The 52,455-nt window shown below is 35.5% G+C and overlaps 2 protein-coding genes across 2 annotated transcripts; both read right to left on the reverse strand.

Moving 5' to 3' along the window:
- Nucleotides 1-1,807: 1,807 nt before the first annotated feature.
- On the reverse strand, nt 1,808-4,813 carry LOC132615021 (uncharacterized). Its single transcript, XM_060329575.1, has 2 exons — nt 2,905-4,813; nt 1,808-2,822 (listed from the first exon to the last, which is right to left on the reverse strand). The coding sequence occupies exons 1-2, from the start codon at nt 3,610-3,612 to the stop codon at nt 2,586-2,588; spliced, it is 945 nt and encodes a 314-aa protein (XP_060185558.1). The 5' UTR covers nt 3,613-4,813; the 3' UTR covers nt 1,808-2,585.
- A 17,346-nt stretch (nt 4,814-22,159) lies between these two features.
- On the reverse strand, nt 22,160-28,822 carry LOC132613228 (protein trichome birefringence-like 42). Its single transcript, XM_060327266.1, has 8 exons — nt 28,819-28,822; nt 28,515-28,610; nt 26,564-26,623; nt 26,308-26,476; nt 25,610-25,781; nt 23,256-23,431; nt 22,621-22,779; nt 22,160-22,465 (listed from the first exon to the last, which is right to left on the reverse strand). Exons 1-8 carry the CDS (start codon nt 28,820-28,822, stop codon nt 22,174-22,176), a joined length of 1,128 nt encoding a protein of 375 aa, XP_060183249.1. The 3' UTR covers nt 22,160-22,173.
- Nucleotides 28,823-52,455: the final 23,633 nt, after the last annotated feature.

A 52,455-nucleotide genomic window follows, 5' to 3' on the forward strand; every position in this document is an offset into this window, starting at 1 on the left:
AAGAGCACTTCATATGAAGGCGGCCAAATATTACATAGTTGATGGTCAACTATACAGGAGAAGTTGATGATCAACTATACAGGAGATCGTTTTATGGTCCTTTGGCAAGATGTTTGGGTCCTAGAGAAATGGATTATGTGATGCGCGAAGTACACGAATGGCATTATGAAAATCACTCCGGAACAGAGTTATTGGTTCGAAAAAATAATTAGAGCTGGATATTTCTGGTCCGCTATGGAGGAAGATGCGAAATATTTTGTACAAAAATGTGATGAATGTCAAAGGCATGCTCACATGATTCATTAGTCGGTGAAATTGTTGCATCTGGTTGTTTCACCTTGGACTTTCATGAAATAGGGGATGGACATTGTGGGGCCGTTACCAGCAGCGCTCGGATAGGTAAAATTCATTTTAATTATGACTGACTATTTCTCTAAGTGGGTTAAAGCAAGGACTTTCAAGAAAATTAGAGAGAGAGAAGTCATTGATTTTATTTGGGATCATATCATTTGTCGTTTTGGAATACCGAAGGAAATCAGTTGCGATAATGGGCCACAGTTTGTTGGTAGAAAAATCACGGAGTTCTTCGATGGTCTCAAAATCAAAAGGATTGTTTCTACCCTGTATCACCCAAGTGAAAATGGTCAAGCCGAGTCAACGAATAAGACGATCATTTAGAATTTGAAGAAGAGGTTAACTTCTATAAAAGGCAAGTGGAGAGAGACCTTACCAGAGGTATTATGGGCGTACAAGACCACATCAAAGACCAACACTAGAGAAACTCCATTTTTTCCGATTTATGGCACAGACGCGTTAATTGTTGTTGAAGTGGGAGAACCAACTTTGAGGTTCTCTCATGCCAATGAAGAATCAAATAACAAAGCTATGGCAGTGAAATTGGATTTAATGGAGGAACATTGTGATAAGACATTCTTCCGAGTGGTGGCTCAAAAATAAAGAATGGAAAAATATTACAATCGATGGACAAATCTCAGGCATTTTCAAGTGGGAGACTTGGTCCTCCGAAAAGTGAGTTCTAATACCAAAAATCCTAATGAAGGGAAATTAGGCCCAAATAGGGAAGGACCTTATAAAATATCAGGAATCACAGGGAAGGGGTCATACCAATTGGAAGCTGAAGACGAACTAAAACTGTAAAATAATTGGAATATAAGTCATTTGAAACGATACTATTGTTGAAGGAAAGGTATGTGTTGTTTTAATTTAAACTGGGATACATTAAGGTTTTTGTGTTTTTGTAGGAAATGACCGAAGGTTCAAAGTAAATCCAACAAAGTGAAGGGAAATCAAGACTGAAAACACATGTTGCGCTCTTTTTCCCTTAGACCTTTTTTGCCCCAAAAAGGGTTTTTCCTGTGAGGTTCTTAACGAGGCAACAATGTAAAGTGTGTTACCATAAAGGAATACTAGAGACTGCATGAAATTCAACAGTTTGTCATAGTATTCAAATTTTCATACTTCAAACACAAATACTAGGGGGAATACCCTCGGTCCGGAGTTGTTTCTCAATTCGTAGTTGTTTCCAAATTGTGTTGTTAGAAGTTTAGTTTGATTTTATTACAAATGTAAGGGGAAAGAGAGATTGAATGAATCTATCCCCCAATGTTAACTTTTGTTGTAAAGACATAAAGGTCGAATGAACCTTGTCTGAAAACTCATGAAGTATGAATGAATTATGATCTGAGTTGTTTCCTCTGAAGGACTTTGTCAATTTTTATTTACTTGAAATTTTTATCAAATTCGTCAAGTCCCCGACTAGGGACTATCTATAAAAAGAGGTCAGATTCAGACCAGTCGGAATCTTTCTTTTAAAAGGCGTTATACCGTCTAAATAGAATCATGCTCGAAGTGAACAGGAGACGTCTTGTTCATAAGCATAAACAAAGGCCCAATACATTTGTTAAATTGAAAAAAAAAACTTACAGGAATTAATTCCAGATTAAGTTAAAATGAGAAAATTGTCTCGTACATATATCTGAGTAAGACAACTAAAAAAGTAAAGATCAAAAGATCATAATTGGAAATTTAGATCAATTCATTTACCCAAAAAACAGGTCTAGAAAAGTACAAAAAAATTTAAAAAATAATGAGAACACAAAAAAAGAAACAAACATATGAATCACACATATTCGTCATCTAAGTCTTCGGGGTCATTTTTGGAGCTTTCAATAGCGGACATCCGTTGATAGGCTTGAACCTCGAGCTTTTTGGCTTCGAAAATCTTTGCATTCCAATCCTGAAAACCACTTCGAGACTGTTCCAGGATAAACCTGCGAACATTCCACTTAGTGTATTCAGCCCTTAAAACGGATAAAGCCTTCTCAGCCTTCAAATCAGCACGAGCCTGATCCAGGTGAGTTGAAATCTCTTCGTTCTTTCGAATGGAGGCATGGAGATCAGATTTCAATTTATCAATAATGTTGGTTTGTAGGCGATTCTCGACTTAGTACTACTGCAAGTTTTGCTCGAAATCCTGAGTAGCAGCGGTTAGCTCAAACGACCATTCTTCATCAATTACGGAGAGCTCATTGTTGAGTTGGTCAACTTCAGCAGAGAGAAGAGATTCATTCTTTTCCTTGAAAGATAAAACTTCTTTCGGAGGCCCTAGAGGTCATTAAAAAGTTGATCAGCCTCTTTCTCCAAGCTTTTATTGAGGGAAGCTCCTCTGCGGATTGATTATTTCTCCGCTCAAGCTCTTGCCTCAGATGAAGAATTTCCCTCTCTTGGGCATCCAGCTGAGCCTTTAAATCATCATTCTCTACAAGGCAAAGGCAAAGACCTTCCCCAGTCAAAATAGACGACTGTCCAAAAAGGGATTAAATTAATTAAAATAAATAATTGAAGAAATACGCAGGAATAAATCGAGGAAATCTAAAAATTTACCTTGTTTGATGCATGCATTTTGTCATTGATTAAGCACTTCCAAGTGACTACACGCATCTTCTCTTTGTCAGATTCTGATATTAAAGGTTTCAAATAACTAGTGACTCCAACCGGTCGACCCAGGAAATTGGTGTCTTCAGGAATAGAAATAATTGTTGTTCTACGCCGGGTCGGATCTGCAATTGGAGCCGTAAAGATATTCACCAGGTTGGAACGAGAAAAAGAGTGGCTTCTTCTCGATCTTGAAGACGAAGGAAGTCCCTGAGGAATCAAAAGATGTTCGAAACCCAAGGCACTTACAAAAGACTCCAGGTTCCCAGTAGTTTCAGTTTCCTCGAAATATTGGTCAAGGCCGTCAAGACCAGTTGATGGGAGTGGAGCAGTTGCCGGAACGACAGTTGAAACAACTGCCGGAACAGTTGCTGGAGTACGAATTGGAGAAGTAGAGGCCTTTACGCTCTTGAGTGGGATGTCATCATTGGTCTCCTCTTCATCGATTTCCACAATAGGAGGAGCCTCAACTGCTTCGGCAGATTCATTTGTTGCTACGGTAGTATCGGGGAAAGAAGTTGTTCTCGTCTTTCTTTTCCTCTTTGGTGCCGAAGGAGAGGATGGCGCAATAAGTGGTCTAGCAGTCTTTTTCTTCGAAACTGCAGATTGAGAAATTAAAAGAGAAGAAGATTCCGGATCTAATTTAAGGTCATTCATGACCCTTGGGATAGAAGATCCCTTCGGAAGACCTGATAAGTAAAAAAAAAAAAAAAAGTAAAAAAAAAAGGAAAGGTAAAGGAGAAATAAAGGAAATAATCTCTTCCGAATATTCTTCCGGTGCAAACTAACCGTGATTGGCGGCCTTCCATCGATCTTTGGAAATAATTTTCCAAGAGTGATCGACTTTTTGAAACAGCCAAAATAGCCTAAACCCACTAGTGCAGATTCGAGATGGTAGCGGGAGTCCAAGTGGTAGCTGCAGAGAAGGCAAAGGTTAAAAAAAAGGCAGTTACTTATGAGATAAGTTCCACACCTTCGGAAAGGGCATATGATCTGTCTAAATAATCTTGGCGGTTGGGACTGCTACGAAGCATTCCATCCAGCTCTGGTTGTAATCTTTAGAAAGGCTGGAGATAATGGGGTTTTTCCCCATTTCAGAAGTCTGATTATTCCCCCACGGAAAAATGTGGGAGTATGCAAACGGATCAAATGATCCAAAGTAAAAGGAAGCTCATACTCCGTGGTCAAAAAACAAAGGCATGCAATTAGCCTCCATACTGATAGACCAACTTGTACGAGACACACATTGTAGGTATGACATAAGTCTAAAATTATGAGGTCAATTGGAGGATTGAATTTGAGAGTGAAAGGGTAAGTTTATACATTGGATAAACCCGGTCGAAAAGTGAGGATAGATTCATTGGCCGATGGGAAAATAATTTGAGAAATTATCTTCCCAAAAATCGGTGGAGGAGCAGCAGTAGAGTCATCTTCCTATGGCATTTCCCAGCCACAGTCCTCCCGAACGTGTTTCTCAAAGTCAAGAGTAATAGAATATGGATAGGCTTCTACCATTGCCTTCGATCACCTTTTGTGTTTGCTGTGCAAACTGCAAACTCTTTAAAAAAGTTGAAAGATGAAGGGGGAATATTAAAGGCTCTAGGTTTTGAAGCTCAGCCGACACCGTCGACCATTGATGGAGAAGAAGGAGGGGAGGAGTTTCTTGCCGAAGTAGAAGCGGCATTAGTGATTTTCTTAGTACATTTTGCCATAGTGTCAACTCAGAGAAGGAGTTCTAGTAAAAGAGGCGGTCGGAAGGATGGTTGTAATGGGAGCTGATCGGGAAACTTTGAAGAAGTTTTGGTGTTAAAAATTTGAAGATTGAACGTAAAATAATGAAAGTAAAACTGGTGGAGAAGTTTTTATAGTGGAAGTTGTCATCATTATGGTGACGCTTCGGGAAGACTCACCGCTTCAATTTGTCAATCAAAAATTGACACGTGTTCGGAGTCACTGTGTGATAAAACGTGCATCAGAACATGGATAAGGGGAGACGTCTCATTTTCCCGCTTAATTCGGAAGTTATTGTTTTTGAAAAAAGTGTAACTTCCAAGAGAAGTTACCGACGTGGTTGTCTCGGTTTGTTACCTATTCAATGCAGTTAGTTCCGAAGAATTTTTACATAGCAAATCATAATCGAATAAAAATTAAATAGCAAAATGAATGCATACATTCATAAGGAAATTTGACAACAAGACATACGTTAAGTCATAAATCGACCCAAATTTATTGCCAAGGTTAAGTAGAGATTCCGGTTAAAATAACCGGACAAAACATGGTGGGAGTCAAAATAACTATCCATAAAGTAATAAAGGGAAAAAGTATAAAGCCTATGAGGTATTGTCAACTGTCTCAGATGTCCGGGGGTTTTTCTCCTTTTACCTGACAACTCCGAGATCATCAGTATCTTCAAGGGTCATTTTAGCAGCTTCCACATCAGTCATCACTTCAAAGAGTGAGGAGGGAAAATTGAATCCAGGGGCACTAACTTCTTCAAAAACTTTCCTTCGCATCTTGAGTGTGGCTAAATCACGATGGAAGAGTAATTTTTTACATCGAAACTTGAAACAATCATGGGAAATTTCTACACTGATAAGCTATTCCCGAATGCTGGTCATATCTTCTTCCAGTTTAGTATTCTTGTTTTGTAGGCCCATGTAGGAAGTGGCCAGTGCTTGTAAGGAATTCTCTCGCTCTTTTAAAGAATCAATTGTGTCGTTCAAACGCATTGTCAAGGAAGCTTAAAGGGAATCAAAATCCCGGAGATCGGACCTCAATCTTCCATTCTCTGCTTTGAGACGTTTGTTTTCCGCGTAAAGATTTACTTCCTGTTGAGAGGAAGCAAAGGAACAGGCAGTTTCTATGGCTGAAATTGTGGCAATTAAACCACTAACAAATACAACTGTACCCTTTTTGGGGTTAAACAGTAATGAATAAAATTAAAGAATCTATTAAATATCTACTTATATACGTATCTAAATTAAATTCTATAAAACTATCTGATATCAATTTTTTTTCCAGTTAGCTACACAAAATTTCAAATATATACATACAAAAATTAGTTCTATAGAATGTAATTACTTATTTTAATGAAAGGAGTAGTGTCAGTGGCAAAGAAGAGTAGCTGTCCGTTTGGATTGGCTTATAAGTTGCTTATAAGTTACTTATAAGCTGTTTTCAGCTTTTTTGAGTGTTTGGCTGGCCAGCTTAAAGTCATTTTGTGCTTAAAATAAACTCAAAAAAATAATTAGGCCCATTTGACTTAGCTTATCTAAAGCAGCTTATAAGCTGAAAACAGCTTATAAGCTAAAAAAAATAAGTTAGACTACCCCAACTTATTTTTTTTTAGCTTATAAGCTGCAAACAGCTTATAGACATAAGCCGATCCAAACAGACTCTAGATCTTTACTCTTTTTCTCCCGTCATCTTCCCGTATAAAAAATAAAAATTCTTTATTCTTTTTAAGTACATGCCTTTCATACATACAAAGTAGAAGTAAAATTTTGAGGAAGTTACCTATGTAAGCAATCTTAAAATTGACATTGCTAATTTTTAGCATAAGATTGATTTATCAATTATAGCCAAATAATATTTACCATATTAACATAACTACTATTAAAGACCTTAAAAAAAATCCTGCATAATATTAGCATAACCCCTATTAAAAGAGAGAAAAAAAGATATTTACCATAAATATAACCCCTTTTTTTCTCAACTAAAAAATGCTAGTAATGGTTGACTAAAAAAAAAAAATCTTTTTTTCCTAATCTCTTCCGTTCTTATTTTCTTTTTATAGTAGCAATTTCTTTTTACCCTTCCTTTTTCTAGCGTCTTTATTTCTTTTTTTAATACTTGCAATTTTTCTTAAAATTCGAATTTAGATATTATATACTCCCTCCGTTTCAATTTATATGAGCCCATTTGACTGGGCACGACATTTAAGAAAGAGGGAAGACTTTTGAAACTTGTGGTTCAAAATAAGCCTTGAAAATTTGTGTGGCTGTAAATCATTCATAAAGTGAATTTGTTTCCAAATTAGGAAAGAGGTCATTTATTTTGGCACGGACTAAAAAGAAAATAGGTTCAAACAAATTGAAACAGAGAGAGTATATTATTCCAAAGATACATACGAAAAACCATATATTAGCTGTATATATCAAATATGTTGTACATATTTGAATAGTATGTCTGACAGATTTTGTTTAGTTACTTGTATAATAGTGAATATATGCTATCCATATATTTGATATAATAAAGTATAAACTGTATATATGATATATTATTAGTGGAATATTTACATTATATAAACACAATCGTTATCTATTATAGCTGACATATATTAAATGTATATTTTACAGAAAGGTTATTCAATACAACAACAAACAACAACAACAACCCAGTGAAATCCCACATCGTAGGGTCTGGGGAGGGTAGAGTGTACGCAGACCTGACTCCTACCAAGGTAGGACGGCTGTTTCCGAAAGACCCCCGGCTCAATAAAAGCATAAAAAGAAGTCAGATAAGGTTAGATAAGGTTAAGAGATTCGGATAAGAGATTTAAAGCGATATGGAAATGAAATAATGCAAGCGACACAGATAATACAGGATAATCAGAGCACAGAAAATAACCGATAATAGCAGAAATCGGAGCAGATGACACAGGATAACCAAAGCACGGAAAATAACAGATAATAACAGATAATAGCAGAAATCGGAGCACAAGAAATTATATTGCAATAATGCGACTACTAATAAGAACGGATAACGAGACTATCTACTAGCCTTCTACCCTAATTTGGGTCCTCCAAACCCTCCTATCTAAGGTCATGTCCTCGGTAAGCTGTAATTGCGCCATGTCGTGTCTAATTACCTCTCCCCAATACTTCTTCGGCCTACCCCTACCTCGTCTGAAACCATCCATGGCCAACCTCTCACACCTCCGCACTGGGGCATCTGTATCTCTCCTCTTCACATGCCCAAACCATCTCAATCTCGCTTCTCGCATCTTGTCTTCCACCGAGGCCACCCCCACCTTATCCCGAATATCCTCATTCCTAATCCTGTCACTCCTGGTGTGGCCACACATCCATCTCAACATTATCATCTCGGAAACTTTCATCTTTTGAACGTGAGAGATCTTAACTGGCCAACACTCCGCCCCATACAGCATAGTCGGTCTAACCACCACTTTGTAGAACTTGCCCTTAAGTTTTGGTGGATCCTTTTTGTCACATAGCACTCTGGAAGCAAGCCTCCATTTCATCCACCCTGCCCCAATACGATGTGTGACATCATCGTCAATCTCCCCGCTGCCTTGCACAATAGACCCAAGGTACTTGAAACTACTTTTCTTCTGGATGACCTGGGTGCCAAGCCTTACTTCCAAGTCAGCCTCCTGAGTTGCTTCACTGAACTTACACTCCAAGTACTCTGTCTTGGTCCTACTCAGCGTAAACCCTTTAGACTCCAGAGTATGTCTCCAACACTCCAGCTTAGCGTTAACTCCGCTACGAGTCTCGTCAATCAGGACTATGTCGTCCGCGAAAAGCATACACCATGGCACCTCACCTTGAATTTGCCGTGTCAATCCATCCATCACCAAGGCAAATAAAAACGGACTAAGAGTTGATCCTTGATGCAACCCCATCACAATTGGAAAGTGCTCTGAGTCTCCTCCTACTGTCCTCACCTTGGTTTTGGCTCCCTCATACATGTCCTTGATCACCCTAATGTACGCCACAGGTACACTTTTAGCCTCCAAGCATTTCCATAGGATCTGTCTTGGAACTTTGTCATAAGCCTTTTCTAGGTCGATGAATACCATGTGTAAGTCCCTCTTCCTCTCCCTATACTGCTCCACCAACCTTCTCATAAGATGGATGGCTTCTGTAGTTGAACGTCCCGGCATGAATCCGAACTGGTTTTCTGAAATAGACACACCTCTCCTCACCCTCATCTCCACCACCCTTTCCCACACTTTCATAGTATGGCTTAGCAGCTTGATACCTCTATAGTTGTTGCAACTCTGGATATCTCCCTTATTCTTGTATAGAAGGATCATTACACTTTCCCTCCATTCTTCGGGCATCAATGTCGTCTTAAAGATGACATTAAATAACCTAGTCAGCCACTCCAAACCTTCCGGGGCCGCGCTCTTCCAGAATTCCCCCGGAATCTCATCAGGTCCGGTTTCTCTTCCCCTGCGCATCCTACGAACAGCACCCTTAACCTCGTCAACCTTAATACTCCTGCAATAACCAAAGTCGCGACGCCTTCCTGTATGTTCTAAATCACCCAACACAATGTCTCTGTCCCCTTCTTCATTCAAGAGTTTGGAGAAGTATGACTGCCATCTCCGTCTAATGACAGTTTCCTCTAGAAATACTTTGCCATGCTCGTCCTTGATGCATTTTACTTGATCCACATCACGTGCCTTTCTCTCCCTTGCCTTGGCTAGCCTGAACAATTTCTGTTCCCCTCCTTTCTCTTCTAGGTCAGCATACATGCGTTCAAAAGCTGCCGTTTTTGCCGTCGAAACCGCCAACTTCGCCTCCTTCCTCGCCATCTTATAAAGTTCTGTATTCGTCTACTTCTCCACCTCATCCTTGCTTTCTATCAACTTCGCATACACCACCTTCTTTGCTTCCACCTTCCCTTGAACTTCTCCATTCCACCACCAGTCCCCTCGATGCTGACCACGACTACCTGTCGAGACCCCCAACACTTCCCTTGCTACCACCCTAATGCAACTAGCCGTCTTATCGCACATACTGGTCGCATCCCCACTACTATCCCAGGCCCCCATATCCTTCAATTTCTCTCCCATCTCCAGGGCACTAATAATGGTCAAACTCCACCATCTGATCCTAGGTCGGTCCTCCACGACCCTCTTCTTCCTCGTCATCTTGATCGCTAAATCCATCACCAAGAGCTTATGTCGGGTTGTAAGATATTCGCTCGGGATGACCTTACAATCCTTGCACAGACCTTTATCATCCTTCCTAAGGAGTAAAAAGTCAATTTGAGTCTTAGCCACCGAACTACGGAAGGTTACCAAGTGTTCCTCCTTCTTTGGGAAACTCGAATTGGCTATCACCAATCCAAAAGCTCTTGCAAAATCCAAAAGTGAGACTCCTCCTCCATTCCTGTCCCCGAAGCCAAAGCCTCCATGCACATCATCATAACCTCCCGAAATAGGTCCGATGTGTCCATTGAAATCACCTCCCACGAATAGCTTCTCAGTAGGCGGTATGCCTCCCACTAATTCGTCCAAATCCTCCCAAAAGCGCCTCTTCTCCTCGTCGCCTAAGCCCGCCTGCGGCGCATATATTTTCACTGTTCACTGCCGGAATTATTTTCACAGAGTCCTGAAACAGGAGCAGAGAAGAGGGGGAACAAGAAAATAAAAAGAAAAAAGAAAAAATGAGAGAAAGAGAGGGCTGGCCGGAAAATGGTGCCGGAAAAAGTCTCCGGCGATGACACAGCTGTGTTCTGGCAGCGCCAGGAGCAGATAAAAAAGGGGAAAAGGAGAAGAGAAGGAGAAGAAGAAGAAGAGAAGAAGAAGAAAAGGAAGGAGAGAAAAAAAAAGTAGATCTGGCCGGAAAAGAGGCCGGCGTTACCTGATCGCCGGAGTTACCTGATCGCCGGACGCGGTCTGATCGTCGGATGTGGTGGCAGGTGGGGTGGGGGGAGGGAGATGTTAACGTTGATGGTGGAGGAGAGAGGAGAGAGAGAAGAGAAGAGAGGGGCCTATGACCATAGAAACTTCAGCAAAATGAAACAAGATCAGAAAGGTTATTCAATATTAAAATAAAATTTGATGAAAAATAATTTATCACAATTCCCTTGAGCAACAGAGGGAAGATAAAGTTTTACTTATGAACGAGAGAGAGATAAATTATGGAAGAGAGAGGAAAGAGGAAAAGTGGTAGTAAAAAATACATTGATGGAGAATTGATGGAAATTGACCCCATGATAAATGTGAATCCCTAATTATGTGGGATCCCTATTAATATTTTATTTGATTAGTAGACTTACAGATTTCTATGTAGATGTTAGAAATGATATAAAATTTGTTATTTATGTTAAGATGCAAAAGTTAAGTTATTTATGTTGGCAACTTTTAATTATTGCTCTTAAACGTTATTTTCTCAACTAAATTCCCGCTGGACTATACTTTGGTGTGCTAATGAAGGGTACTAAAGCCTCTAGACACCATCATCATTGTCTTAGTTGGAAAAAATGGTTCTATGATGTTAAAATCCTCATTTTTTTTTTTTTGACCTTTCTAGAGTGGTGGCTCTTGAAGCTTGTTAGGTGCTATCGTGGGCCAGATTTTTCTGTGATAAGAAGTACACTTGGGTCCAGTATTTTCTTGATAGGTTACACTTTGGCCTAGTATTTTCTTAATAGGTTACACTTTGGTCTAATATTTTCTTGATAAATTACACAATATTGGTCCAGTTTTTTCTAGATAGAAACTAAGAAGTGCACCTTTTGGTTTCTCTGCCAACCAAAGGGTATAAAGAGCCAAAGGTCGTTGAAAGGTGTTATTTCTAATGGAGAGAACTTTGGCTTTCAAAAGTTAGAGAGAGCTAGTTCGCTTATACTCGCAGAAAATGATAACATTATATATATGTGGATGTTGTACGTACCTTTATCAATATCTGAATAAATTGAATCATTTTATAGTGTCACACTAGCAATATGAAGAAAAAGTTTATATTTTTCAAAAGAAAAAGTATGTACGGGTAAGTTATTATTATGAAAAATGTAGGATAAAGGGTAAAAAAGATTATTAAAATATAAGGGCAAGATAACCAAAAAAAAAAAAAAAAGAAGGAATGATGTGATTACAAATCAGTTGTTACATAACATGATAATTTTCATGGTTAATTACATAATAGGTTTGATAATACGATACAATGTATAAATTAATTTTAAGTAACAATAAAAACAAACATTATATTTAAAGAAATAATACAACACAACCATCCAAACAAGCTGTAAATATGATTAATATTTCCTCAATTAACTATTTCACTATGGTAAAGTAATCTGACTGAGTTAAAGCTTGATGTGGATAGAAATTTTTCGATCCTATCTGTGGAACCTTAGGCCACTTGGTCCTGGTATCTGTTAGTTCCTTGAATTTGATTGGGAATATTAGAGAAGAGGTAGATGGAAATTCTAGCATGAGGTTATGTATTTGGTTGTTGATATCACATCGCCATAAATAAAAAAGGGTTTTTCTTTAGTTGTTTCTAAATCAAGAAATAATGGGAACTGAGAAGTGAATTGTTTTGGCCAGTTGAAGTGGGGATGTTTCTTCAGTCTTCACTATAGCAAGGACAACATATGAAATTCATTGTTAGGTTGAAAGTTGAGTACATTCTTTCTATTTTGTTGAGCTCAATTGGGTAGTCTCATTAATTAATAAGTGTTATATTATATATGTTATGTCTAGATGCTTACACAAACATTATAGACTAGACTTTATTTAAAGGACGACTTAAAATAAATAAGTAAATGGTTTTTATACCTATGTATATTGGTTTACCCTGGGGTTGTAGTTTAATAGGTCAGTGCACCGCTCGGTCAAAGTGAAAGCTGTGGGTTCAAGCAATGTCAATCCCGACTTGTCCGTGAATTAATATATAAAAAGAATCCCTGCCTTTTAATGGAGAATTGGAGGCAAAATTTCATTATCAAAGCAAAGATAAAAGATTTTATTTTTCTTTCCTTTTGACAGGAGAAAGACATATGCGAATGAATTAGTATTATTATTAGTAGCATTATAATTAGTATACCATGCAATGCTGGCTTTTTCAATCGCCTCTATGCATATGAAATCGAGTACGTACTATACTCTTTTGTGGTGTGCAACTGTGCATACACGAAGGAAATTCCTTTCTTGTTCAATACGAAATGTGTCTTATGATTATCTTAAGTTGTTCTTGTTTTACACTGAACCTAGTCTTATTCTTATCAAAATCGTCATTAACATGACATAATATCACTTTTACTATGATTACTTAATGTGTATTCCCAATTTTACTTTTTCCTTTTTAATGTTTTGAAGGATGATTTGCTGGGACTGAAAGTGTGGTCCACACAGTGACATGAAGTAGTAATTTTCACAAAATCAAATTGGGGTCATGTGTCACATTCATACGATTGTCCCTTTTATTTTTCCTCGTCATCAAGACAGAAGTAGAAAAAGATAGCTGGAAAGTGAAATGATGCATGTGGATTAATGAGTATCCAGTAATACTAGTAATGTGGATAAGGCAGCCCATGGCCCCAGAAAAACAGTTAAAGTATCTTATATATCCACTTAAAAAAAAGGGATAAGGATTCAATGATCGTAGGATATAATAGTAGTTAATTGTATGTCTAGGAAAAAGCAAATAATGTCCATGGTCGCAGTGTAGCACATCGACAATGGGTAAGACTTGAATTACATATGTATAATTTTTGGATCGAAGCAAAACTTGAATAGCATGTGTTCAATTTGTTGGATCGAAATAAGACTTGAATTGCATATGTATAATTTGCTGCATTGAAATAACAAGAAAGTATAAAAACTATTGAGAACAATCTCACCCTAAATAAGATTTTGTAATGACTACATTGTGAACACTGTTTTTGTTATTGTGTGAGAAGGAAGGATCTCCTATTTATATAAATTTAAAGTTTTTCTTCCAAAAAAAAACAGTCAAATATGAAAGAGACATTTTTATCCGAGAAAATCTCTTTCACCAAAATAAAAGTAATTCTAATTATGACAAAAATCAGGAGTATTATTGGTGTCCTATTTCATTAATACTCCTCAAGAAGAGATGACGCAAAAAGGGGGAAAAGAAAAAAGAAGAGGCAATGAACAATACCAAAATTAGCCGGTTCATAATTTGTGTATCGTTTTGCTTTAACTGCACTTTTGCAAAGGAAAAAGCAGGACAATAGCCTTACTAGTTTGAAAACATGTAAGGAGGGAAACATTCAGTAGATAGATAGAGCAAGGGAGATGCAACAGTGATGTAGATTGTGAATAAGTTACAAAAAGTAATAACTATATAGGAGTATAAAAGACTGATTGTACTATTATCGAGAAGTGGCATCAGATTCGTAATTCTACCATGTCCATCAAATTTTCCGAGTTTAGAATTTGTTATTTGTACATTTTCTGAGAACAAGTCTAGACGTTTGTGTAAAGACTATGATCCAGGAAACAAAATGTTTGTGTTACAGGGCTAGTAGAGAGTATGTTTACTTGTCGGCGCCGTCGGCCCATTTTATTGATCTTCACTTTCACTTAGAAGTACATACAAACCTATCGGGAAAATTATTGCGAATGACTTTGAAAAGGAGTGATTTCGATTTGTAGATCAATTTTGACCTCTCCCTTGCCCCATGGGCAACCTTCAACATCAAAAGTCAAAATTTGTTAAACTTTAATTTTGGCCGATGGGGCAAGAAGATCATTATTTCAAGACCACCCGCCTTCTATGAAGTACAGTAAACCTACCTTTATAGTTGTAAAATGAAAACCTAACCAGCATAGGGCCTGAGTCTTGGACTGGGCCAGTTATCCTTGATTTAGTTTTTCTAGTTTTGTTTTAAAAATCATGAAGTCCTTCTTTGTTTTCGACATAGTTTATAATGAAGAAATGGAGATCCGATCCAACTGTGTATAGACACCAAGAGGTTATCAGGATTTTACTATGTGACTATGGTTCGAATTGTATCCTATTCACTTAGCTTACAATAGAGTAAGGAGCCCCCAAATGGGCCCCGCACGGCACAAATTTAGATTAATCGGGCTCCAAATGAGGGCCCCAAACACCGGATGAGAAACAAGAAAAATACAAGTAAATACAGGCCAGGCGTGACTATGGTTATCAAGATTTTATGATGTGACTATGGTTCGAATTGTATCTTTTTCACTTAGCTTACAATAGAGTAAGGAGCCCCCAAATGGGCTCTGCACAGTGCGAATTTAGATTAGTCGGGCTTCAAATGCGAGCACCAAACACTGGATGAGAAACCAAAAAAAATACAAATAAATACAGGGCGTCATTCAGTTTAATTTATTTACTACAATTCAAATCCAAAATTGTAATATTCTTTTCAAAGGTCTACGATGGAGTTTCAAAGGTACAATAAGTTGTCTCGTAATCAGGACGTTATTTTGATTTTAATTCGTCTACATGTTAGAAATATTCTGAAAATGAAATCAAGAAAGGCTAAAGGCGTGAAATGGACCTTTTTTCAAAGATGATATTACATGTATACTAAATGGGAAAAATAGAGACAATCTCCTTCAGGATGCAACGAGCCAAGTTTACACATACAATTTTATGGAACCCCTAATTTGAAGTTTAAAATTCAAATAAAATAGAAGTTTGGTTTATAAAATTAATAGTTAAAAAATAACAATATTTATCTTAAGGTTTGATTTGATCCGCATTCGCGCCAAAGATCCAAGCTTCAGGTCTTAGATATTTAATCATAATATACACACTCACATTTGTATCTGTACTTAAACAAAGGTACTTGGAAGGAATGAACTTATAAAGCCTTTAAAATTGGCTTCTATGAACCATATTGGGACAAATCCGCATTCCCTACTGTATAACAAACTATTCTTACACTACGATTCGACTTGTAAATTCTTAACCACTTCATTGATCATTAGGGACAATCTTCAAAGGAGTGTGCATATATCTAGATAGAGTCCGGAGCCTAAAGGGTATAAAAATACACGGTATAAACTAAAAGGGGGTAGCCTTTCATATATATACCAAAACAGGTATAGCGTGGACTCCTCCACGTTAAACCCCAAATTTGTTTTGCAATGTTAGAATCACAACGAAAATATATATATATATATATATAATGGTATAACGTGGACTGATCCACGTTATACATATAATTTTGTATAACGTGGATCAGTCCACGTTTTACCTTTCATTAATTTTTTCTCCCCAACGTTTTACAAATAGTTTGTAAGACGTTGCCTCTATTTAAATCATATTCGGCTGTGTTTTTAATAAAAAAAATTTATTGATTTTTTTAATTTTTAAAGCATATAGTTAATTTTAGTGATTAACTCAAATAAATATTTTAACACATGCAATAATTAAATATGTGTTATATATGCGAACAGAAATAAAAAAATAAAATATAAATTAAATAAACGTCACACATTAACTGAGTAGTAAATGTTAAATTAAATAGGAACTATTAAACGGCACAAGACATGTTATATATTCTTGGAAGATTACATAAGGAAACAACAATCGTACAACTTAAGAAAAAACATAAAAACCAACAAGCAACAACTACTGATTTCTGTCGGGGCAGCGATTCTTGTTATGACCTGTTTGTTTGCACGTACTACACTTTCTAGTCATGCGAGCAGGAGCTATATCCATTTCATTCCTCCTTCTAGTTGTAGTCCACGTTCCTGTTCGCTCGTATTCAGTGTTTGCAATTAAACTGAAGGGAGAAGGTGGCCAATATGCCTCATCACCCAACGGTGAAAAATTTCCACTGTTCGTTTGCTTGTAAAACCTGCAACTGTAGTACTTGCTAACATAGGTCTTTGGTTGAATTCCGCGGATATCACAAAATTTAATTGCATGTGAACATGGCATATGGTAGTTTCTCCACTTCCCACACAAACACTTTTTCCCTTCGGCAAAGACTTTATGGATATTTCCACCCTTACCTTCGTGTGCAAATGTCAGAATCTCAAAGACCCCTTCAGTTGCATTGTATTGCTGCATGTCAGTATGCTTTAAGGACCTCTCCCAGTATTAATCAAACTTCTTTTCAACAGCGCGCGACCAAAACGAATTTGTGGACTCCTCCACGTATATTTACTGTTTGATTTTACGAATGCATGCTTGATTTGACGATTGCATGGCAGATTTGACGAATGCATGCATTCCGCGCTTTAACAACAAAAATTTGACAAATTATTTTACTATTTTTCTTTTACAGTTGCATGTGTGATTTGACGACTGCAAGGATTCTCTGGCGTAAAAAATTTTTCAAGAATCAATTATTGGTATGTTGGCCGGCCAACTTTACCAATCAACAAAATGAATTGTTGCAAAACGTAGGCAAGCCAACGTTTTGCAACAATTCATTTTGTTGCAAAACGTTGGCAGTTTTGCAGTAATTGATGCATGAAACTTTTGTTATGCACGTTTTAGCTGAGAATCCATGCAGTCATTAAACCTGTCATGTAGTTGTAACATCAAGAATGCAATTGTTTTTGTTGTAAAACATTGTCAAGCATTCAAATCTAACCTTTATTAATTATAAAACGTTGGCCAGCATTCAAATCTAACATTTATTCAAAACACAATATGTATTCTTGAAAGATTACATAACTATTGAGATTTGAGATAAATTCAATTTTTACAGTGTCCCTTCCCCCCTCCCCCCCCCTCCCCCCGGCACACCGAGTTTGCCGGCGCTCTTTTTTTTTATCTACGTTGGTGAACCTCCTCTTGTATCACACCCGTATCCTGTAAATACCATAAAAAATAGAAGCTATTTTTGTATGATTGGACTCGTTAGATAAATTTTCTTAACAACTACTTTGATTGTCTACGTAAAATCGGATAACATCTCCCTTGTAACAAAGACTTCCTCCAATACCATATACCAACACAAACAACCAAAGAAACCAAGACAAAACACCGCATAACAACCACAAGTCACCAAATACTTTGAATTAAAAGCTAACCTGTGGCTCTAAAGTCTGTACATCCGGCACAGGAATGTGTGAGGATCCAACATCAAATGCCATGGGAGACTATGAAAAATAAATAATATAGACACATAAGGTAGCCATTACATTAATGAAATTAAACAAGATACAAGCTATTTGAGTGGTTAGAATACTCACATCAGTAAAACTCAGTCTCCTCCCAATTGAAGAGCTCTGTGCAGTGAATGCAGGTAAAGGTCCCTCAGTCATCCCATAAGAGCTGCCAGTCTGAACACCAAACTGTTGGGCCATAACTGTGAGGCTAATAGGCTCAAACTATGCGAATGCCTGAAAAAGCCCCTCACTTCTGATTACCGCTGGTGATTGGACCTCGGGAGCAGACGTCGATGAGCTGGACATACCAAAATCTATTATTGTGTAATATGCATCATCAGCTGCAGGAATCGTTGAGCTGGGCATATCTTGATCAAAACGAACCTCTTCCTCATCAACCAACTGGTGATCCACGGGACCTCGACCCCTTCTGTTACCTGATTGACGTCCTCTACCACACGCCGCAGGTCTTGGTACATTAGGACGTTGATCCTCCACTGTTATAGCATACCGCTTGTCACGTTTGTAATAAGAAGGATTAATCTTAGCACATGGTCCCGGAATATGTTGCTTCCTACCGAACTGTCTAAGAACGCGATCTACCATGTGTCACTCTCAATAGATCCCACAAATAAGGGGAACCTGCGCCATCAAAATAACTCGGCCACACCGACACCACTCAGGGAGTCCATTAATGATGGCCTCTTAATAAGGCTGCCACACAAACTATGATAGAACGAACATAAAATTACATGATAATAAAATAAATAAATTACACATAAGCGTAACTATTATATCAAAACGCCATTAACAACCATAATTATGATAAAATACCTGACCATCTGTTAGGTTGTCCAATACATCCCTACATATGGGTATCACAACACGTGCCTCATTTTTGCGAGCTTTACGATGAGTCCGCTTTTGTGCAAGAGCCGTGTGTGGCTTAAGGGCCCTGGATGGTGGCTGCATCGGTATAATTCGCTCCCAAGCCCAAACCTATATTAAAAATTTAAAATAAATACATAAAAACCTTATAACTATCAAATAGGACAACCAAATAAAATTATATAATTTTAAAGGTCACGTACCTGCAATAAGGAAATGAATCCACACACATCCTTGGCTTTCTTCAACGAAGCACAGCATAAACAAGTACACAAATATGACAATGCAGCCGCTCCCCAAGCTTGTCTACTCATTGCTCTAAGGTCACACATGTCAAGCAAATAGTCCAAATTAAGTAAGTCACCAGACTTATCCGGAAATATCGTGCCGCCACAAAGCCATAGCAAGTACAACCTAACCCGCTATTGCACAACAATTTCTGGGGTCTGATTTGTAATGTCATCTAAGCCTCTAATATATTCAATTAATTTAATTAGTTCTAATCTACTAACACCATTAAAACAATTCAGACCGGGTGCCCAACCAATAAGCTCATGGATTAATTGTTGCCACCCAACAATACTTATATTTCTAGCATTAACATCATTCAAGGGATTACCATCAACAACCATGCCAAACATGAGCTCAATATCTTGTAATGTGATGGTCGCCTCACCCGTACGCAGATGAAAGGTGTGCGTCTCAGGACGCCATCTCTCTATAAGTGCAGTGATGACTGCCCAATCATATGATACACATCCTACCTCTACTACTCCCCTAAATCCACACAGGCCAAAGTAGTCAAGGATGCGAGGATGAAAAAGGATGATGCTTCACGTGCTTCCAAAATTCGGTATCCGCGCGGCGTGGAAACAGGCATCCGGTTGGTCCTCTCAAGGCACCATCCCACACAGCCTGTGATCGATGCTTCTCCTGGAGTGTTAACACATCGTACACTTCTGGCCCCGGATGTACGCATACCCGTGGAAGCTCCATAACTTAGATAAAAAAAAAATATTGAAGTCCAGATCAACCTATTTGGAATAACTTACTATTAAAAAAAATATTATTCCAATTTTAGCAGAACAAATATGCACTGGCTAGATAAAGCCAACTTCCATTCGCCTTATTTAGAAACCACTGATAGTGGACCACATTAATACCCATAAGGTATAGACAAAATAATTGTCCACCCACTTAGACTTAGGTCCCATATAATAAAGCATTATCATGACATTTTAAGTATCATTTTTTTGGGCTACTGAGGCATCAATTAATTTTCATTTTTCGGCTATATAAATATCACATTAAAGGTACAATGAAAAATAATTAGTTATTCAGATCTTTTATATAACAATCCACAAAAATAACAATAACATAACAACAAATTTCTTCAAAAGTGCTACTAAACAATTCAGACCTTTCATATGATAATGCTTCTAACAATCATATCTTAAGTTCAAATTAAAATAACACAAATAAGACAAACATATATCTTATACGTATTAAAATAACACAAATAAAAAATAACAATTAAGATATATAAGACAAACAAATATCCTACATCTACTATAAATATACAATATTATATGATTTAGAAAAAATACGTTAATTTAGATAGCAACAAAAGATAAAGATGAAGAAGTTGCTCCAAAAATTAGACTGTAGCGCAAGGTTTAAAAAGAAAATAAATGGAGGAGAAGGAAAAGGAGAAGGAGATGGAGGCGAAGATGAAATTCTGTAACTTCAAAAGGACGGAGGAAGAGGCGGAGGAGAATGGAGAAAAATTAGGGCAACACTACACAATGGGTCGTGGACAGTACCACGCTTTACAAATATATGTTGTATAACGTGGATCAGTCCACATTATACCATTAAATATATCTTTTTTCCGTTGTGATTCTGGCATTGCAAAAAAATAATTGGGGTATAACGTGGAGGAGTCCACGTTATACCCATTTTGGTATATATATGAAAGGCTAACCCCCTTTTAGTTTATACCGTGTATTTTTATACGCTTTAGGCTCCGGACTCTATCTAGATATCATGCAAGAAAGAGAAAACATGAATTATTTTTCTTTCAGGGGCGGATGTAGCCTTTCTGCTAGCCTTTCGTCGATACTCGCCGGCCCTTGAAGCCGTAGGTGTTACTGGTGATGGGGCAGTTGATCCTAAGGAGTATGAAGCTATAAAGCATCAAGTTGACCTGCTAACAAGAACATTTAATTCCTCAGAGGCCAGGATGTTCGGTATGCAAGCCCAGATTAATAGCTTACTTAATTCACGGCCGTTTCCAATTCCCCCGTGTCCTGGGATGGTCGTAGGTCACAGCCCCCTAGCCAACCCCAACCTTCCCACGGTAGAGGACGTTGGTCACAAGCTGACATAAATCATGCTCTTGTCTATGAGTCTAGTGGGGAGGATACGGATCATGTCTCTAACACTGAACATTGACCTTTTTGATTAATGTGCTTTTGGATTCTAATTTTGCTATGTTTAAATGGATATGTATATTATGTTTAAGGGTTTGAATGTAGTTTTAATTTGAACTAGAAGTACTTTTAATTTTAAGATGTTTAAGTGTTTGAACGTAGTTTATGATGTTTAAGTGTTTGAATGGACAATGTTTAAGTGTTCAAGTGTTTGAACATTGTTTATGGTTGTTGTGTTGCATTGTTGATGAATTGGATGACTGTTTTGGTTGATGAATTTGGTTATTTGAAAATTGGCAAGTGAGATGCCAAAAACAGACAAATGCTGAAAAAAATATTCCAGATTTTCGACCACAAGTGGTCGAAAATCAGCCCAGATATTTCTCAATTTCGACCACATGTGGTCGAAATTGAACCAAGTACACCAAAATTTCGACCACACGTGGTCGAAATTTAGCAATATGGTTGCCAGATTTCGACCACATGTAGTCGAAAATCTGGGCCTAATTTACAATTTCGACCACATGTGGTCGAAATTGTGAAAAATAAATTTCTTTTTATATTTAAATATAAATAATGTTTTCGATCACACGTAGTCAAAAAAGTTAAATATATAATTTAATATAAAAATAATTTTGTGGTCGAAAACAGTTTTTTCCATTAATTTCAGAAGAATGTGATTGTGACCACACGTGGTCGCAAATTTCGACCATACGTGGTCGAAAAACATTTCGACCTACCTGTTAGCGGCCTACGGGTGTGGTCGAAAAATTGATCGAAAAAATGGCATTTTCGACCTCGTGTGGTCGAAAATCCCGATTTTTTTAGTAGTGCTATAGGTTCATTTGAACTTATTTTTAACACGGAGTGCAAATATATATATATATATATATGTGTAAAAATTTATTATAATCTCAACAAATATCATATCTGAACCCGTAATTTTAATAGTACAACAATTTCAATGCTAAGAATAATAGAATCTGAATCCGTAAATTTAAATCATGAATCGGTCTCTATGAAGACCTATCATCAATTAATTACTTCAAAAGCAGACTATTATGAAATAAGAGCGATATACAATAGCTGATTCCAAGTATCTGGTACTCCTGCAACACACCAGTGGCTGCAATCTAGTGTGCCAGCCTTGGCATACAAAGATGGATGCCCATCTTTTCTCAACTGAGTCAACAATGTAATATCAAGCAAATAAGCAGGCTTCTTCATTGTGTTCAACACTTCCTTTAAGATAGGTTCTCCTGGATATCTCTCTCCTGGATAGGCTGATCCCACTAGGGGTTTAGTTTGGCCCCGGCAAGTTTTCTCCTTTGGCTCACCCCAATTTGCACCACTAGTCAAAGTCAACCAAGAAAAATTTTACTACAAAGTTTGAAAGGGGAGATAGTAACTCATCGAGTTTCAATTTTTATTAAGCAAATTTAATTTGCTAAAACAATTAATGTTTAAAAGAGGAGATAGTAACTCATCAAATTTAAGAAGAATTACGCAAAATGGACAGCAGGAATTCCTTGAAAGAAGACTTTAGTCTTGGCAGGATCAATGTTGGAGTCGATCCATTTAGCCCAAGTAGTCAACCCAATTTTGTATGCTTTCATACGATCCATATCTTTAAATTGTTTCCCACCAAGCTCAATGAAATCCCACCTACATTAATTGGGAAGACAAAACAAAAGGAACAATTATTAAGAGCTCAACAATTATTAATCTATTTAAAAACGTTAGTTAAAATAGAAATTAGAGCTGAACAAATTCTATAGCTAAAAATCAAAAATTCGTTGCTAATCTTGTACTCCTACTTTAATGTAGTAACTCTTTAATTTCAATAACTCATATTATATACAGCCAAACTTCTCCATAACAACTAAGTTTTCTTTGGATACATTTTCATGTGATATTATATTATATGTTCTCTATAATAATATTTTGTTATTGCAATAAAAAAATCCGGACAAAGGACACTGTTATAGAGAGATTTGACTGTATTTAAATAGACAAGATTTTTTTAGACATTTTGGTATATTATATACATATTTAGTTTAAAACTACAAAATTCAAAACTCTTTTTTTTTTTTTTAATATTCACATAAAAATGAAAATGAAGGGAATAATAATGGCATTACGGTTGTAATTTTCCAGCATGAATCCACCAGTGATAACTGTTGAAGATTAAAACATCAGCTTCTCTCCAGAATGAGCTGCTATTAATGGAGTCGAGCTTCAAAATTCGACCACTTTTCTCAAAGGAATAGTCTACCAGAAATTGATTCTTCAAGTACTGCAGTGTCACTCCATATTCCTTCCAAAGTAATCCACCAAAAAATCAACAATAAGAGTAAAATTTTTAAAAAGTTTAATTTGTATTATAGGAACAGTGTAAGAAAAATATTTACATAATATACGTTAACTTATAAACCAGTATGATACTAAGTTTAAAGTTTAATTGGTAACCTGGTAAATTAATAATTAACTTGCTATCATATGTTAGATTACTCTAGTAGTGTAAATAATCTTTATACTCAAAGACTGGATGTAATGTAGATTTAGTTGGTTCAGCTGAACTTAGTTTTTCTACTTAAAGTATATGGATTGTTGAAGACATTATGGATTCAATAGAAGTGTTCTCTCTTTATCACTTCAACACTTCAAATGAGAAAGTCACACAATTTAATATGATCTAGAGGAGGCAAAACTTTCAGTTTCAAATCTGACCATCACCCAGATAAAAGGACCAAAATAGTACATTATCTTTGGATTTGAATTTAAAACCATACATATTCTTTTACATGAATTATTAGTAGTCCATTATGCATAAGTGGTGCACTTTTAGTAATTCCCAAATATTCTATGAAAAAATTAGCGGAACAGGGCAAAAATTCCCTTGAACTATTAGAAAAGGTCTAAAAATACCCTTCATCCATCTATTATGCTTAATTTGACGGTCAACACTAAATTTATTTTAAAAAAAAAAAAAAATTATACATGGCATTTTATTACTAGTCCTATTTTCTAAATCTGAAAAAATTGATTTTTTTTTAAATCTGAAACTCCTAATTTTATTTAAAAAATGTGGTAAAAGAAAAAAATCAGGATTGGATTTTTATTGACAAATGTGATTTGTTTTTTAAATCTGGAAAACTATTTTCTTTTAATGAAAAAGGGTGGAAAACCCTTTTATTTTTTAAAATATGGAAAATTGAATTTTTGTAATTAAAATTTGGATTTTTAGATCTGAAAAGCTGAAAATTTTGAAGTAAAATAATAAAAAACAATTCTGGATTTATTTTTTTAAAACACGATTTTTCCACTTGTAAAAAAAAAAAAATTCTAGATATTAATAAAAATCCATTTTTTCAGATTTTGAAAAAAAAAACTAATTTTTCATTCTTTTTTTTTTTAAAGTGTCCTAAAATAATATCATTAAAATCTAAAAATTTTAGGACAAAAAAAAGTAATCAATTTTCCTGATTAATAAAAAAACCATTTTTCTAGATTTAAAAAAAATCAATATTCTAGTAATAAAATGCCATGTGTAAGTTAAATATATATATATATATATATATATATATATATATATATATATATATATATATATATATATATATATATATATATATATTTAAATTTAGCGTTGACCGTTAGTCCAAGGAGATAAATGAGCGAAATGGTTGAATTGAGAGTTATTATTAGCAAAATAGATGAATGAAGGGTATTTTTAGACCTTTTCTAATAGTTCATGGGCATTTTTGCCCTTTTCCGTTAAATTTTAACAAAATATTTGGAAGTTGACTAAAAGTACACCACTTATGCAAACATAATGGACTATCATTGCTCTATATAAAAGAACATGTATGATTTTAAATCTAAAGCAAAAAATAATATACTATTTTGGTCCTTTTCTCCTATCACCCGTTACAAAAGAGAAGCTTCACGTGCTTGACTCAACTGACCCGTATATAAGGGGCATGCACGTAGAAAAACATAATTAAGTAAAGGTATGTTCTCTCTAATGTTTTGACTAGTAAGAAGGTTACAAATTCTACCTAGATATGTATGCGACAAGATTTCTAAAATGTAAACAAATACTCCCTCTATTTCAATTTATGTGAACTCATTTCCTTATTAGTCCGTGTCAAAATGAATGATCACTTTCTATATTTGGAAACAATTTATCTTTATGCAATGATTTATAGCCACACAATATATATGTGACTCATTTTTCACCACAAGTTTAAAAATCTTCTCCACTTTCTTAAACTGCATGTCTAGTCAAATGGGTTCACCTAAATTGAAATGGAGGGAGTATGAAATTTTGAACCTATAATTACAAAAATGTCATGATTTCAAGTTTTTGACTGCGAAAACATAAAAGATGAATATATGTGTCTTGTTTAAATCCCGAATCCGTCGTAGATAGCGCCTATGTGAATTAAATTCCTTTTTATTTACAGTTATGTTTTTAAATGTTTATGCTTACCGGAAAATCTAGAGTGATAAGAGTACCCCCTGGCTGATAGACGTATTTGGAAGAAGGAACAGCAGCATGAAGCAAACATGCAAGGGATTCCCATTGATTGTTGCCTAGTGAATCTCCCACAAATAAAACCTTTTTACCTTTCAATTTTTCCAGCAAAGCTCTTCCATCAAACCTATGTCATAATTCAAAAAATAATGTCACCATGACTAGAAATTTACATAAATATCAACTTACTTTAAATGAAATCGAGTGACAATAAATTTAGACAATAGCCAAATATTTGATGGATTGAATAATTTATATTCTCTATGTATTGTCCCTTACATTTATGGCATACTCAGTTATTTGCATCTTAACGAGTTTTTTGTGAAAAAAAGAAACATACATGCAAAGAGCTTAACGAGGTTTTAGGGATTATAACATTTCCATCATGTATCACTTACGTGGCGAATCTAACATTGAGGTATGAATTCCATATAATTCAGTAGCTTTAGTTCAAATTCTGTATTTATATTTTAAACAAAACACTAAATATATGTAAATATTTATTCTGAACTCAATTCATGTCTTGTCCTAAAACTCAGAATCCGCCTTTGATCACTTATTAAGTGCATCATTCAAATCTCACGAAAAAACTTTGCCTACGAATAATCTTTGCTTTTTATTTTATTTTATATATTTTCATTAGCAAGACATACCTGGGTAGATTGCAAGCAGTAGGCTGCCATCTATATTTGTGATAAAACTTATCAACCCTGCCATTCTTGAGACAATTGAAACCATCATATAAAAAGGGGCAGCTCAATGAATCATAAATTGGGTAAGAGTCATCAAAAACCCAACTTCCTTCAAACAAATTACAACTTCCCAATGTTGAATTCATCCCATTTGATTTGTGAATAAAGCATGATATTAAGGAGAGAAGAAAATGAATATAGAAGATATTCTTTGCCATTAGATAGAGTGTGAGAAAATGGAGACTGAAAATGAAAATATATATACAAGAATTTAGAACTTAACACAAATGGAATACGAAGAATAATTTACACATACGTCAGTTAATTGAATCCAATCGTATATGGTAATTCATGAATCATTAATTCATTAATGCTTTAAATCCGCTTGCAAAAAGGTAAATTACTCCCAATTGATTATGACGTCTGAATAAGAAATATTTGTCAAAAGGTAAATTAATCCCAAGTAACTAATTACGTTTGTTGAATAGGATCTTTATCCTGGCAAGTTTAATGCTATAAATCTTTTAAGGGTCTGTTTGGAAAGCCACCTGGTAATTGGAATTGGTGTAATTACTACCCTAGTAATTACACAGCCTAGTTGTTACAAAGTGTTGTAATTACAACGACCTGCTTGTTTGTCATAATGTAATTACAGTGTAATTACAAGCGTGTTGTTTGGTTGCACAAGTGTAATTACACAATTATTTTAATTTAAAAATAAAATTTAATTATAAAAAATTAAAATTTAATATTTAAAAAATATGTGCCTTTATAAAAGATATTAAATTAGTTATTTAATAACACATTTTTTCTTGAAAATATGTTAATTGAATAATCATATATTTGTAACTAATATTGTAAAAAATAATTGATATATAAATTCAAATTAATAATATTTTAATTTTAATTGATTATAAAACTTAAAAACATACTTTTTTTTTTTGTGAGAACATCATGGGATTGAATGTTTGACACAAAAGGAATATTTATAAATATAATGTCATAACATTAATCAAATATTTGACAGAAATTCTATCAACTAAGTGACAAATAAACAGCATGCAATGTGAAATAACAAGTCAATGGTACTAAAACAAATAAATTAAAATAAAAAATATAACTTAAATTCAAAATCCAAAAGAGAAAAAAATTAACATAATACTCTTATGTCAAATTCCAATATTACATAAGTAAGTTTCAACACAACATAAGTAAATACTCTTATAATTCAAAAGAAAGGGAAATATAAGTATATAACTTCATTCACAACGAAATTGTACTTTAATAACGTCACTCATTATATGCCAAGTTTGTTAATGACTCATTCTTTCTAATATTAAGAGATGTAGTTTCAAAAATTTGAATAATAACACGGTTATGCTAAATGAATAAAATAAAATAAAATAAAATATGAGCAATGACGTGGAACCACAAGAAGTATATAGGGAATGAAAAGAAGGGAAATGAAATATAAATAATATAAAAAGAAAAATATATTTGAAAAAGAAAAAATAAATAAGAAATGAAAATATAAATATAAATATAAATAATCTAGAAAAGAAAATAAATAAAAATAAAATAAAATAAAAAGAGATTAAAGAATAGAAATTAAAAAGAAAAGAAATTTTAAAAAAATAAAAATAAATAAACTAAAAAGTAACCATGTAATTACAGGGTGTAATTACACCCAATTCTCAGCCCCCCCCCCCCCCCCCCCCCCCCCCCCCCGAGAATTGAAGAGTGTAATTACACCCTCTGAATTACACTCAATTCCCACCTAACTGTGTAATTACCTGATCAAACAAACAGACCAAACTGTATAATACACCCAATTCTAATTACCTAGGTGACTTTCCAAATACGCCCTAAATATGAAAGTAAAAGCATTCAAATCCCCCACTCCCTCAAATGACATAGCAAATTGAGAAATTAATTTTTTTTTCGACCGCATACAAGAAAAGTAATTGACAGAATATCAAATATCTAATACATAGAGCCTTTTTTACACTTCAAAGTCACCCAAATTATAGGATATTTTCAAGTAAACTCCTTAAAATATAAAATTTGTAATACATATAGGATATTTGTAATTAATTCTCTCATTTGTTTTGCATTTTCCGTTCATATTCATATACTAATTCACTAGCGCCAATTAATATGTGAAATACCAATCGTCAATATTAAATGGATGCTGACTGTCTGTTTGCTTGCAATATTAGCAAAAACCGTTTGCTTGACCTTGATTAATCTCTTCATCAACGCCTCTTAGTATTTGAAAGCAAAAACGTCACTGTTAAATGAAAGTTTAACCTGCCTCTTGCAATTGTTAAAAGATGTTTGGTTCTCTTCAACTTCTCTAATAAATGTTTATTAGTATGCATTGATATCTGAAAATTCAAGCAAAAGAAAGCTGAAGTGTCTGTATGTTAGCAAAATCCGTTTGCTTGGCCCTTTTTAAATCTCTTCACTAACCCATTTTTGAAAGCCCAAACGTCACTATTAAATGAAAGTTTAACCTGCCTCTTGCAATTGTTACAAAAAAAAAAAAAAAAAAAAAAAACTGTTTGGTTGTCTTCAACTTTGCTAATAAATGCTTATAAGCATGCATTGATATCTTAAAATTAATGCAAAAGACCTGACTAATCCTTTGCTTCATCTCGCAGGGGTCATCTCTTAGACTATTATATGTAAAACATTGTTGATTTTGTATTATAAAAATAAGTTCTGTTGCTAATATGGTGATTTTGGATATATTAAGTTTTCCGTGTGAGAAGTTGACTACAATTAAGGGAAAATTACATAGGTTATCTACTTAAGACTCTTTATTACAAAATATATAGATAGTTTTCCTTATTTACAAAACATAACGATATATTACGAAACATGACGGATTTTCATATATTTTTCGTTTTTTTTTTTTAAATAATTCCAAAAAAAAAGATTTTTTTTTAAATTATATATTTTTTTAAAAAAATTGTTTTTTTTTTGCTCAAAGGCTTAAAAAATTACCTCAAATTTTTGTGTATGAAAAATGTATGGAATGTGTATGTGTGAGCGAAATTTTTAATATATTTTTTACATAAAATTGTGAGCGAAAACTTTAAGCCTTAAATATGCTATGGAAGTTGTTATAATGTTGTTTTAGTTGTATTAATTTTCCAAAAACCTAATATGAACTTTATATACGAAAAATGTGAATGAAATTCTAAGTCTTGAGCGAGATATACACATTCCATACCATTCTCATACATAAAAATTTGAGCGTAATGTTTAAGCCTTGATCGAGATATACACATTTCATACTTTCTTCATATATAAAATTTGAGCGAACTTTTTAAGCCTTCAGCAAGATATACACATTTCATACACAAAAATTTGAGCGATTATTTCAAGTCTTGAATGTTGTATCAAAGTTGTATACAATTTTGTTGTTGTTGTATTAATTTTCCAGAAATCTAATATGAGCATCATACATAAAAATGTGAGCGAAATTTTAAGACTTGAGCGAGATACAAAGTTCATATTGTTTTCACACACAATTTTGAGCAGATTTTTTAAGCCTTGAACAAGATATACACATTTCATACATTGTTCATACCGTTTTCATACACTAAATTTTGAGCGAACTTTTTAAGCCTTGAGCGAGATATACACATTTTATACAACTTTCATACATAAGTTTTTGAGCGAAAAAATTATTTTAAAAAATATATTTTTTTTGAAAAAAAGCATGCTTTGTGTAGGGTTTGTAATGTTATGTTTTGTAAATATAAAATTATCGTTACATTTCGTAAATATTTCTCCTTAAGATGTATATATACGTAGTTGTCCCTAAAATTAAACCATGATTCATGGACTAATTAAGGTGGACATTAACCAAGTCTGTTGTAGTTATAGCATTTAAGACATGTTGCTGGGCAAACTAAGAGCCCGTTTAGATTAGCTGGAAAAAAAGTGACTTTTAAGCATAAGTGCTTAAAGTACTTTTAAGTGTTAAAAATTATTTTATAAATAAGCAGTTACGTGTTTGGATAAAAGTGCTTAAAAAGTTTTTAGAAGTAAGGATAGTATTGAAATTAATAGAAAATATAAGGGACAAAAGGGTAAAGTTGTTGGTCAAATCAAAATGGTTTTTAAGCCAAAAAAAAAAAAAAAGTTAGGGTTGAGCAACTTATTGGTTTTGGCTTATTTTAAGCACTTTTTAACTTGATTTAAGTTGTTTTCTATTTTTGTCAAACACTCAAATAAGTTAAAATTGGCTTATAAGCTGGTCAAACCAGCATATTATAAGCCAATCCAAACGGGCTCTAAGAGGATTTGTAACTATCGGCCCATTCTATTGACCTGGTGTTTTAAGCACCGACTACAGTGTACCTAACAGAATAGGGTGAGCCATGGATTGGACCATGTACCAATGCTTTCTAGTTTGGGAAATTCGCTGAAATGTCCTTATTGTGGGGTGGTCTTTAAATTTTTGCCCTTCGTTTGAACCCCTTGGTTTCGGGTTCGTACCCCCGCTCAGTCAAAAATTTTAAAAAAAATTCACAAGACAGAGTTTAGATTCGCAAGACAGAGTTTTGCATGCAAAACTTTACCTGTTTCAGGCAGAATTTCAAACTCTACCTTACGGTAGAGTTTTGCCTTAGGGCAGAATTTTGCCTTCAAAACTTGTGAATCCAAACCTCTGCCTTGTGAAATTCCTTTTTTTTTTTACTACTGGTGTTTAAACCCAGAACCTCGGGGTATTAGGCAAAGGGTAAAAATTAAAGACAATCCCCAAAGAAGGGAAATCCGCGCAAAAAAAAAAATGTTCTAGTTTTGTCTAGTTAAGACCCTCTATTACAAAACATAGACATACTTTTCCTTATCTACGAAATATAACAAGTTAATTACAAAGCATAACAAGACTTGGGTTATGCACAGATCCACGATTTCGGGCTAAAATTTAGGGATCCGATTTTGGGTGAATTCTAGCAGTTATCCATTTAACTCCATCTCTTTTCAAAATATATCTCTCTCTACAGAAATAGTCTTAACATGACTTTCTCTTAATTTTCAAACAAAAATTCATCCATTTCAAATCGCGATTTCGTTACTCTTTCACCATTCTTACTGTTCATCGTCATTTTTGTATATTAACAGTGTTTTCGATCTTATATTACCAGAGTTTTAGGTGTACTTCAAGTTCATTTGTTTGTGCAAAATAATGAGTAAAAAGCTCCAATAAATTTATCGCCCTGCAAAAGCCCTAGAATTGCAGCTTCAACGAGCCCTAAGATATGGCCAGAACCAACCGAAGAAGAAGAAGAAGAAGAAGAAGAAGAAGAAGAAGAAGAAGAAGAAGAAGAAGAAAGTCAAGCCAAAATCGAAGGTATAAAAACATTTAATTTTGAGATTTCTTTTATTTTTTTCACAGCTTGATTGTATGTAGAATTTATATACTTTAGTTTTAAAATATTTTCACCGTTGATTGTGTGGATTGTGTATATAAAATGTTGTGTATCAGTTTTTTGGGGTATTTTTATTTGTGTGTATGAAATATTAACAATCTATTTTGATTACTATTTTTTGAATTAAATGTGTATGGAAATCGGGTTGTATCACCTTTTAAAATGTGTGTGGTTACTGAGTGTATGAAGCATTTATAGATTGTGTATAGAAACTGGCGTGCATCAGAATAAGAGTGTGTGGTTTGTTTATGTTTGTCCGAAATGTGTATAACTTATTATTTATTCAGGAAAGGAAGAAACGGGCTCAGCTAGTATTATTACATCAACGTGGATGCTATCAATTTAATTAAGGCGCGTTTTAACAAGGCACAATTGCAGATGTTCAGGGATTCCCCCCTTCAATTATTTTTTGATTTACCAAACCTGAAGGTTCAGCCACAGTTCATCCACGACTTGATGTATGCGTAAACCCAAAATGATAGGGACGATATTTTCATCGTTAACTTGAATGTGAAAGAGCATTATTTTGGCATTAGAGAGTTTATCATTGTGATCGGTTTGAAAGGCGGAATGGACAGTGATTTTGTTGCAAACTCCAATGCACCGCACAGGATGATGAGTTTTGACTTTTTTAGTCAACCAAAGTACCAAAAAAAGCAGTAAATTAGAGTCTTTCGAGATAAATCTTAGATTAGGGATGTCGCGATCCAAACAGAAAGTGCAAAAATAGTTATTAGAGTAACTAGTTGGTTTGTGTTTGACGTAAAAAGATGGATTGTTGGTAACTTTTTATATTTTCTTGGGACCTATTTAGTTTTTGCTTATTTTGTTATGCAAATATTTAATGAATATATCTAAATGTAATGCTATAGTCTTACCATTTTGAGATTCAACTTTGTTTCTTTCACTTCTAATACATTTTACATGCAGTTTGATATCATAAATTTATTTAGATCTTCCACATGTATTTATTTCAAGTATGGTTAACAGATCTTTTTAATTTTAAATATGTGTATAAAAGTAATGCAGTGGTGATGTATAAAATACGTATAAAATATGTAGGTTTATACTTAAAACATACATGGGTCTGTTACATACATTATGTATACAATATTTATACATTGAACATGTGAATTTCATACAAAAAGAAGATTTAGTTATATCCAGCCGAAACCAAACACATATTGTTGACAACCAAATTCATACCGATATCAAGAATCTCAAATTGCAACATCATGCTTATTAATGTTGTACTCAGGTAACTTGTTTTCACTCTGGCTGGAGAAAAAAAAAACTCAAAAAATCAAGCATCATGAAAATTTTAATCCTGTGGAACATTGGTACAAGTCTTCTTGTTGTTGTGACTCTCTGTATCACATTATTTCTTCAATTTCACATCATCAAATGGTTTCATTCTCTTATGTTTTTTGCCTTTCCGATGGTCTTTTAGAATATGAGGGCAACAAAAAATTTTCAAACACGTGCAATGGAATATCCCATGTACTTTCGCATAAAAGAGGTTTAACTGGTTTGCATACGTATCGAGATTTTTTTTATTGATGTAGTACTCTACATCTTGGTGTCTGTACTCGATAACAACCAAAGCATGAACTAAACTTCCTAGTGCGAATGCACCCTATGAAACTCTTAAACCATCAACTATTCTATATAGGAATTCAGAGGAGGTTATTAACTTCAATCAACAACACATTTGGATCAGTAGTTCAGAAATTATACACATAACATACAATATACATATATTTATCTATGTGTTTATATAAACCTATTTCCTGAACCAAATACATACAACTTTTTTCGACAACTATATGTACATATGTTATACATAAATCATACATGTTTTATATGCATTTTTCTAAATCAAATACACACAAATTATTCATGTACCAAAAAACATACCACTTTTATACAATATATATACAGATTTTTCCATGAACCAAATCATGCCTTTTTAAAGAGATTGTATACCTAGTGTATTCACAATTCACATATATTTACCTGTTAAGTCCCATCTTCCACCATGTTGTATAAAAATTGAATGAAACATGCTGTCCGCCATTGTTACTCGATGAAAGCTTCAACCCGTATGATTTGAAATCAAATTTGTATGAATTTTGAAATCTCAATTCCATTTAATTGAATTAACAGACTGTGGAGGAATTTGAAGTCGAAATTGAATGATTTCAATGGCGTATAAAATTGTGTATAAAATCTGAATTCATATATGTTTACTTGTTAATTAATCTCATCTTCCATCGTGTTGAATCAAAATTGACTGAAATATGGTAGCCGCCATTGTTGAACTATGAAAACTTTAATCTCTTATATTTTGAAGTAGAAATTGAATGATTTCAATGACGTAAAGTTGATCCGATTTTGCATCGATTTTGAATCCGCGGTTCTTCAATCACATTCAATTCCTCGACAAAAATGTGCAAAAAACAGAGGATAAAACATTATGCTATGCTCGTTTTTTACCTAACAATGAAAAATTGTGTATCTCTTTTGAATCTGAAATTTGCTTATTTGAAAGTTGAAGTCTGTAGAAATTTCTTTTTGTATCGACTTTGATTCGTCAGCTTATTGGATTTGAATTGATTCAGTACATGGAGAAATTAGGAAGAAGTGAGAGAATATCGTAAGTGAGAAATTTTGGGAAGAAGATCACGCAGAAGCGTTACTTGCGTGATTATTGGGGTTATATTTTTACCATATTTTGTTTTTTTACTGCATTTGTATAGATTTTGTAACTATTCTAATGTTATGTTTTGTAAACTGTAAAGTATCGTCATGAATCGTAAATCTACTCTTTTACTTTGTATATATATTTTTTTCGCCATTTGTTTTCTGTTTTTTATTTTGGGAAATTTTAAAAAATGTACAGCCAACATAAAATATTTCGCCACATAGCCATGTTTTCAATTTATACAATACTAGATATTAACGAGGAACATATTAATATGCACGGTATAAACTTGCAAGAGCCCTAATCCTTTGTAATTTTAATATATTACAGTCAAATATCACATGTATGCAATATTAACTTCATGCTTATTAGTTGTATTCTACATCTGTGTTTAGCAGTTTAGTTATATCTCCATATCCTAAATGTGAAGTCTTCAGCACAACAAATCCCAGACACCTGACATACAACCATATCCAACATGGCAACAACCATATATAGGTCCAAGTAACATAGGATTATCAAGCAAATATTTTCATTCTAGAAAGTATTCTCAACGACTCTAGTCCTAACAACCGAATAACTTTGACAGGAAAATAGTACTTTGTAGCAGTAAGGAACTTTCACTGGATAAAACACAATAAAACCAGCAACAATGATAGTCTAAAGCTTGGCGGTCCCACCATGGCTCCTCTTTTCTCGAGAATCCATATATCCCTTAACTGACATTCATGAGCATAATAAAATATAGAACTGATAGTTGCCTGTTTTTGAGAAAATTTGGATTATATTCCTACCTAATGGCAATCAAATAAGTTAAAGATATTAAGCTTTAAGCATAAGGGAACAATCTCTAGATACTTTCAATACTTTTGATCAAATCCATATGATTTACCAAGTAATTTAAATAATATGCTCCGCATGTGAGAATACGGAAACAAAATTTTAGGCTTAGACAAGACTGTCTAGATGATTTACTTATAGAGTAGTTACCGTGTTGAAAATCAAAGACCTGAATTTTGAAAGCAAATAAACTTTCAGCACATCACTCTTTCAAGAAGATTCAAAATGTCTACATAAAGATTCTTATAAATCAAGAAAATGATCCATAAAAGAAACCTTCAAAACGACATTATACTTATTAATCTGAATATCTTGTGACACATAATCAGGACAGATAGAATTCTTACCTTACTGAAACTATTACAAGCATTTAAAAGTTGTTGTGTGAGATCTATCTTCATTTCCAGATAAGCCCTTATTACTTCTTGTTCCAGTAGCTCTGGAGAATCTCACTGACATGCAATTCAACACACAAATATCAGACAACTAGGTTTTTGTTCTGCTCAGGAAAAAGATGACCAGAAATGGTAGGGAAAAACAAAAAAATAAACATGCTTATACCAACTCTGGCGAATTCCCTTTCTCGAGCACCAATGTCTCAAACTTTATCCTTAATTTTGAAATATCTACGTAAAGATCAAATGCTCTCATATCAACTTCCTTTTGATTTCCGCGCAAACATGCCTGTGAATTTATAACAAGTTTCATATCTTTCGATAGCCGCTCGAACAAAGCTTCCAAGGCTTACCCATTCAGTATGGTTTTCGGGATAATGATATGTTGTCTAGGCCCTTGTCTTGGCGGCCCAATTTCTCGAATGTTCTGTTTCTCCCCCTGCCCATTTACCAGTACATCTTGTTGTTCCCGTTGCCCCGTTCAAGATGAGTTAGGCAGTTTCGGCTGCCCGATTCCAGATGAGTTAGGCTGTTCTGGCTGCCTGATTCCAGATGACTTAGGTTGTTCCGTCACTTGCTTGGAATTAACCGGCCAAATTTTCTCACATAAAATGGAACAAATCCTATTCATGCACTATTTTGGAACCATTTTCAGTCTCAACACTCTTTTCGTAAGTTTTCTTCAGTAGTCGTACTTTTTTCCTTAATTGGACTCGCTAGCCTTAAGAAGAAGTGATTTAAGCATAAAAGGATGAAATTAAACCATATTTTGTGCGGCATCACGGCCTATTTCTTTCTTGAACTTAATCATACCTTTGAGTACGATAATTTCATCTTTATCACTCCACAATTTTGAAAAGGGGGAGGCTTCTTTGTTTTGACTCTCTTCAGAGAAGGGAATGCCCTCTTACTTTGCTTGGATGGAGTTTCATTATAAAGTAACATTGTGCTTTTGTCTTCTTTCTCTCTAGTAGGCTTTTTTTCTTCAACATCCTTGTTTTTTTTTTCTTTCCGTCCAGAGAAAGCAATAGCGTATCACTTTTCTCTTCTTCATCATCTGATGAAGTTTCATTATAGAGAAATCTTGTGGCATTATACTCTTTCTCTTTTTTTTTTCAACTTTCTCTTCTTCATCATCAGATGGAGTTTCATTATAGAGTAATCTTGTGGCATTAAAAACTTTCTTTTTTCTTCAATCTCCTTGTTTTTCTTTTTTTAGGTTTTTTCTTTCTGTCTGTTCTAGTCCACTTGTACTCTTCATCTCTTGGCTTCAACACAAACTCTTTCTCCACACTGAAACTAGAATTTCTCGAGCCTGAACTTGCATTTTTTGCCATTGTTTAGTTATAGAGAGACAAAAGGAATGGGAATAAAAGGAGATGATGATACATAGAATGAAGAAGGGAAGTGTGTGAATTTTAGTTTTGAAGATGCAGGGCCACTGTTCAATATTCTGTACTCAATATAAGTAATGATCAATTCTCTTCGAGCAGCACGCAGAGCTTTAATCAAAGTTTTATTTAATTTTTATCTTTAAAAAATAAACATTTTCAAGTTATTAAAATTAATTCAGTCTCGAAAGTATTAACAATTAGCATTCATATGATTATTTATCTATGTCATGGAAATTGATTTAGTCAGCATCATAAAACGTAAAATGAATAATATTAATGAGTATTTAAAAGGGATTAATTTCTTGGGGGTCATCCAAGTAATTCTCAATGGCTTTAAGTAAAATTTGTCACTCTAAAATAAGTAAATTTTACACATTATCACTTAAAAATGCTACAGGAAGAATTTAATTAGAAACATAAAAAAAAATCAGTTAAATCTAACAAATCACAACACCAAAAAGCGCATCAGATACCTTAAATAGATTTAAAAACCTCAAAAAAAAAAAAAAAAAAAAAAACTGCAACAGACCCTAAAGATAAATAAGAAATTACACCTCCAAATGTGAGTTTATGTTGAATCTTTTTCCTTTTTACAAACAACAAATATTTTCTTTGACTCGCAAGGTTCTACTGAATACTACACACACCATTCTTTTTTTTAGGGGAACCACCCAGACCAAAAATCAGATCCTGGGTGGTACTATATTAATTTGGTAAAAAATCAACATGACAGGGGGTGACATAAACCTTACCCCAATGCAATATGACACAGGACATATCCAGTTTTGATGCATGATGTATATATACATAAGTCCTATAATGTCTATATGATGCAAGACTTCAGGTGTTTTGGACACTAAAACATATGAGATTCAATCTAAGTGATGCATGATTCCTATTACAGTTAACTTCTCACACTTATTTTTAGGTAGTGTTAGATGTCAACTGTTATTACATCAGTTCTAATGTAGTCCTATAGTACACAAACATATGAGATTTCAGGTGTTTTGGACACTAAAACATATGAGATTCAATCTAAGTGATGCATGATTCCTATTACAGTTAACTTCTCACACTTATTTTTAGTTAGTGTTAGATGTCAACTGTTATTACATCAGTTCTAATGTAGTCCTATAGTACACAAACATCATAGATTTATGGAGATCAAAGTAGAAATGTGCATTGTTTTGATTTCTGATTCTGAAGCTTGGCAAGCCCCATCTGTCCATATTAAGGATGCCTTTCACATATATGGGAAGTTCTTGAAAGCTATTATAGGATACTATGTCAACATGAGAGTGACTGATTTGTGCTAGTTTGTCTGCTGCCTGGTTTGCTTCTCTCAGGTAGTATTTGATTTGGATTTGATTCTGTTGCATTTGTGTTTGAATCCATTTGATAATCTATTTGATATTCCATGGTGCTTTGATCTTGTCATGTATGACATGTACTAGCAACAAAAGACTTAACTTAAAATATTAATTCCCTCCAGCCAAGTTAAGGCACATTTTCATCCCATGTTGTAATTGTCACGGCCCAAACCCAACCCTGGACGTAACAGATATCCGATGCCATGAACAACACTAGAAGGACTTTATTGTAATCAATGTACACCTAACCCTTACCGTTAAGTAATCTTCTTACTAAACACAAAACAAGTCATCTACAATTGAATGAAAGCATAATCATTTCTAGAGATAATTCAGCGGGAATCAAATCAAGTATTCAGTTTATAAACATGGAAAAATTCCCCCAACGAGTCATACGAGACTCCAACACACTACCCATAATCCGATAACTATCTATGGAGCTTCTAAAATAATGAACAAATGTCTAACTAATTGGGACGCAACCCGGAAACTATAACACGAAAAGTAAAGATAGAATGGTGCCCCACGAACAATAATGTGGGCTCATCGAATAGTCTAGAAAGCAGCAAGTTCGCTTAAGTCATAGGCGTATCACGGATGTGCTCCGCAACGATACCTAACACACCATAAAAAACAACAATGGTATGCCTGAGTACTGGGTACTCAGTGAGTGTCTTCGGAACAATAGTTAACATAACAAAGTTATATAATAAGGATCAATAAAACATTGTCAATGAAAGCAGTTTAAATTCAAAGATAGAATGAATCACCAAACTTAGTAACATAATTAATGAAAACCGTTAAAGAAGAAATAAACCACTTTCAACTTGTTATGTCGTTTATCGCAGTTAGTTCTTTCAATCATGAATTCAAGATCATCAACAAGCCACTCACAGGCAACCAAAGTATAACACATGCCGATACAGGCCCAAATCAACATAACGAAGGGATGACCATTTAAGGTTCCCTAAACCGCATAGAAGCACCGCACCTGGGAAATTTGACACACAATGACTATCCTTCCTCCCGAATAATTAGGCAAATACCACATCGGGGGTATGTAATCCTCGATGACCACTCTTCCTCCTGAATAGCTAGGCTAACCCCACTAGAATCCATAGTGACTACCCTTCCCCCCGAGTATCTAGGCCAAACACAAACAACAGACAATCATAGCAAAACAGCCAATTCATAATCATAGCATAGAGCCAAATCTCAAATCATGGCATGGAAGCCGAATCACAAGTCATATCATGATAGTCAATTTATTCATTAAGGATCATGTTCATCATCCCATTATAGGGGTACATCAAGTCATTCAATTTTTATATATCGTATTCACTTCTTTAAACAAGTTTCAAGTTCAACACAATCTATTATAGAGCATTCTCACGAGATAGTCAAGCTTTTCAATTATCAAGTTTAAACATCCCTTATGGGGTAATTCGAATTCAAACACCAAGATTTATATCTCAACTTTTCAATCATCCTTTAGAGAGGAATACAATCATGACTATGTATATACACATAAACCAAAACCAAGGAGTTCATAAAAGCGTTCGAAAAAGTATGTTAAAAAAGAGACATACCTCAAATCCCGCTAAAAGCTAGCAAAATGGAATCCCCAAAGTTCAAAAATCAATCTACAATGGATTTAGATGAGAAAGATTAAAGCTTTATTCATTTCTATGAACTCTCTTTATGTTTCGAAAAAAACTACGACTTTTCTAACCTGAAAACATGTTCTTGAATCCCCAATGGATCACCCATGGATTCAAATTGTTTCTAATACCTTAAACTAGCCCCATCGCTCTCAATAACCTTAGTAAGAGTCGTAGAACATACCTTTAAGAAGTTTCCCAAACTCTCCTTCAACTTCTCTTTCTTCGGTTTTCAAGAATCTATGGTTTAAAGGACGAACTAATGTTAATTTGATGTTGAAATGATGGAAATTGATCAAGAACATATCTTATATGTTTTGGGGAAATTTTAGGATTGTTTCCTCTCAAAAATTCGGCCAAAACGAAGTGGGAATGAATATAACGAAGTTAGGCTTTTATAAAATTCAAAAAATTGCTTCAGGCATAAAATGTCCTGGTGTGTCGCCCAGGGCAACGCGCACAGTGTAACTATTTTGGCGGTGTCAAAATTTTGAGCTTCTGGAAACTTGTCCTGGGGAGCTGCCCAAAGAAACTCCCAGGGCGCCGTGCACGCTGAATTTTTACATTGTACTAACGATGTTCAGTAAAAAAGGTATAACTCCTAGAACAGAGCTCCGTTGGAGCTGGGAGACCTACCGTTGGAAAGGTATTTCAAAGACCTACAACTTTCATGGAGGAAGTTTTCAAATTCCCAGCATATTTTTAGGAAACTGGCTTAGAAGTCAGACCTACCGTAATTTACTCAAGTTTGAGAACTCTTACGAACTCCACTATTTGGTTCGACTTCAAAAAGACCGCTTATCCCCCAAATTCATCCTAAATGGATTAATATAGCTAAAATATCATCTTATTACTAGTTTTTAACATTCACACCTAACCTGAATTTATGGGGTGTTACATTATCCCCCCTTAGGATTATTCGTCCCCGAATGGAAGTCATGGCCTTAAGATTTTCTTTTTCACTAAACCTCATGTTCCCAGAATTCTAAAGTTCTTTTACAAAGTGAGTTATTCTTCAAGGTAACATAAAACTACCACACATCAAACAGATCATTTAAGCCTATGCACAGGAGTGAGGGGTTCATACCTCTAGTCTAAACTCTCGGAGGAACTGAATAACTGAAAGGTTCAACACATACTTGCAATAGGGAATAAATGAGGATATCTCTTCTTCATGTCCTCCTCAGTTTCCCAAGTAGCTTCTTCAGTATTATGATTATGCCACAGGACTTTAACCGAAGCCACATCTTTCGTTCCTAACCTCCTAACTTGACGATCCAAGACTTGTACACGTTCTTCTTCATAAGAAAACCCTTAGTTGATTTCAATCTGTTCATAATTCAAGACATGAGAAGGATCAGTATTGTACAACCTCAACATCGAAATGTGAGACACAGGATGCACCATTGCTATATCAGATGGTAACTTCAACTCATAATCCATTTTTCCAATTCTTCTCAAAATCTCGTAAGGTCCAATAAAAAAAGGTCTAAGATTACCCTTTCTACTAAACCGCATAACTCCTTTCATTGGTGACACCTTTAGGAATACCTTGTCACATACAACAAACTCTAGCTCACGATGTTGCATGTCCATATATGACTTTTGTCGACTCTGAGCTGTCTTGAGTCATTTCACAATAAGATTCACTTTCTCGATTGCTTCATGAACTAAGTCAGGACCCAGTAACTCTACTTCAGTTGGTTCAAAACATCCAACTGGCGATCTGCAATGACTCCCATAAAGAGCTTCATAAGGAGCCATTTGAATACTTGCTTGATAACTGTTGTTGTAAGCAAACTAAACAAGAGGTAGATTCTCATTCGAATTACCCCTAAAGTCAATGGTGCACGCCCTCAACATGTCTTCCAGAGTCTGAATAGTTCTCCCTGCTTGCCCGTCTGTCTGAGGATGAAAGGCAGTACTTAAGTTCACACGAGTTCCCAAACCCTCTTGGATCGATTTCCAAAAATGGGCAGTAAATTGCGTACCTCTATCAGATATAATGGATGTCGAAATCCCATGCAATCTAACTATCTCCTTTAGATACAACTTGGCGTATTGCACCGCGGTATCTGTCATCTTCACAGGAATAAAATGGGCAGACTTTGTGAGTCTATCCACTATCACCCAAATCGAATTAGACTTGGCCTTTGTGCGGGTTAAACCCACAACAAAATACATATTGATCACCTCCCACTTCCATTGCGGAATTTCAATATTCTGAGCCAGGCCTCCAGGCCTTTGATGTTCAGCCTTTACCTGTTGACAGTTCAAACACTTAGCCACAAAGTTAGAGATGTCAACCTTCATGCTCTTCCACCAATAATGTTGCTTCAAATCTTTATACATCTTGGTGGATCCTGGATGCGCAGAATATCTAGAACTATGCGCCTCCACTAATAATTATTGACACAAACCATCAACATCGGGAACACATAGACGTCCCTGCAGTCTTAGGACATCATCATCAACCCCAACTCTGAATGAAGTGCACTCACCCCCTTTCCACCCCATCTCGCAGTTTCACCAACAGTCCATCTTCGTATTGTTTGGACTTGATTCTCTCCATAATATCGGATTGCGCGGGTGTAAGTCCCACTAACTCCCCGTCTTTGGTTTCATCAAGTCGGACTCCAAAGCCAGCGAGCCTCCGAATTTCTCTACCCATTGGCATCTGCCGAGCATGCAAATACGCTAACGTACCCATAGATTTCCGGCTCAATGCATCAGCAACAACATTCGCCTTACGAGGATGATACAAGATGTTCAAGTCGTAATCTTTCAACAACTCTAACCATCTTCTCTGTCTGAGATTCAATTCTCGCTGCTTGAAGATATACTGCAGGCTTTTGTGATAGATGAAAATATCACAATGTTCCCCATACAAGTAATGACGCCAGATTTTTAATGCGAACACCACAACAGCCAATTTTAAATCATGAGTGGGCTAATTCTTTTCGTGCTTCTTCAACTGATAAGAAGCATTAGCGATAACCTTACCATTCTACATCAAAACACAACCCAACGCAATTCGAAAAACATCACAATAAACTATGTAACCTTCAAAACCCGAAGGCAGAGTTAAAACAGGAGTTGATGTCAATCTTGCCTTGAGCTATTAGAAGCTCTTCTCACAGGCTTTCGACCACTGGAACTTAGCCGTTTTCTGAATCAACCTCATTAGAGGTGCAGCTATAGATGAGAAACCTTTCACAAACTTCCGATAATAACCAACTAAGCCTAAGAAACTGTGAATGTCCGTCGCACCCGTGGGTCTTGGCCAATCTTTTACTACCAAAATTTTCTGAGGATCAACCTTGATACTATCACTAGACACTACATGACCCACGACACAGAGTTAAGCCAGAATTCACACTTAGAAAATTTAGCATATAGCTTATTCTCCTCAAGTGTTTTCAAAGTTATTCTCAACTGCCCTGCATGCTCCTTACGACTCTTCGACTATATCAGGATATCATTAATAAACACAATTATGAAACGATTGAGAAAAGGCTTGAAAACACGGTTCATCGGGTCCATAAATACAACAGGGGTATTAGTTAGACCGAAGGACATCACCAGAAATTCAAAATGTCCATACCGAGTACGAAATGCTGTTTTCGGAATATATTCCTCCTTTGTTTTCAGCTGATGATACCAAGACCGCAAGTCGATCTAAGAAAAGAACTTAGAACCATGAAGTTGGTCGAACAAGTCATCTATCCTAGGCAAAGGATATTTATTCTTGATAGTCATCTTATTTAGCTGACAATAATCAACACACATTCTGAGAAAACCATCCTTCTTTCTAACAAACAAGACCGGAGCACCCCAAGGCGAGGTACTTGGTCGAATAAACCCCTTATGCAACAAGTCTTTCAATTGATCTTTCAATTCTCTTAACTACGCCAGAGCCATTAGATAAGGTGGGATGGATATTGGTTGAGTTTCTTAAGAACATCTATTCCAAAATCGATAACTCTATCAGGAGGGATACTCGGAAGATCTTCGGGAAACACTTTGGGGAACTCATTAACTATAGGGACGGATTTAAACTCTGCACTACAGCTTGAGTATCATTGACATCAACTAGATGGTAAATACATCCCTTCGAAATCATTTTACTAGCCTTAAGATACGAGATAAACCTACCCCTAGGCTTAGCAATATCTCCCTTCCACACAATAACCGGTTCATTAGGGAAAGCAAATTGAACTAACTTATAATGACAGTCCACATTAGCATAACAGGCAGCTAACAAATCCATCCCCATAATCACATCAAAATCTATCATCTCTAGTTCAAAGAAGTCAGCTGTAGTTTCACGAACCTTAACTACAACCACACAATTTCTATAAACTCTAGAGGCAATAACAGGAACACCAGTAGGGGTATCCACAAAAAAGGGTTCACGCAGTTATTTAGGTTTCACACCAAATCAAGTGCAAAATATGGTGTCACATAAGAGATATTTGACCCCAGAGTAATAAACAAATATGCAGCGAAAGAGCAAATAGTAAGAATACTTGTGACCACGACATCTGAGGCTTCAACTGCCTCATTACGAGTCAAACCATAAAGTCAGGCTTGACCCCCATTAGTGGTGTTAGTAACCGCTTTACGACTCCCATTACCACGAGCATTAGAAGCATTGTTAGTATTAACAGAGGGTGGATTCCTAGCAGGAACAGGTGCAGATGAATTGTTTCTCTAGCAAAAAGAGTTAGCTATTTCATGTAACCACTTCCTACACTCCCTCTAACTGTGGCCTCTTATACCACAATGATGACAAATACGATCTTCCCATCCAGATGAATGTCAATTACCACCTTGCGAATACCTGTTCTGATTATTGTTTCTTTGACCTTGTCTACCAGATGGAACACTAGCACTAGAATAAGCGACAGACTGAGTAGGTGCAGAATACCCTTTCCTTTTCCCTCCATTTTGTGAACCACTGAAACCACCCGCAGATTGGGCCTTCTTACTTTGTTCCCTCTCTAGCCTCTCTTCACACTTCCAATTATCTTGTTGCTAAGCGAACCTAACCAAAGATGAAAAAGTATAGGTAGGAGATATAGCAGCAGCAGCACACGCAGACTTGATATGTGGCACTAAAACACGCATTAATTGGGTCAACTTGTGCTTTTTAGTAGAAATCATATACGCCGCATACCTCGCCAGACAGGTAAACTTCAAGCTGTACTCACGAATAGACATAGTGGCCTACTAAATCTTCTCAAAATCAGTAGCCATAGCAAACCGCTCCTCATCAGATAGAAACCTCTCCATGAATGCCCCATTAAATTTAGCCCAAGTAGGAGCTGAAGCTGGAGCATTATTAAATTCAATTGATATGATGCGAATTCCACAGGTTCAGAACCATGAGCACCCATGGCCCTTAGAGCTTTAAAAGTCTCATCCATAAAGTACTAGGGATCATCCTCCTCTCGCGAACTAAATAACTTAGGTGGATTCAACCCCAAAAAGTGCTTAAGCCTTCACCCCTACCAAGTGTCGAATCTGCACCCCCACGCTGTTGTTGGGCTGCAATAAGAGTAGTAAGCATATGGATCGCATTCTGCATTGACCCAATATCAGTCATGCCCGTAGTAAGGCAGTTGGAATAGGTGATACCGGCGATGGTGCTTGGTTTCCATTACCATTTTCAACTCCCATATTAGTCTCAACAGTGCTATGGTTAATGATCCTAGTGGCTCGTCCGCCAGATGATGAATCAAAAGCACCATTACTCCCTTGGTTAGCAGCTCTCGCCCGAGTTAAAGCCATTTCTGCGAAGCACGAATTAACGAACATGTCAGGGCAATTCTAAGAGAAATTCAAGCTCTATAGCACAATCTAAAATAAAGAAGAAAGATAAACACTTATAAATGTCCTGGTAGTCTTTCGATCATGCAGGTGATCAGGATGCATAAGGAAAACTCCACTAGGCACAGCTCCACAGACACAGACAAATCCTAGGATACAAAAAAACCTAGGCTCTGATACCAAGTTTTTCACGCCTCAAACTCGACCCTGGACATAACAGCCATCCGATGCGATGAACAACACCAGAAGCACCTTATTGTAATCAATGTACACCTAACCTTTACTGTTAAGTAATCATCTTACCGAACATAAAACAAGTCATCTATAATTGAATGAAAGCATAATCATTTCTAGAGATAATTCAGTGGAAATAAAATTAAGTATTCAGTTAATAAAGGTGGAAAAATGCCCCAACGAGTCATACGAGACTCCAGCACACTGCCCACAATCTGATAAATATCTATGGAGCTCCTAAGATAATGAATAAATGTCTAACTCATTGGGACGCAGCCCAGAAACTAAAATATGAAAAGTAAAGATAGAATGGTGCCCCATGAACCATCATGTGGGCTTACCGAATAGTCCCGAAAGCAGCAAGTTCTATTAAGTCATAGGCGTATCATGAACCTACTCCTCAATGATACCTAACAACCATAAAAAACAACAATAATATGTCTGAGTACTGGGTACTCAGTAAATGTCTCCGTGACAATAGTTAATAGTTAATTTGACACACAATGACTATCCTTCCTCCCGATTAGTTAGGCAAATACCACATCGAGGTATGTAATCCTTGATAACCACTCTTCCTCCCAAATGGCTAGGCTAACCCCACTAGGATCTATAGTGACTATCCTTCCTCCCGAGTAGCTAGGCCAAACACAAATAACGGAGAATCATAGCAAAACAACCAATTCATAATCATAGCATAGAGCCAAATCTCAAATCATGGCATAGAAGCCGAATCACAAGTCATATCATGATAGTCAATTTATTCATTAAGGATCATGTTCATCATCCCATTATATGGGTACATCAAGTCATTCAATATTTAGATATCGAATTTACTTCTTTAAACAAGTTTCAAGTTCAACACAATCTATTATAGAACATTCCCACGAGATAGTCAAGCTTTTCAATTATCAAGTTTAAACATCCCTTATGGGGTAATTCGAATTCAAACACCAAGATTTATATCTCAATTTTCAATCATACTTTAGATATGAATAAAATCATGACTATGTATATATAATATATTACAAACAAGTTTAATGTGGGCTTGTCCCTCACGCACACAAACCTCAACCAAGGAGTTCATAAAACCGTTAGAAAGAGTACATTCAAAAAGAGACATGCCTCAAATCCCGCTAAAATCTAGCAAATAGAATCCCCAAGGTTCAACAATCAATCTACAATGGATTTAGATGAGAAATATTAAATCTTTATTTTTTTGTATGAACTCTCTTTATGTTTCAAAAAACTAGGGTTTTTGTAAGCCTAAAAACGTGTTCTTGAATCCCCAATGGATCACCCATGGATTCTAATTGTTTCTAATACCTTACACTAGTCCCATACCTCTCAATAACCTTAGTAAGAATCATAGAACATACCTTTAAGAAGTTTCCCAAAGTCTCCTTCAACTTCTCTTTCTTCAGTTTTCAAGAATCTATGGTTTGAAGGATGAACTAATGTTAATTTGATGTTGAAATGATGGAAATTGATCAAGAACATACCTTATATGTTTTGGGGAAGTTTTAGGATTGTTTCCTCTCAATAATTCGGCCAAAACGAAGTGGGAATGAATATAACGAAATTAGGCTTTTATAAAATTCGAGAAAAATTGCTTCAGGCATAAAATGGCATGGTGCATCGCCCAGGGAAATGCGCACAGTGTAACTATTTTGGTGGTGTAAAAATATTGAGTTTTCTGGAAACTTGGCCTAGGTCACCGCCCAAGGAAACGCCCAGGGCGCCGCACATGCCTAATTTTTACATTGTTTAACGATGTTTAGTAAAATGGGTATAACTCCAAACACCGAGCTCCGTTGGAGCTGGGCGACCTACCGTTGGAAAGGTATTTCAAATACCTATAACTTTGACAGAGGAATTTTTAAAACTCCCAGTGTATTTTTAGGAAACCTGCTTAGAATTCAAACCTACTGCAATTTAGACGAGTTTGAGAACTCTTACGAACTTCATTATTTGGTTTGACTTCAGAACGACTACTTATCCCCCAAATTCATCCCGAATGGATTCATATAACTAAAATATCATCTTATTAATAGTTTTACACATTCACACCTAACCCAAATTTACGGTGTGTTACAGTAATGCTTTAGCTTCTGCCCATTACTTGTACTCTTGCCAAATTGATGTTATAAGAAGCAATCACTTTGCCTTATCATATCTAAAAATATCTCAACCTCCAGAGTCCTTTCCTCTATAGCTTCCATCACTATTTAGTTTCATTCTACCTAGCGGATGAGGTATTCATTTTACTACTTTGAAATTTCTCCTTATGCAGTTTCTGTTCATAGTACTGCACAATTTGATCAGTCTGGTTCCTCCTTCACTTGTGGGGAGTGAATTTTGATAACTTGGAGGATGTGTGTCATGATATTCCTCAGTGAGTAGGTTCAATTAAACTTGATGAAGCTAAATCTAATACTACATCTTACTTTCCAGATTTCCCAGCAGATTATCTGATGTATAGTTCCTTTAACCATATTGAGAACAGGATTTCTTGCTCTTAGATTCCAATCGCTGACAAATATCTGTCCCAAAGGGTACTCTGGACTTTAAGGCCTAGAGGATGGCACATCTTTGTCCATGTTTCCTGAATTATGTCACTTTTCCCAAAGAGGTGTTCTACCGTTTTTATTCTGTGTGATGAGCAGCGGCAAAAAATAGAAGGTCCATGTATATTGAACCTTCCTATATTGTCATCTGTGGAGAGTTTAATTTTTATTACTCTCTAGAAGTGAAAGTTGATCTTCATAGAGCATTTTTTGTTCCATGTTGTTTTATCATGCCAGTTTCCATCTGCTCTCTTCCTTAGTAGATTTCAAGCAGATGAAATTGTGAATTTGCCTTCTGGATTGGGGATCCAAATTGGTTTGTCCCTGTCGTTTTCAGTGAAGTTGATCTCAATGTGATTAACTTCATTTCTGACTACCCAAGGAACTCTGTATCCAGCTCTGTTCCAATTGCAGTTGCCATCTGTATACACCTCATTCAGCATGCATTTGTTGGGCACATAATAAGGCTTTTTATCCTGACCAATTATCATACCAGAAGGATATATTTCCTTCACTCACTTGCCACAAGATGTTTTTCTCAACTGGTTGTTTGATACTACAAAATGCTTCTATGTTTGTGACACCACCCCTGTTACTTTTCTGGTAACTGGATTTGTTCTTGTGCAATATTTTGCAAGTATATACTCTTTCCACATAGATTCCTTGGTTCTTAGATTCCACCACTGCTTTTCTATGAAGGCCTTGCTAATGTCCCTCAAGCACCTGAATCCAACTCCACCTGAATCAAAGGGGAGGCACATTTTTCACCCATTTGCACCAGTGATATTTCTTCATTGATTCATTGCCATTCCACAAAAATCTTGTTATGGCACGCTCGAGCTGTTCAAAAGTCCCTTTAGGTGGTTTCATGGCTTCTAGGGAGTGTACAGGTATTTCTAACATAATATGTTTGATTAGAATAATCCTACCTCCTATCAAAAGAAACTTTGCATGCCATGTGTGAATTCTTCTGGTAATTGAGTGCACCATTTCTGAGAAGTATACAATTTTCATTATCCCCACAAATAAAGGGCAACCAAGGTACTTTATTGGTTAGCCCTTTCTGTGCATTCCAGTTAGTTGAATCACTCTATGTTTGAGCTCTAGATTGGCTTTAGGTACTAGTGCCACACAACTCTTGTGTCTGTTTATTAGCTGTCCTGAAACATTCTCATAAAAAATTAGAATTTTCAAGACTTTTCTAATATCAAATGGCTTACCAGAAGTGAAAAGTATCACATCATCTGTAAATGCAAGATGAGTGATACTTGGTCTCTGCTTGGTCTGTAGTAACTTGAGTAATTCTCATCCAAAGAAAGGTTGTTAAGTAATATAGATAGGAGTTCAACACTAATAACAAACAGAGCTGGGGACAAGGGGTCTCTTTGCCTAAGACCCCTATTAGATTTAAAGAATCCATTTCTGGTCTTATTAAGCACAATAGAGTACCAATTATTAGATATGTGTCTAAAACCTAAGTCAATCCACACCTCATTGAACCCCAGTTTCCTTATAACTCTATAAAGATTGGGCCAGGAAACTCTATCATATGCTTTAGCCATGTCTAATTTAAGCACAATATTATCATATATATTCAATTTTGAAATATCTTGGACTAATTCCTGAGTAAGTAAGTAATTGACCTTCCCTGAATAAATCCACTCTGATTGGGGGATATAATATGGGGAAGGACTTGACTAATTCTGTTGGAAAGGATTTTAGCAATTATCTTACTGAAAATATTACACAAGCTTATGGGTCTAATATCAGAAAATGTTTGAGGGTTGGGGCATTTATGCAGCATGATTAAGAAGGTGTGAGTGACATAACTTGGAATAGGAGCACATTCAAAGACCTCTAAAATTTCATTATGAAGTTCTAGTATGATTAACTTTATGCAAACCTGATAGAATTTTGCTCCAAATCCATCTGGACCTGGAGCAATATCTGGATCAATGCTTTTCGCTTCCGTTCTCACCTCTTGCTCACTAGGTTTGGCTATGAGCATCTTGTTCATGTCAGCCGTGACCAATTGTGAGATCTGGTCCAGTATTCTGTAACTTCCTTTACATTCTTGATACCTGAATATCTCTTCAAAGTGTTGGATTGCTACTCTGGCAATGTTTTGATGCCCTTGTATTATATGGCCATCATGGTCTTGAATGTTGTGAATGTTCATCTTTCTTCTCCTATCCTTAATAACCTTGTGAAAATATCTTGTATTTTTGTCCCCATCTTAAAGCCATCTTGCTTTAGCCTTTTGTCTATAAATTTCATCCTGATTCATTAAAAGTCTTGTAAACTCTGCCCTAGCTTTATTCACAGCACTCCTAGTTTCCTCATTGTTATCCTCTGTGTGTTTTCTTTACAGTTTATTAATGTTTCTCTTTGCCTCATTTACATCTTTAAAGATATCACCATAAACTTTCCTGGACTAGGAACTAACTTTTGTAGCAACTGCCTTCATCTTCACATGCAGTTTCCACATTGCAGTACCTTTAGTTGGAGTGTGCCATACTTCCTTCACTGTTTTCAAGAAGTCTATGTGTCCGCACCACAAATTCAGAAACTTGAAATGTTTCTCATCTCTAATTTTTTTTTTTTTTTTTTGCACACACTAACAAGGGGGCATGGTCAGAATCAATCCTAGAGAGGTGAGTCACTCTTGTGTCATTGTAAGTTTCCATCCATTGTTCATTATATAGAAGTCTATCTAGCCTTTTCTAAATAGTTCTTGGATGACCTCATTTGCTGCACCAAGTGTATTGAGCACCTGAAAAGCATACATCAATCAATCCACAATCAGTGAGACACTCTAGGAAATCAAGACTCTTATACATGTTGTAAGAAGTGACACCATATTTCTCCTTTGGACAAGAGATTACATTAAAATTTCCTATCACCCTCATGGTTCCTTCAGCTTGTTAGACAAACTTTGAAGTTCCTCCCATAAAGGTTTTCTGAGTTAGATGGTGCACTTAGTATAAACACAGGTTAAGTAAATATTAGTACAACTATTTGAACAAATAATATGCACAGTTATTTATTGATCAGAGTTCTCAACAATGTTGACAGAGAGGCTTGACTCTCAAAAGAGCCAAATCTTGTTATTAAGGTTGTTATGAGCTTGGTTGAAGCCAAGCTTCATCATGTACTTGATCAGTTGTTTGGCTTTCCTTTTTGGTTCTTGAATGCAAACAAAAGGGAGATGGTGCTAGATTCTGAGCCTTCTCGGCCTCTCTAAGCACCCATAGTTTTAATGTTCATTTTATTCCAAGAGAGGAAGCTAAACATTAATTGATTTTAGTGGGAGTGATTTTGGTTCCCCTTGGGGTCCCAGTTTTTTCCCTTTGGAGGATTTGAGTTCCTCCAGGTGACAAGTAGTTAGAGTTAGTAAACTTTGTGATCCTTTCAGGGTCATTGTCAAAATTTAACTTTCTCCTCACGGTCAAATTGCCCTATTTGTCAGAGTTAATCTTATTGTCACTATGAGTAGAGTTGTCCTGATTAACAGCTATGATACATTAAAAGCAATAATATGGCATCCCCTCATATTTTGCTAGTTGAATGATTTCCTCTATTTTCCTAGAAGATTGGTTAACCACCATAATCTTGATCTTAGTTAGTTTAGGTTTTGCAAGATCAATTTCAATCCTAACTTTGGC

The sequence above is a fragment of the Lycium barbarum genome, chromosome 10, assembly GCF_019175385.1.
Source record: "Lycium barbarum isolate Lr01 chromosome 10, ASM1917538v2, whole genome shotgun sequence".
Classification (NCBI taxonomy): Eukaryota; Viridiplantae; Streptophyta; class Magnoliopsida; order Solanales; family Solanaceae; genus Lycium; species Lycium barbarum.

Excerpts from the sequence above, each read along its gene's own strand:
- LOC132615021 (XM_060329575.1), bottom strand. The coding sequence starts at position 3,612 with ATGAATGACCTTAAATTAGATCCGGAATCTTCTTCTCTTTTAATTTCT. Across the intron at positions 2,823-2,904 it reads AAATGCATGCATCAAACAAG|TCGTCTATTTTGACTGGGGA; the intron begins GTAAATTTTTAG and ends CTTTTTGGACAG.
- LOC132613228 (XM_060327266.1), bottom strand. Across the intron at positions 26,477-26,563 it reads TTTTCTCACACTCTATCTAA|GAAGTTGTAATTTGTTTGAA; the intron begins TGGCAAAGAATA and ends ATTCAACATTGG. Across the intron at positions 25,782-26,307 it reads ACTGCTTGCAATCTACCCAG|GTTTGATGGAAGAGCTTTGC; the intron begins GTATGTCTTGCT and ends ATTATGACATAG.